Here is a 72,089-nt window from a genome sequence, read left to right on the forward strand (position 1 = left end):
TCGTTGTTTGCCAGCAGCCAGATTGGCACCTTGGGTGGTCTGGATTTTTTGTGGTGGTGTGCTTTTCGCACTGTCAGGCCGTTGCGTTGCCAAGTTTTTGTTTGGTCGTTAGTGTAAAATTATATTTCTATAAGGGTGTGGGAAATAGGTCTTATCTTTCGATTGTAGTCACCTTTCTCACAAGGTTAATTATTTTATCGTCTTAGTGCGTTGCTTCCTGCAGGACTTTGGGTTACTTTTCTTCTGCTGAAGAAAACGAATCACAGAGTAGTATCTTTAAAGAGAGATAGTACAGTTGGTTTCAAACTCCCCCTAAAAGAAACAGGTAATATTCAAAACAAAAGACAAAAGAAGGGACACAAAAAAGGGAGCAAATAACAGTTGCCTGCACTTAATAAAAAATCCCCGAGACACCGAAATTCAAAATTCAGAACGCGGATTAACCCACCAATTCAGCATTAAAACCCTTATGCCATGGCTAAGGATTCGTGCATGCTGCGAGATCACTACGTTTAATGCTTTCCACAATTCAGATCGCAGCAGGAAAATCGTTTTCCATTTGGATTTTTCTTCTTTTTGCCCACTCCTCATTTGACATCATTTCAGGCCGGTTAGTATGGTGCATGGGTTTTGCGTGGGCGCTTTTGGGTAAGGGCGGACGAAAAGCAATGCCGAGCCGGAGCATCTTTGTTTGCCGCTGTAAGCCCCCGTTACCGTACAGCTAAACGTTCACATTATTGCGAAGGATTACGATTGAAACAATTTCACAGTCCGATTTTTAATGGGTCCTGCTGTGCTTCCATTTTATTTGCCGAAGACGAGCGAGAGAGAAAGTGAGAGATTTTCTAACCAAATACCTTCCTCCCAGTAGGATACAACAATTCCGTATAATCGCACCACCAACTGTAGGGGTTGATGATGCTAGGACAGGACCAACCCTCGCCTTTGCTGGACCAGAAACTTTAAGTAGCGTCATTCTCTGCTGGTTTTTTATTCTTTCTTCTTCCATTTAATTTTATTTTTCATCTTCTCTTTTTAACACTCACTAAGCCACTAACCTATCCTCCCCGTTCTTCAGGAACCGCTCTCCTCGGTTAGGAGTGATCGTTTTGAGAGGAAGCAAAATCTCCGACCGTAAAAGAGATCGTTTCGTGATTAAACTGTTTCCGGTGTTAAAAAGGGACTATTAAAATTGGGACGATTTCTACCGGAGCGCAACAACTCAATGTGAACGCTGCTGACGGTATCAAAACGGGGTCGGGGGAGGTATTGGGTTCCTGGGATCGGGAAACAGGAATTAGTGAAAAACATGATTAATTCGCTAATGAGCATCAATTTAACTTTTAACACACAATAACCGGACACTGGGAAGAGCGACGGAAAGGCTGCGGCGAGTGCATTTTCCCGGACAAGAGTAGACCGACTCGGACGAGGATTTCGGTCGAAGCAATAAAGAGGTTATTTTTTGTCTGTTAAACACGCCGATTGTGAGAGTAATTTTGCTCAATTTTCATTAAAAGGAAATTATTCCTGGTTTTGACTTCTTTTTTTGTCAAGTGTAAAGACCTAGAATAACATCCGATTATCGCCTTGTTTCAAGGATTCTTTACTCAATCGGATTTAATTTTTCTTTTCTACCGTTTATAATCTACATTCAGTCCTTCGTTTCACTTTTTTAAGCAAGAGAACTAGAGGTACGATTTACGCTAGAGCTGCATTTAGTGCTTCCGCCTTTGTCTGGCTAGAATAAGCATTCAACTCTTGAACCTGTAATCCGGTTCATTAATCCGGACACTAGTGCTCAACAATTTGCTCGAATGCATCGTTTCTCGTTTGCATTCGTATTATTGTAAAACAGGAAATGGAATGATAAAAAGGACTATGATAAAGAAATTCGTATGAATAATAGAATATTGAGTTTGGAAAACAAAACATTTAATGTAAAATTTTGAAAAAGTTGCTGAATGAAAGCAGTAGCATCAAACATTTAAACTTTTTTTTAAAACGATTATATAGACTTCATTATTTGTCACAGTCCGTAACATAACTAAACGATCACTTTTGAAAATAAAAGAAACAAGTGAAATAATACTAAAGCCTGTTGTGGATTACTTGTTTTTTATATTCTATAAAACTAAACTATAAATGTCGTCCCATACCCGAGAGCTTTCTGTACAGTGGCATCTCGTTTCACATTTCACCACAGCGCTCGTCAAAACATCTTTTAAGGTGTCCGACACAATCGATAAATAACCCAAATTCCCACACGTTACGCTTTTCGCAACGTAACTGCAGTAAATGCTACGTAATTTACGATACGGTAAGCTTCCAAAACTAGGATAGCTCATAAAATGGCCCCAAATCACGATATCGGCTCATAAATCGTTGCGGCGAACGGGAAACGACAAACCCCCGGTACTACATTACGCTGATCGAAACAGGCTCGTCCAGCTATAAGATCAACCATCTTAAGCCTCTTCTTTAACGGGGGAGTGTGCCCTTTTTCTGATTGGGACGAGTCACCACAATGCTCGTGCGTCGTAGATATCAAATAATAATCAGTGACCGTTGATGGTTGACACAGCGAAAGCGCGTACGGAATTCAATACCGCACACACCATTCCCTGGCACGTGTGGAAAGACAAGCGCTATTGATCGGTATAAAAAAAAGATAGCCGCACGGTGATGATGTAAAAGATGATCAGATGAAAAAACAAGAGTGAAAAGCTGCAACAGCATTAAGAAACATGACGCCACCAAATCAGGCACAAAAGTGATTCGTTTTACGGCGAAACAGCGCAACAGCAAAAAAAAAAGAACGAAACGAGTTTAAAGATGAAAAGAAGCTTAGTTCGAAGAAATTCCAGAACCACTGAAAGATGCTTCATACCTTGCTGGGGATAAAAATCGAAAGCAAAACATCGGTGGGGAAAGTATATCATCTTTCCAGCATGGCGACCAGCTGCCGTGGTCATGGCAAAACATTCGCGCAAAGAAAATGTGTTTATGTGCAACATGACACGCCAGTTCACTCCTACACCTGGGTACACCCAGCTCGCTCAACGAACCATGATCCGGGTGAAAACGAGACTTCCGACCGCTGTGGGCATACACACATTAACGACCGACCAAAAATCCTTTTCTTTGGCGTAGTTTTCATACATCTCCTTATCCGAAATATCCGAGCGCATCCGTGGGATGAGTGTGATCGATTCGGTGTGGTGGTTTTTTTCCGCCCCCCAAAAACCCTTCCGACCCGACACATTATGCGGTCATTTGTCTAGCTTTGCTTCAATCGACATTACTGGGAACGAAATGGTACGCACGTCGAAAAAATAAAAACCCTAACAATGGCTTATGGCCATTACGGTGGGATGGGTATAATGGTCTCCCGGTTGGGTAGCCACCGCAGCAAGCGTTTGTACTGCCTGTAGTGTGTGTTGTACGTCCGCTCGTTGCAATCTCTCCACGGAAGGACATGCGCAAGTTGTCAACAAGATGGGACATTCACTTTTTTATGTGCAGTGTGTGTGTGTGTGTCTCGTGCGGGCAGTAAAAACAACAACATCGGTGGGTCAGCGGGAAGCATAATTTTCATGACCACACGCACATCTCGGGGGGGTGTGTGGAGCAAGTTTTTCCAAACCCCCCACAACGCAGATGGTAGAAAATACTGCCCTTTTTATTGTTGCTCTCCTGCCAGCGCCAGCGCTGTAATGATGGTGTCTTGTTGGTTAGTTTGGTTGGTGGGTGGTCTCGAGGTTCTATCTGTCTATTACAAACTCACACAGAGTAAAAACATCCCCCACCAGGGATTACTCAGGATTCCGTCGCACACGCAATCGCAATTTCACTTCACCTCTCCGTATCGGATGTTCGACAACATTCGTCATAAAGTGCAGCAAATATTTCGTTCGCATTTCGTCACACATCCTCTTATTAACCAACGTCTGCCATGCTGAGGCACGCACGCGGCTGTAAAACCTTCATCCACAACCCCCAGCACTCATCGGTTCCCGTTTACGATCGCACGATTTGCCGATTATTCTGCCACGAACGTTCGATGTGCGTACGATCGTTTTATGATTTGGCAATTGAAAAAGGGAAATAATTTTTGAACGCAGCGATGGAACAAGCTTTTATTCGGCATCATTTGCGGGCGAGGATTAGTGGAGTGTTTGCTGGTGGATTTTCTGGGGATGACAAGCCTGATGGAATATTGCTTTTCTGTTCTTCAAATATCGTCAGGAATGAGTGTCGGAATGATAATGAGAGATTTAGGGCCATGAAAAATTATTTCTTCGGAAATATTTAAATTTAAAGGAAATGAAATATGAAAACAAGATAATTTTGCAGGTCTAAAGGCCTGAATGTATGCAATCACAATCCTTATTATCACTTTTATATGGATCAAGGGCTATCGGAAGATGTTAAAGCTCTCGCTGTATCTCGCTGTCTCGCTATGATTGTCTCATCCACGAGTTCATCCTGCAAATTTAAGACACCTCAGAAGACATTAAATTCGCTCACATCATTTTAAACTTTCAACGCATTCATACAACATAAATAGCAAACATGTTGATCAAACGAGAACACAAATGTTCATCGAAACTGGCATCATGCTTCTGGCTACTAATTTTAAGCAAACTCCAAACAAACTCCAGTAACCACCATTTACTTCGCAAAACATATTTTTCCGAACCGAAATTAACTTTCGGAAAAAAATCTAGTGTGCTTTCGACGTCGTAGGTGGACAACTTTGTCCACGGCACAATCATGCAATAAATGATACTAGCGTCAATAGCGCGATGGAGGCGCTTTATCTTTGTTTCGATTTGCAGTGCAAAACGCAAAATAAGGACAAGTAACGCTGCCGGCCAAAAGAAACAATGGCCGATAACCGGTACAACGGCGAAGAGGGAAAAACCTGTTGACATAGACAATATGCCAAAGCAGCGAGTGTGGGTTGAACATTTTTGGGGCTAAGTTCAAGCGTATTTGCAAAAAGGACACGGTTGCAATTGGCCTAATTTTCTGAAAATACCACCAAGCTTCCGGGAAAACGGCATGCTGTGAAAAGTTATCGCTGACACATGACAATAAAGCATGTAAATTATAATGAGTGTAATGAACACAAAAGTTCCTACTAGGAACTAGTGGACAAAAACCCCCGGCACGCTGCTTGCCTGTTTCTGTTACATGTTTCTTTCAATCTACTTCACCTGTTCATTCTTTTCTGAATGAACTGAGAGCGAGAAAAAGGAAACTCACACATAAAAGGAATCACCATTCAAAGACCATTCAGATCAAAGCTTCAACCACAAACATGATCGTACGGTTTTTGTTCGATGGTCGTGGAAATCATGCTTTGTATGTCCGACGCTCACCACTGTTCACAATATTTCGTTTGTTGTTTTGTTGATTTGTAAGGTTTGTTCGCTTTTTGAACCTTTGCCCGAAGCGTTGGAATAATTTTCCACCATTATACAAACACGCCTACACTTCGGGTGCGTTACACGGTACGCTCCAATGCCGAGTTCTGCGTGGCAGGCGAACGTTGCGTACCATTGACAAATAAAATTACCTGAAAAGGAAAAAGAAAAGGCTTCAGTTAGTATTTGTTTTTGTGCTTTAATAACAGAGGATGCTATTTCGAAAGCTCCAAAAATAATTTGAGTTATTATGTATAGTTTTAGTTCCACACGGTTGTGTTTAAATATGGCCAATGAGCAATAAAGTCAGTTTATATGTATTTTATGGTCGGAAAACATTCTTCAGTGACTTGAAGGTATTAAACGAAAAGTAAAGTATAATAAACAATATAAGGGACTTTAAGCCTGGAAAAAGTACATTCAAACATTGGTGTATGAAGCCACGTGTTTGCTTCCATGTTTTTTAGTAACGAATGCGAATGAATTTTAATTGGCAAAACCAACAACTTTCTTTCTGTGAATAATTTATTTCCATGGTTAAATTTATTGGCGTGTGTTATCTCATTAAATCTCTAACCCATCGTCATATTTTCAGTCACCTTTATTGCCCCTGCTCATTGCATTCATCCCCTTTTCCCAACAATCCATAAAAATACCTGCCAAACTAGTCGAAAGTTAAACATATTGCAGGATGTAATACATGACAAGGTTTTGTTTGTTCGCACCGGTTCCGGGTTCCGGTACACCGATTCGGATGCTCGGCCAGGCGAAAAGTGGCTGTCGAAATTAAATTGATGTAAGTTAGTTCCTAAAACATCCACACGCCCATAAAAGCGGACAGGTTCATCAAAAACGAGCTTGTATGTTGCTTGTACATTTCACCGTTCACGGCACTCTGCCCAGTCGTGTGTGTGTGTGTTATTTGGTGCATCAGGGACGATGGTCACAACTGGGTTCTGAAGGTAGATGATCAGTTCTGGCCCACCGTAGTACGGCTTGCACGGTGTGGTGCAGAGGTTTACCAACTTTATTCGAACCTCAACCCCATCCACGAGTGCATTAATCGCTTGTCAAAAAGCCAAGCAGATGGGGCCGACCAACCCACCGGCCAGTAAGTGCATCAGCCGTAAGGTGGAAAATACGGGGGCGCTTAGCTTCAAAAATGTTGCAAAGTTAAACAACCTTTACCAGGCTAAATATGTCTAGCCCATTTGTTGAGCTGACACTCGACACAGAAGCTGTATCCTGTTTAGCATTCGCTAGATTGTACACCCGAAACTTTATGCACTGGTTGATGGGATGTACGAAAAAAAAGGAGGAAGGCGTTAAGGCTAATTCGCACCCAGCATCGAACCATTCCCTCATCCTTTCGAGCTACGCCTGGATTCGCACGACAGAAAAACTCAAGCTTTAACTCAAATACCGGGGTCTGCTTCGCCTGCAGACGAAAACTAGCAGGCAAAACATTCTACCACCAAGTGCCAAAACGAAATTAAACAAAAACAAATCCCCAAATACGAAAAAAAAACCTCCCAAACTCGCTGCTGCTCGCCTAAAAAGGCGTGTGAAGCATTCGTTTATGCACCGTTGATCACCCGAACAAATAAAACAGATATTTGGCAAGCATTAAAAGCGTGTTGCAAAATTTGTACCAATTCGCACGTGCAGATACCGCACCATGCCCGAAAACACACATACAAACAAAAGCTGTGCGGGGCCGTGGCACGGTGAAAGTTTGAGCGATATGACACAAGGAAAAGCTTCAAACGGTGAGGCAGGGGCCAAGAACGGGTAAGAACAATTAAAATGATGCAACTACCAACCAGGGTCGTGCAAAATTGTGATGTGATCGTGAAGGAGGGTGCGGAGGAAGAGGACGATGAAGAAGGGGGAGGGTTGTTGGGGGTTGTAGGAGAGCATGGTGATAAAAATGCTTTTCATTCGTTGACCTTTCCCGCTGTTTTTCTCTTTCATTCTGTTTTGAGAATAACCCGATCGGAGGAAAGACCGTGGTGAAGTTGGAACGGCCGGTGGTGAGTTGTTGCCCAAAGCCGTTGCCAGAATAACACAAATACACATACACGTACACAATGTGGCATATGCATGCTAATATTTTTTTTTAGTTGTGTGCCATTGCTAGAATATCCCATACATTTCCACGGGTCGGTGCCACTTTTCTGCAAAGGACAGCAGTGTGTGGTACACTAACGGTACCTGAAAAAACACCCACCCACACACACAGTGACAACGATTTTGTCGCCAGACAGAATTATGCTACGTAACATTCCCCAGTTCTCAAACCAAACCCCACCGAATCGGGGCGCGAGTGTGAATCTGTGAATCGTGTCCTAGTATTGTTGAAAAAGGGCTCACACTCGGCCGGCCCCCCGTGCCCTTGCATTTATAGCACAAATCCTTGTTTTTCATCCCCCTTTTCTGTCGTGTTTTCCATAAAGTATGGTACAGGGAGTGTGCTTTTTTTCTCTTTCTTTCGTCCACCAAAATGGCCCCGTTCGGTGGTTGGGAAAAGCAAGTGAACTTCCGTGTTTGGCACTCCCACCGTTCTATTTTGTCCTGCTAGCAAAAGGATAATTTATTCCTGTCCTGGAATATTTTCGCTCTAATTTATGTTAACAAATGAATTACATTCGAACGTACGATCGCGTACAATTCCGATCTCGGTCACCGATGTGGGGCGGATTGCGATTGCCCGAAAGGGACATTGTGCACGGTTGGTCGGGGGTTAAGTGCGACTTCACACAACTGTACAATCACGATGGTCGCAATCAGGTATCGAACGGGTTTCGCGTTTATCTCGCGGCCATATTGAACGGCTGTAAAGAGGACCGAAGCCAAGGTTTTCTGTCACCAGTTTTCGTTTCGTCGCTTTTACGAAAGCAAATTGCTTGTATCATAGAAAAAAACTATAGATCCACATATGATCACACAGCTCGTTCAGAGTACGAAAGTTCACACTGAGAGTGCCGGTGGCCATTTTAAATAGTCGATACGATGTTTGAACAGAAATGACTTTTATCGGTATCGTGGGACTAGGTGCGTACGAGTAGGTCATTTACGAAAAACTGCAATGGGCAACGACAAGAATGAGCTTGAGAATAGCAACAAAAGCCTAATGAGCTGATCGGTTGATAAACTAATCGATTTATTTAAAAGAACGATTTAAATAAAACGATTATGGAAAGAGATGTGGATTGTGAATGAGTGGGCTAAGATTTACAATTCAGTGAGATAATTCAAATCAATTTGAATGGTTTTACTAAATTTTGCTAAAAAAATTAATTCAAATCAAAACAGTCAGAAGCATAAGAAAATATTCCACCACGGTCATATATTGCTATTAATAAATCACTCTTTAATAACTCTTCAAGGTGATAAGAGGTGTTATCCCTTTATCGGAACTCATTCACTTTGATTTCATTCTTGAGAATTCTAAAAGAGTTCCGATTGATTTCTGTTGACTAAAACTGATGACATGGTTGAACAGATGTTCTTTTGAGTTGTGCTAGGTAAGTAAAGTGAGTTCTTGTTTCCAACATTAGCTATCACCCAAAACATCAAACATGCTTTGAAAGCAACAGAAATATATTTCCACTGGTTTCCATGTGGTTGAAAAACATTTTTATCATCCATTAGAAACCTTCTTACAAACCTGTATTTGGTTGTCTTTAACATTAATTTACTCTTTTTATTTGTTTCATTGGCAGTCCTCTTAAATCCAGTTTAATATTCACGTCACGAGCGGTACTTCACCTTATTAACCCAATCAAAGTAAATCATTCAAAGCCTAGCCTTGTGGAAGGAAAATAACCAAATCCTGCTGTACTCATCAAAATGAGCCACTTGTCTTTACTCGTGGTAAATCCGATATTTATAACATTGATCCTTTGTCAGATTTGAATAAAGCCTGAAATAACCTGGTTTAGGCTACACCCAAGCAACCTATGATAACCCCAGGATGTAGAGCGAAAACCTTCTGTTGTTATGCGTTATTAATACTAAGTACATCATCTTTCCAAACGGAAACCCATCAAAGTGACGCACGTAAAGGAAACTGTACACAGACGACTCCCAGGCAGTGTTCCTACCCGGAGAAAACGATACTTCACTCGTGTGCCGTCTTGCGCCGCTTGTTTGATATTGCTGTTCGCTCGTCGAAGAACTTTCTTCATGCCTGCTTGTTTCTATTTTTGGGAGCTGGCAGCAAAAATCGAAATATTTGAACTCGAGTGAGAGGATGTTTGGAGTTGGGCGAGATATCAGATCAGAAACGTGCTCGTTTTTTTCCCCGAACGCACCACACACCAAACGTTTACGATAACCGTTATGATAATGATTGCCCACCTACGCCTCTGTTCAGCTTAGCGAAAAAAGCGGAGCTGAAGGAAAGGCTTCGAAAAAAATCTGCCAAAAAACATAAACATGCACATAGATACAAGCTGGCAGATATTTTGTTTCGTCAAGAAAGGGATATGTTTTGCTTTCGGAAGCAGCCTGGTCTATTTATTCCTGCCCGGTTTGCCCTGCTCTGTCTTGGCTTCCCTCTGACATGGGTCTATAGACAAACGAATGTAGAAGCATAAATCAAAGCCCACTGTGAACTTACCTCGTCCTCGTTCACCTACGATCCTCGATGTGTTTGAAAAACGAAACGCCGCTTAAGCTAAAACAAAAGACTGATTGCTGTACGTGGAAGTGTATGAGCGTTCCCCGTAAGCTTTCCGAGCGAGCGGTTCGATTTGATAAAAGCACGATCAACGTACTTCTACGGCTATCATATTAAATTCGTTATGAATAAAATCATACAACAGATGTGTTCATGTGACATTACGGGGTGGCGAGAAATATTAAACATATGATCGGGTTGGAACAAAAACCGGATAATTTTGAAGATGTATATTTGTACGCTAGAATGGGCAGAGAAAAATGGACATCTATATGGTGTGTCGCTTCGAGAGGAAAATGAGGAAATCCATCAAACTGTTTCGTTTTCTTGTTTTAGTTTTTTCTTGTCTTGGTCTCCGAAAGGAAACCATCTGCATGGGTTTAAGTTGAAACAGAAGAAAGAGCCTTCCTATCACTGCACAAGCACGCCCAGCAGCACCTTTTTAGCTCGGAATGGTTCCTTCCAATCCGTGCACGGTTCGTTGACAGCCAGAGAGAGGGAGACCAAGCAGGAGAAAAAGAACGCAAACTGCATATGAAATGATTTTCTATTATGATAGAGCATACAATAATTCATAAGAATGCTACTATTGCTTCCCATCGTCCTCTGGTTCCGAATTCCCGTGCGTCACGTTACGGTGAAGCTTCCCTTTTTGCGATCGTTGCACCATTTTTCCGGTCCGGTGAGTGTGTGTGTGTGTGTGTGTGGGTGTGCCCGGATGGGACGATTTCCCTCCCATTCATCCAACGTACGGGGGTGACGGGGAAAATGAGCACTGAAAAACGTCGTCATTCTACGGTTCCGGAATAGGAAAATGAGCACCGGAGGTGAAATGAACGTAGGAAGGAATCGTTTGCTCCGGTTGTGGCCGTGCCCTATCATGCCCAGAGCGGAACACCAGCCAGCCAACATTGCCGCCAGGGGAAATGTTGATGGAGCAGGGAAGAAAAAAAAACAGGAAACCTCATCAGTTTGTCCCATAGGAGGGATGAAAGGGTTCCTAACATGGGTAGGTGGTAAGCTATCCGAGTCCGGGAAACGTTTTAACCATTCTTCATGGATGATGCTGCGGCAGTGAAGGGCTGAGGGCTGAGCTTTCGCAGCGTGAGTTTCATGTGTGGAGTGCACGTGCAACGTGTGCCAGGAACACTACACAGGAACAACCAGTTGGCTACCACTTCAAACACACTCCCACACGTATATGGTACATTAAAATGAGGAAATGAAAGTAGCTCGGTGGAAAAAAGGAAAAGCCATCATTATTAGTACTATTATTCACAATACACATTTCATCCCTTTTGGGAAATGCATAAAAAAACGAAAATGACACAAAAAGAATTCCATTCCTTCACCAGCTGCTGCCAGGACCATATCAAATCATAATCAGCAAAGAGTTGACCAATAGTGATAAAACCTTTCGATGAATATCCTCGCGTGTACGGGAAAACGTACAAAAATTGTTGTAGTAGATTTAACATAATCAAATCCTAAGCATGGTTAACGAATACAATATATTTCTACTTCACAAATGCTACGAAATTCGATCCGAGAGCGTTGGGCGGTTCATCGCACCAAGTCCCCACTTGTCTTTGCGCTTCCGTACACAAACGACAGACGATGCCTCGCACGATGGTCACACTCATATACTAAGTAACACAATGAAAAAGCAATATTTTCAACCAACTGCTCCTGCTGGTGGTAAAAAAGGATCGATCTTTATGGATGTTTTATCATGTTTCATTTTTCCTCCAGCAGTATTCATTTCATTTCTTTTCGCCCCAAATTCGGAGAAAACTTTTCATTTTTGTTTCTGCTCTTCAATATTTGAAACATTTTTTTCGGTTTACTGCGGGCGAGAGATTCTCCACGAAACCCTTGTACAACACAAGCAATATTTGCTTGAAATTAAGCATTATTCAAGTACGCTGCAGTACCATAACGTGGTGAAACAGACAAAATTGACTTTTTCCCCATTCATTGAACCAATTTTTCAACATCAAAGCGAAATAAATCAACACCTCTAAAAGGGGACCAATAAAAGCCGAAAGCACCCAAAGCAAAAAAAGCAGTACGAAACTCCAATAACTCATAGAAGGCGTGTGATTGAAGATTGCCAGCTTATTTACAAAAAAAAGTTCATTACTGTTAGCTCACCGAAGGAACGGTGTGTGTGTGTGTGTACCCTTTGCAAGAAGGTAAATGAAGGAAAATGATGAAAATTTGTTATCTAACACTCACACACACAGCTATCGATTGGCTGCCAATATTTCAGCGTGTCTTACTGCATGGCGACAATTTGCTTCCGAGAATAAATTAACTATCCATGCGAAAGAATAGTGTGTCAGCGAACTTGTTAAAAGAGAGTTTTTTCGTGTCTCAAAACCACTTCCTATCATGCCGTATCACGATGAGCACTTTGCAAATGCAAATGCGAAGCAAAGCTCTGATACTTGAAGAAACTACGAGGACAGTATTTTAATTGTTGCCGAATGACTTTTCAATTTTAGTTGGCAAGTTTCGTGCCATTTGACGTCATTAATTTCTTCTCATTTTCGCCCTACTTGCGATCTTTACATTGTACAGCGATAGTCATCTGAATGGAAAAGCTGATAAGGTTATATGGAAAAAGACGATAAATATCCAGCTGCGAGTTTCACAATCGAAGTTTTGCTTACAAGCACGTTAATCAACAAAAAAAGTAAATTAAACTTGAAAGCGAATGCCGTCTTAATGCTTGCAATATAAAAAGCACCATTTGTCGCCTTTTAACGCGTAGTAGTGCATTTAAACGATTGCATTTGGTAATGACGTCGTCACGAGCAGTTATTACGGTGCTAGTGCTAATGGGCTTAGCGATCAAAGGCTATGAAGCGAGTTTCAACATTGCACGCCCATTCCGTACCGTACCGGTCGCGGATTCTACCATCAACTCCGCCCAGGTGGAATTGCAGATGATGGAACTTAAACTTCAAATCGATCAAAGCATCGAATATCTGCGGCACAAATTCCATGCAATGGTTCAAAAACTGATGGCAGAAAAAAGTGTCTGTTGTGCTAAAGGCGTTCCAAAGGATGTGAGCGATTTGAAGGAGAAGCTACTCCTTAACACCTCCAATCAGGAATGTTTCAACCAGGATATAGATAGGCTTCGAACCGATGTGCTTGAAGAGCTGAAAGCAGTACGCGAAGGACAGATGCGCGTGTCCGATCGGCTTGGAAATGTTTCGTCGTCGCGTGAAATTAAAGTCGCACGACTTGCGCATCAGCTCAGGGAAACCGCGCTGAACACACAAGTGTACCGGCAAAATCCGGACGATAAGGTGAACGGGTCGTTCTACGTCAAAACGACTCGCGCCGCCAATCACGCCTACGGTGACGATTGGATTATCTTTCAGCAGCGATATGACGGTACGGTTAACTTCTACCGCAACTGGACCGAATATCGAGACGGTTTTGGTGATTTCGGGGGCGAGTTCTGGCTCGGGCTGGAGAAACTGTACCGCATACTGAACTCAGGGTCACAGTACGAGCTACTGATCGAGCTGGAAGACTTTCGGGGTGTAACAGCGTTCGAGCATTACGATGATGTGCTCATTGGCGATGAGGGTGAAAACTATGCGCTTAAGCAGCTCGGTAAGCCAACGGGAACGGCCGGTGATTCGCTTGCGATACACAAGGGCATGAACTTTAGCACGTACGACCACAAAACGAACGATTGTCCTACGTTTTATCATGGCGCTTGGTGGTTCTTACAGTGTTACGATGCGTAAGTATGCGCCCTTTTCGTAGGAGTTAAAGAAGGCATAATAATTTATCTGCCTCTTCTTTTGCAGCCATCTTAACGGGGAGTATCTGATAGGGAAACAGACTTCAAGGAGAGGAAACATATGGCACACATTTCGTGGTTCGTTCGAGTCATTGCAAGCGACTAAAATGATGGTTCGTGCTTTGTCTATAATCGATCGCGGTAAAAACAATCTAAAAGATGAAAAACTAGGCGAAGTGATATAACAAGTTGTTGCAGTTCTTTGCTTTGGTGAACATTAAATCACAACGAGATGTTCTTAACTAAACGAAGGGAATCATTCATCTTAACAAATGTAATAAAGCCCAGGGAGGCAAGTAATAGAAATATTGTGTTAGGTTTTTGCTTTCGCCATTGCTCAGAATATCCTATAGGTTTGATTGGCCTAACTCATCACCCGGGTTGCCTGTACGCCCTATATATCTCAAAGCCACTGCCGGAATGTTTCCAGCTAGGATATATACCGAATGGTAAGCGAAATCAACCTATTTACGCAACCGAATGGAACGAAACGGAACGAAGTGGAAACGGATACGCATAATCTAAGCGACGGTTGTATTGTCACACCCTTAACCATACGTGCAGGCCCCAACACACACACACACACAAAAAAAGGATCGTGAAGGATTGTTGAGGGGGATCCAGCCGTTTCTGTTTCGTCACCTATTCGCATGTTGGTGTGCTTCGGAACCATTCTCAATTGAGGCCTACGATGGAATCTTTTCACGGGAAGAAGGTAAGAAGAGCGAAATGGGGTTTTCACGTCCCGCTACAAATGCGGAATATATTGAAGAATTGCCTGAGAGCAAGAGCAAGGAAAGCAGGCAAGGTTTCTAATGCCCGTTCTTACACACGGTAAAGCGTCCCAAGACCGGTGTGGTAATAAATAATATCAGCCAAAAATTACCGAAACGTGTTCGGGATGCGTAAGTGAATTGTTTTCCGAGGCATGTCACGTGGCATGTTTTAGCACGGTCGTGAAACGGCTCTGGCTTTGACTGATGAATGGGGATGAGGCTAAGCTTTCCTTAACGGGCAGCTGATGAGGGATCATCTGTTTCCCATTAAAGTGGCGTGTTTGGATGTGTGTCTTCGGCCCGAAACACTTCGACACCGAAACGATCCATTTATTTGAAGCAATATTCGACTTGAACGGCATTTATTCTCTTTCAACTGAGTTTTTATCAGCTAGATGTAAAATAAATCAGCCATTTTGGGGAAGAATTACATGAAAGTTTAACACCCAATCAAGTTTCTGCGCTCCACACCCATTTTATTGCCATCTCACAACTGAGTGTTCGCAAAGGCCTAACCGCCGTGAATCAACAACAACGGTTAAACGGGGTTTTCGATTTGTTTGGTACCATTTTACCGGTGCACAAATTTGCACTTCGCCCATTGTCATTAATTTCGACCGAACGAATGCGCCGAAGCCCACGACAAAGCCCTCCACCGGTCCGCGAACTTCCCGTCGGTTAAAGTCAAGGGAGAGGCGGTTGGCCCTGGCCCCACCAAACAGGTGGGAAAGGCGTGAACTGATGATGGAGATGCGAAGTGAGAGAGAAATCCGTGAGAGAATTTGCAGTCCCGCATTGCTGCCCTAATCCCAGGTAATACCGGTACAACGAGGGCACCAAAGGTAGAAGCGTGGAATAAAATCAACTTGTTTCCAACCCCGTGTACGTCGTGAAGGTGGATTGAGTTGATATTGATTTGCAACATTCCAATGGTGCGAAAATCGAGAAAGAAGCTGACGGCGAGCGGCACTATTGGTCACCGACTAATAGTGTACTTAATTGAAAGTGAAATACGCTGCCTACAACCACGATGCCTCTGCCGGCGATGACGATGATGATGATGTTCGAGCGCATCGTGGGCCGGTTTCGTCGATAGTTCAATAAATGCTTCGGGCACTTCTGGGCACGGCCTACCATAACCCGGGTGGCCAGTTTTCTTGGTGGCGGCTGTGTACAACCGGATTCTAGCCGTGCTAGATGCCGTGCCGGTGAGAGAATGTAAATAAAACGAGAACTCGCGTCCACACAATTCATGTGGAGCTGGGTGTAAAAGATGATTTTGTTGGCGCTGTGCTGCTATTGCTGTTCTACTGCTGTCGACATGGGGCGCACATGGAGACGCAAACACCAGAAGTGTTATTGCGAGCGTGCGATTGAGACGAAACCAATTTGTAACGATTAGCTACAACAGTCGGGATTGGGGTGACTGCTGACGGAAGACTTTGGGTTATATCTATATCTACGTACCCATCCCCTGCCTTCACCCAGAGGCCTCACATGATTTTGACATTTGCTCCACCGAGCGAACGAACAAGAAGTCGAGCGGCACACACGACCTTTCCAGTCGGCGGTCTTTGTATTTGAATTTTCAAAGTTCAGGTCACGTTTGGCAGCGTTCGATACGGAGGCAAAGATGCCTTTTCGTATTTCCCCCCCCCCCCCCCCCCCGTACAAAGAACTCATTAGTCTAATCTTGTTAATTTTGCTTACAAGTGTAATACCAACACGCTGCCGAACGGTTGCGTTTGTTAGCAAACTTTGACATTCATCAGCACTGATTGAGAGCTTACTGTGAAACACCTGTTCGCTAGGTGTCTGACTGTCTAAAATGGCGATGTACACAAAATTTTGCAACAGAAACCCATCATCAAATCTTGACCTTTCTTTCTCCCCATTTCTTGATGGAATACAAACTTATGTCAAATGTTTAAACTTGACAGGGGACTGTGCATCTCCCTCGATCTGTCAAACATTTTTGAAAAATATATCACACGATGGGGCTAAACAACCAATCACCCTTATAGCGCATTATGGGAGACAAGACTAGACGGGGGCAGAGTGATTATGTGTACCACCCCCCTCTCCCGTGACATTAGATCGACATCTGTTTGGACACATTTGGTGCGGGTAAAGTTCAACGAGCAGACGAAGTAGAGGTCGAATCACCCATACATTCGATGTTCCCAAAATCGTTCACCAAGCGTACAAATCACAACAAAACTTTTGGAGGTTTCGCTGGTGAAGATTTGGGGCCTACGAAGTGGGAGACGATCCCTTTGATTAATATCTGAAGGTTGCGAAAGTAACGATGTGCGAAACAAGGCACATTGCAAGGTGCGTACAAAAGTTGATGTTAAATTAACTCACCAAAAAACCAAAAAAACGTTGCCAGTTGTCCGGTTCGGCGCGGCACGCAAAGGGTGAATGTTACGAGTATGGCAGCTGGCAGCATCTTGGACCATGTCACCTGTGCCATATACATCTCAGACCATTCGAACAATGGTCTCGATGACGATGTCGACGACGACGAGGAGGTCAACATTTGGGCTGTTTTTTGGAACATTTGGATGAGGCGCTGATGTACCCGGTGTACCGTACACGAAGAGGGAGGCTCCGATTGGGCTCATGAGCAAATTGCGTGTTTACGCGAGTGACATTTAATCGACTAATTTACTACGGTAGAAGCTGCAGCCAGTGCCAACGCGACCCCTACAGTCACTAGACTCCCGGTCGAAACCCCACCGAGATGCTCTTCTCGTTCGGCACTGCAGCGAAACCCTACGCTCGGTGGCGATCGAACTCGGGTACAGAAAGAAGTCAAATACGGCGCTCGGGTGGATGATCGCATGATGACTAAAATCCATCATCATCGCCTTCATCGGCACGGGTAAAGGTTGAAGCGCGCGATTCATACTTCTCGCGGGTGGAAATCTAACTGCAACCAGCTTCACACGGAACCGCCGGCCCTCTCATCCGACCAGAACTAGGGTTGACGTGGTGGCCACGAAAAGGGGGAGGATAATTTGGTAACTGGAGCCCAGGCAGCAGCCAGCCAGGCGGTCTCTGTGTGTGAGTGGGATGGTCTGTATAAAAGATGCCGACATGTCTGCCAACCAGCACCAGTCACTGTCAGCTCGTTCGTTCGTTCAGTTTGGTCCCGAAAGCTTTATTCTAACGTGTTACGAAGATGTGCAGCAAGGTGGTTAGTTGCAATGGTGGTGCCAGTGATGCGACTCGCGCACATTCTAATTCCTGATCATTTCCTGTTCTGTTCTTATCGTGCCTAGCTTATCCTGGCCACCGTCATGGTGTGCAGTGCGTTGGCTGCTCCCCAGAAGCGTCTTGGTGGACCCGTGCTCGGTACGGCTGAGTCGCAGGCTGTCATCCTGGCGCAGGAACATAACCACGACCCTAGCGGTGCGTACAACTATCGCTACGAGACGAGCAATGGCATTGCGGCACAGCAGACGAGCTACGATGGTGCCAATGCGGCCGGTGAATATTCGTACACCGGACCGGACGGTGTGCTGTATCGCGTTGCCTACAATGCCGACACGTACGGGTTCCAGCCGCAAGGAGCACATTTGCCAGTGGAGCCACCGGTACCGGACCACGTGCTGAAATCGCTCGAGGAGATCCGTGCGAATCCACCACGCGATCAAGAGTTTAATCTCGCTGCGTTGGATGCGCAGATTGCACGACTACGGGCAACCCTTGGCTAGAAGAAAACAGGCGCAAGGTTGTGATTATGCCATACCACCAGAACGCAGTTGAGTTATTGGTGGGTGGTGGCTACGATGAAAAAATAAATCAAAAATGTTTCGAACGATTTTTCCAAATGTGTTGGTTTTGTCTCAATTCCTGCTTTATATGTCGCAATATGCTTGTGTTGTGTCACTTGAGAGTTACTTCAAGAACACAAAAACACAAGCTATCTCTGATTGATATACAGTAATTCTATGGAAGTTGTAGTTCTAAACCATGTACTGAAGAGTTGAGCAATCAAGCTTGTAAGCCACCGAGTGCAACTTTGTCTTCAGCTGTCCATGAGCTGTTCGTCCCTCGGCGTTACTCAGTTAATCACGTTCTCCCTAGAACAGGCAATCCCTCGAATGACATCAGTTCCTTCCAAACACACCCCCAAAGTGGTATTCCCGCAGATGGTTGGGCTTGGTCATGTCAGTGCGATTAGAATCAATATTGCACTGATTTATGGTTGCTACGGCAACGACATTGCTACGGCCTATTGCTGCAGTACCATCGCGTTGCACTTTACAGACGCATTCGCACGGCATCGTCCCACCAGCATGAAGGGGTGTGAATTACAACCGTGAGAGCAGCAAGTAAGCTCACTGATCCCTGTACCTTTCCCGAGTTGCCAGCGGTGAGACAATAATCCCAAATTTATTGTACGAAATTGCTTTTAATTGATGTTTTCCGATCGCCAAAAAAAAGACAAAAAAAACTTACCACCGCTTTAGTGTCCCTTGAAGTGAAAAATCACTTACATACACACACACACACACAAACACACCAGTAATCCTTCGTTCCGGTGCACTTCCGGGAAAATTCCAATCCGATAGAGGGGAAACAATAAAACACACACATACACCGTACGCTATAAACCGCAAAATAATGCTGTTAAAGTGTAATAATTCAATATCGCCGCATAAATAGGATGGTGGAAAATGAGAAATGGTTCACCCGGTTGTCGGTCATCTGGATTCGGACACAGTTCGGCACGGACGCTTGTTGTGGCCGGTTTGTTCGACGAGAATGCGAAAAGTCACACCAAACCGGGACGGGATGCCCTCTCGGGGGGATGGAAGACTTTGTCGACTGCATGGCGTTGATCAATAAAAAAAACCCCTCTCGCGCTTTTTAAACACGCAGCAACGGCTGCCACTGCGGTTTCGCACATTTTGCGCTGTTTGTTTCGCATTTTACCCGGATTACATACACTTTTTCGATTTTTTGTTTGCATTTTTGGGATGCACTTTTTGTCGCTTTTCCAATTCGCCCCCATCGGTGGGGCATTAAGTACGGGCCGAATAATGAGTACCGTGTACGGAGAAAATACACTCTACAGTGACAAAGCATTGCATTGCACGAAATAGTGCAAGTAATGAGGGAAATGGTTGATGAAACCGAAAAAACAGAACTAGGCCAACCGGTGCCAGGCAGGAATAAGCTGGAGAGAAAAGTCCCCGGGTTGTAACCTCCGTGTGGCACGATGATAATTTATCAAACATTCGTGTGAAAGGATGCATAAGCTATACAGATTACAGCAAAAAAAGGCGAAATCATCTTAAACAGCGAAATGCATCAATGCATTCCACAACAAAAGCACAAACAATGAGGCGCCCGTAAGTAGGTGGTGAGGTTTTTTGTTTTACTTGCAATAAAAATGATTTATTATTTAATTACAAAGTGTGCTCCACGGGATAAATAGAAAGCCAAACATAAAGAAAGAAAGAAACCATTTCATCCAACCCACAAGACGAGCGCATTCTTTAAATTATTAGACCACTCACAAATATACCCGAAGAGCACCGCAGAGTTTAACGAGGCTTTACATCCCAAAAGCGTAAATGTCCACCACGGAAAGCCACCTCATTTTGGGTTGCAGCATGCAGCAAGAGTAAATGACGGCAACGGCAGAATAAACACTCATTACGGCGGTTAAAGACCATCCGGCAAAAGGGTGCCACGTACGTGCGCAATTAGTGAAGTGACTGAGTCTGTAGTGACTTAAGCTGCTAATGTACAATAAACATGCGGCTTTGTTCTGTGGTTACCACGACTAGAAAGGAAGACGGTGTTTAACAATTTTCTCACCCATGAGGGTTGCTTTTAAGGGTGGACGAATTGGAGTGGATCCTTGTAGTGAGAGAATTGCATGCACTTTTCACTTTGATTTACTACCACTTGCAAAGAATGAGTACAAAAAGAGGGTTGCGAATAAAAGTAATACGGTTATGTTATTTATGGTTGTGTTTTACTTATTTTATAACTTTTATTCATTAATTTAAGTAACTATCCAATCACAATTGTTGACTTATCTCGAACAAGCTATTTCTTTTTTGCCATACATTTTGATAAATAAAATTGTCACTTTGACCTAATTTTCTTGTGAAATTTAAAAAAAAATCAAATGCATAATTTGCTGAAATCACATCATACGAGAAAAAGGGTTCCGTTTTGCCAACCGACACAGTTTAAGGGTGCAAAAGCATTGATTGTGTGCAAGTGAGGTGTTCGCACCATTTACGAACAGGATCGCGATAAAGAATGTTTGTTCTTCTCTTCAATGTACCCCTATCCACTCTACCATTCGATTTAAGTGCACAACTATGTAGCTAAGCGAATTACGTGGCAAAACAGCATGCAATAGGGTTGGGAAGAATATTCAACCCTTAGAATCCACCAGCACAGGTGAGAACGGACAAATAAAAGGAGATGAATCAGCACGAGCTTCTTCATACTAGTGCGAGAAAATGCAATAAAACGGTAAAAGAATTGATGCTCACCACCCACCGGTTTTACTTCTCCCCGTGTACCACACAACTTTGACAGCCGCACAGAGGGAAGTCAGCGGGCGGTCCTGTCAGCACCTGCCCAGGATGGTTAGTGTGGTGTGAATGAAATATTTCACAGCATGCTGGGCCGCGCTGGCGATGGTGCGGAATGGTTAGGGTATGAATTTTCCATCCTATTTTTCCGCGATAAAGCTAGTGCGAAAAGATAGGGTTTGGGTTTGGCGCAAATGGGCGATGAAAAGGATGCACGGGCATAATGGTGGCAATAAAAACGAATGCAAGAAAACCATGAGAGTCGAAGTGAGCCATACCTTGCAAATCATTCGAGAGGAACACAGCCAAAACTTTTGGCGCAAATAGCTTTCCTCGGCTTCCATTTGATGTCATCTTATAAGTGATTTTTGTATTCACCATTTGCTCGCTTGGCTACAATTATAGGAATGGGAATAGTTTCCCTATTACAGCTTGTCACATATTACGATCCTGGTTTCACAACTCTGATTGTGACGACCGCACTATCTTGCGCTGTTGGAAAATCGCGAGATCCCTTCACCCTTCATTCCTCGATGTGATTTTTCCTTTTCGTCGGGAAAAATGGAACCGAAAATAATGTTTGTCCCGCTGTGTGTTCGCTGCTCGATGAGCTCAGGAAACAAACATCCGTCCGGCACGTTTGCTTTCTTTTGTGGGGGCGGCGAGGTAATGTTTGTCACGTTTCTGTTTTTCGTTCTCTTTGTTTTTTTTTTTTGAAATGACCCAAAACCCTCGTATAGCTTCCCCGTGAGAGTACGCGGGTGAAAAATATGCTTCTCACTCCTCGTGAGTGGCGACAACCGGCAAACGACCCAGCACAGTTTACACGTAGTTCCTTCATCCGTACACACGAAGAAAGTGGTATGAAATGGAAGATTTAAGCCATTGCTGGATGGTTCACTAGGTACACTACTGGGTGCACGGTGCAGGAGCACCAAACTGCAACGCCGGGCACCTCGATACCAGCGGGAAGGAACACACTGTAAGCTCTGCAAACAGTAGCCCGCTTTTCGCTTCCGTGAAGTGTTGTATAAAATGTAAATGAACCTTAAAATGTGGGATATAAAACTGCTGATTTTATTGGCGGTCGGTTGCAAACGGTTGAGTTGGGATGCATGGCGTTGGGAAAACTGCACCGAAGTGGTTCCCGGGTAATGGAACGTAGGTTTGCTCTGCACAACTCCCACCGTTCCTGGTCGTGTTTGTGTAAGAGCGCTCGTAAACTTTGCTTCGATGTTGAAGCGTTCGGGTGGATGTTGTAATTTGCTGTAGATAGGGTTTCGCTTCAGCTTTGCAAGAGCTTTAGCATGTTTAGCTAAAGGAGTTTTACAATTTTGTTAACTATTAAGATGCCGTCTCGACAGTCTTTCAATGATTTAAAGAGGTTGATATTCTGTTTAAACTTGTTTACTTAGCTCCTTCGCCAGAGCAGGCCGTTTAGCGTCTGCAACAGCATATTACATTGCAATTAGAATGTATTTGTTGTAGTTCAACTTCCGTAGAAGTTTCCGTTCCGAGAGCAAACTAAATTAATATAATTGATGCTACTCGCACGAGTTTTATCACACCCTACCGTCTCAATTATCCATATGGGCGAGTTCAAGAGACCGCATCATTACGAGGGCATTTCATTTAACCCACAAACACTGATTTGCTTAAATTAATTTACAAACACCAGTGCTCAGTCCCAGGGCTACAACAGACATCCAGCCCAGCGTGCACACATGCAGCAATGTGCACGTAAAGTTTAGTTTGAAAAACAATGATCCATCAAACGAGCAGCACGGGCAGCCGTATCTCTATTTACGCTCCTTTGGTAAGCTTTTCATTACGGACCAACTGGACAAAACAAAATCGCATCCCTTTTTGGAGCGGAACATTTCACCACTTCCGGCAAGCTTTTGCCGTCGAAGGGAATAAAACTTTCTCCTCCTGTCTGCCAGTCGTAATGGTTTGCATTTGTTTTCCGGCACTGGGCGAATGGACCGTGGACGCACAACACCGTTGTCCAACTTGGACGGCTTTTGTTGCGCACATCCGCACCCGAACAGCATAACGCAAGGCCCAGGAATGATAATGATTGCAATTTTACGGTCACGACCGGAACGGATTTCTGCATGGCTCGCTGGCTGTACGCATATCAGGGATGGGTCCGAAAAGTGGCCAAAGTTTTGCCACTTAAAACTGAAAAGGACACACTCACACACAACAAAATCACAACCGAAAATCTTTCCCGGTTTGTCTGCGTGTGGGCTGAGAAAATGAATGTGTGTGTGTGGGTGTGTGGGAGGGCAATGAAAATGGATATACTTTCTTATCGGAACTTAGATTGGATATTTTATTGGTATAAAGTTTATGCACCGAAAGCGATGCTCGAAACTTTACACTCTTTCCTGGGGGATGACACTCCCGGCGTTAGTGGATATTCACTGCCGTAAATGGTAATTGTTCTAAACGATCGAGTGAAGCAGAATCGATGGATTAGAAGCGGAAAGGAATTTCTTGCTGGTAGGTAAAAGCATGTAAATAATTGAGGAAGCTAAATCTGGTATTTTTGAACGAACAATGCTTCAGTTTGTACCCATTTTTATTACGGAGGCATTGGGCTTAATACAATAGGCTTTCTTCAACTAGTTATATGGGTTAAACGCTGCTAGTTTGAAGTGGGAGCTTGAATGCTAGACTAGATTTGAGACTTAAATTGCATTGCTAAAATATTCTATATGGATCGCTGTAAGACAGACCTCATGTCAATTATTCTACAGATGTTTATAGAACAGATAATCCACAGAAACGGTCAAATATCACAAATTAAACTCAACCAAAAATAAACAAGCGACCTCCATTAACGAACAAACGTACTAAACAAGTTCAAAGTAGACGTGGGCGTATGGTCATGGGAATATCATGCAAATTAAAAGCACCTTATCATTGATCTGCGGTAAACAATTCGAGCCAAAATAAATCACTCGCAAAAAGTCTTTTCGAACATAAAACCCGTAATTGCTGCCCGTGTGTTTCTGAACACACCGTTGCTCTTTTGGACTGTTGCGGAACGTTCTTTATTTCGCAATGCACGTTCCGTTAAAAAAAAACTGTTCGCCGCTTCTGTTAATCTGAAGTCACTCGCTGACAAAACCAACCCTGATTGCTGCTAACTTTGTTCAACCCCGTGGGGTATTAATTTATTTCGCATTCGAGTACCCCGGTGAAGAGGCTACCAGGTACAGGCTGATTCTTTGAAGTCAAAAACACTCCTCTGCACATCCTTGCGTAGCGGGGATGGCGGAATAGGGGCGGATGGAACGCAATCCATGCGTCGATCGGAGTAGAAAAGTAACTTTCATTTAATACGCTCTTCTTCTCGTGTGTCTGTGCGCTTCGCTTCCCGGAACTCGATTCGCAACTTCCGGCCGGCCGGTGTTTTCTGCGGTACTTGTTGCCATTCTAGCAACAGGAGAAGCCTGCCTGCTTGTAACTGTTTCGATCTTGTGAAATCAGTGTGCATCAGCTCTTCCGTCATTAAGTTATCAATAAAATAGTCCTGCCGGCAGTCGGTCCCGTGGGGTTTTAGCGATGGGGAACGAACAAGCGAAACAGTGAAGAGCGGACGTCTTGGGAAATTAAATTTTGTCATCATCGTGCCCGACCGATGCGAAACGGACTGACTGACTGAGTGACTGACTCCCGTTCACTTAATCATTTCTACTACCCGCGTACCACATCCACCCCAAGGTGGTCTACCTTCGCAATGGAATATTTTCAATTGAAAATCTCGTTTATTATTTAAAGGCAGCGGTGGCCCTTCAGACACCGAGCATGATTGCGTTTTGGATTGGGCAGTGGGGGTTTGTTTTGTTTCTGATGCTGCAGAAGAAAAGAATCCAAGCTCGCTTTCTCCTTTTTTGCCTGCCCGGCTCGGTATCTTTCAACGCAATAAAGAGCCTCTTAACGGTGCACGCTGGATGGTGTTTTTTTTTGGTTTTATTCTCGCAATTTGATCACTTCTTTCTTCGGCGGGTGTACCGTGAATGAAAATCTATTTAGGAATTTTCCTTCCATCACCACAAACAAGAAAAAATAAAGACACCAGGTCCCATCGGTGGGACCGTTGGTGGCGGTGATTCGATCGTCGAACTTTCCGACACTGCGATTAATGTGTGAGTGCAACACACCTGAGCCTGAATATAACCGATTTTTTTTCTCCATTCAACCGTTCGGCTTTTATTATCAACATCCTTGGGCGTACTGTCTCGCCGAATGAGCACCGGAACCGGTTGTTTAAAGTTGCGTTAAATGAAGTGGAAGATTTAATTAAATTTGCTCAATCACAAAAACGGGCAATGCGCACTGATTGCGCAGGAAGTGCCCAATTCCCAAAAGGATGGTTTCCATGGCAGTGGGAAATACGCTTTCCACTTGCCGATGTAGTAGTTTTCCTCCACTTCAGCTTGGACAAGTGGCGCGTGTTCGAGAGATTCACTGACGAGGGGTGATCTTTGCGCTGGATGGAGGCTTCATGTGAAAACAATCCTTTTGTGGGCCAGCTTGGGGTGGCAATGACAATCGACGTAAGAACGATGGACGGTGACGGTGATGCCATCGCAATCAATCGACTGTCACTGCGCTGGAGGGATAGCTTCCCGATGGATCTTTCACACCATTACCAATGCACCTGACACATGGTGGTCGATTTTCCGTGTGCATAATGCGATGAGGCAGCTTATGCAGCATAATAGATGAGACATTCAAGAGTTCTGAAGCGTCACGGAACGCATCCACGTCGGTGATATCAATTCATTGTACCGTGGTGTTCTTCACCTCGGGGGAGTGGGCAAAGTCATCGACTTGTTTTATTTAATTAGCACCGTTTGTCTGTTTGCGTTCATTATAATGCATTTTAATGGCACACACAGTATAGCAACCAACACTGGAAGGATCGCTTATCGATCGAGCGGTACATAAACATTCGCAAGTGCAACTTGCTATCAAAATATTCATTTTCCTATCATTAGTCGAAGCGCCTTTCGTGCTATGCCTGACCCATTATGCATTGTGTACGATATCATTGCTTTTTGGTTCATTTTAATTCATCACATTGCGAAAGTTCTCCAGCAACCGAAGCTGCCATCGCATCGGTTCCCGGAAAGGAACACTTTGTCGCGAAAACTTCCGGACGCGTAATGGCGGAGTGCGCGAAGAAGCGATTTGAGAAGACAGCTATTTGTTTTTAAATACTTCAATTAGAAACGGACGAAACCAATGATGTGCACAGTGGCGAAATGAGCAAGCTCGGTGGCGAAGGCGGATGCGAATAAAAAAAAATCTCTCTCGAACAGTATCCCGAAACGAGACTAAACAATAGCGCATGGCAAACGTTAGTCAACCTTTTTTTGTCGTTGTTGGTTTCGTTGCTGTACCAAACACAATAGACAATTCGAAATGAAGCTTGCAGCTTCCGATCGTTTCCTATTCTGTTCCACTTCCATCTTCAATTTCTCAACCATCTTACGGATGGTTTTGTTCGGTGGTGCATTTAAAGTTTTGTTCCTACGGTGATATCGAACTGACGGCGGCAAGTGGCAACAAACTGTGTGCTGTTCGAATGCAGCGAAGCGTTAAATAAAGTTTTTCGAGGTTTGCTTGAGAATGAAAAGAATTCATGTTCGCTTCCTCTTTTATTTCGTCCGATTCGCCTGCCGAGCGAGGTCCTGGTGAGTGAAGTTGGACATTGCATTGGTGCAGGTCGTTAGTGGAAAGATGGAAAGTCTAGTGTTGTGATTGTTTTCACATGAAAAGTTGAGGTTAAGAAGGGACCTAAAGTTTAAAGTGCAATTGTTGCGAACATTTTAAGAAATCTGGGAAAAACAGTATTTAAGATATATTTCTTGATGCCAAACAGATGAAGCAACATTTTATAATTTCTGATAAATTAAGTTGATGGAACTGGACGTGTGCCAATTGTTATATAGTGTTTGAAGTACAATAAAATACATTTATTGTCTTGCTGCAAACTATCAATAAAATGCTGTACGAGATATAGCCTTGAAGCCCTGTTTCGAACTAAATTAGTTTTAGTGCCTCATAAACCCCGACATAAGAAGCTTATTCTTCTTCACCGCCGTAGATTCGCACACAAACCCGTCCATTCCCATTTCACAACAAACCAGTTATCATAAAAGAATATGACTAAGGAAGGAAAATTAAATTCCGAGCACCGTTCATGACAAACCTATACAAAGTCCTGGGGAAACCCCGTCAATTGCTGGTGAGGGCGAAGCAGAAATTTCAAATCAAGAACGGAAACTGAGCTGGTGGAAAATTTTCTGCTGACGAGACAACCGACCGACATCCCGTCCACCGTCCGCCGTCCGACACAAGCCCACTGGTTCGCAACTGGAAGTTGTATCGGTCTTTCATGGAATTGACACCAGTGTTTTGGCGAGAGATCCTAGCACAGTGTACTGATGGCACCGATGCCGGTGAGACCTACTGACACCGAGCACTTCGGACGTTCGAAATGGTCACAAACGTGGGGATGAAAAACGAATGGCGAAAGAAAGAAAGAGGAACAAAAAGAATGGAATACTTCAATCCCGATATCCCCGGTGTATCCTTTCATCGATTGATTTCCATTTCCGACAGTTCGGAAGACATTCTGCGTTCGTTCCAGTAGCGACACATGGCAACAACGCTAGCAAGCGACATCGACTACAGCAAACTTTCATCCCGGTCGCTTTCGAATGTACGGATGCACAACACGGCGGTGAGGACATTATTCATCTGGAATTATGAATAAATTTTTCCGATCACCACTGTTTTTGTTCGTTTCGTCCTTTATTCTGTATCGCGCGTATCGATCCTCTGTTGCGTTGCAAACCTTGCACGGATACTTGCCTTGTTAGTCGCTTCTCTAGAAGAATTTTTCTCCTAACCACAGACAAATGCACCGACTATGCACAGGATTGTAAACAAAAGAGGAAACTGTGGGCTTTTATCTAGATGTGAGACGAAGAGAAAAAGCAAAGTTACGAATGTTCTCTCCTGTACAACAAAGTGCACAAATTGATTGCAAATGACTGCGGACACTGTGTAATAAAGGTAGTTCCATTGAATGCAGAAAGCATACACTCGTAGATGAAAACAAACAGCAAAAAAAAAAAAAAACCTATCCCCGTTCCGACTTCACGACAAACAAGCAATGGGGAAAAAAGCGTTGTGTACGATGTGTAACCGGCCACCGTAAAGCGTCATCCAGTGGCAATCCAATGAGTTGAGAAGCCATCTAATACCCGGGAAAATGTGTGGAATTTGTAGGTGGAAGCTGCTACATTTGGTTTCGATCCATCCAAACGGACCCATCGAACGTTACACATTCGTACTGGATCTTTTGTCGGCAAGAATCGTTCCATTGCTACGCATAAATACAAAGCAATGAAAAAAGGCTGCCTTCCAGCTTTTTGATAACTGAACATCGTATAGATGGAGTTTTCAGCGGATTGGTGATAAAATATGTCTGCAGCAAACAATGCCTACGCTAGGACGACCAAATCTGATCAATTGAACCATAAATATGGTATCAACGATTTCCGAATTCGACGATCCTACACATTGTGCTGTGTGTGATTGAAGAGTGCTGGAATTTTGTCTTATCTTTGGTTTGGATTTTTGGTTGTTTTACATCCACGGTTCATAAGGCCGTATTCTGCATTGGTGGCTGAATTTCTTAGCAATTTCTTTATGCCAACTATGTATGGTTTTTCTTACACATTTTTTACCATGCGACTAATGAAAACTTAATTCCTTTTGCTATTGAAAGGCTCTCCACATAAACGACACCTGACAGTTAACTGAGTGACCGAACAGTTTGTTTACAGTTCATCATCGTGGCAGGATCAAACGAAACCAGCACGACATTATCGCACCAAACTTAGAACACTTTATCGTCCCCCGAACACTTCAAAGTCCCGGGCTGACGCACAGGACGCTTAATTTTTACCACCCGGTAAAAGATGACGCACGCTTCTACGTACCATCACCTTCGATACCTCATGGGGGTGAGGACGGGACGGGAGAAGTAAAATACCACAAAAAACACCTCTAAACCCAAAACCCGTCGATCAACAGTGTAAGCGCGTGTGTGGCAAAGGAAAATATTGCTGAGATCGTGACAAAAATTGAAGCTGATGTTTTCGTGTACAGATAAAAGTGAACACTTAAAAGGCAGCAAAGGGAACAAGAGAAAGAAAGTTTTAACCACCCCAATCCTGGTGTGAAAAAGGGAAAATGCTGCTGTGTGGGTACGGTATGAATACAAAAAAAAAATGCTTTCGTTTTATTTACCGACACGCTTTCTGTTGAATTTTCCTGCTTTATTTTTCCTTCTACCCGGCAAATGTGTCAGCTACACAAACCAACCAGAGGAAATCTGGTTTAGTTCAGTTGCGTTTGCGCCGTCCTTCTTCATGTCTGCTTTTTGCTACTGTTTTGCGTGCGGGTGGTATCAACGGTTGACATAAAAAAAATGTTAAAACAGCAAGAGAGTTTACATGTATCTAGCAATGAACCGATTTTCCATCGCTTTTGCTGTGGTCAGCAATGAGGATGTGTAAGGGTTTAAGCGGGTATTTCACCACAAGAAAGAAAAAAAAACCCTAAAAATGACACAATGGTTGCGAGTGTTTTGAACGAAACATTGGGAACACTTTAAATGGAATCATGCTGGGTTGTTTGATCAAAAGGATAATGTATCAATTTTGAATAACGTGGCCACAGTAGAAAAGCTCATCTGACTCGTAAACCATGTGGCATAATGTTAGATGAATTTTTGCAGCGGATTCAAGTGAAAGTTCCTGCGCTTCTCATTGATTATACTTACATTAAGCGCTTAAATTAATGAACATTTTATATTCCATCGAGCAAATGACATAGTTCAAGTGCGGAACCGATAAACACACTGCACTGCACAACACACCGTGCTCCAGCACTGCTTAATTCCAAACGATCTGCACCATGTACCGCTTACCTGTAATGAGAAGAGATAACAATAATGAAAAGGATGAACGTGTAGTGCTCCAGAGCACGTGGTAAGCAAAGACACCAACAGTAAACAGGATTTTATGTAAATTGAAGGGCATCCAATTTTACCACCCCCTTACCGAAATGAATCATTAAACGCGCCCCCTTCCCACCAGTGCGCACCTAAACGGTTACATGCACGCACGCACGCACAACACCGCATCGTTAGATACATTAATTGCTCACCGTTTGTTGTTTGCACACGCGCCGAGATGGCGACCGTATCGGTTTTATGATCACCGTCACCGGGTTGGTAGCTTAAAAGAATCCCACCCGAACCCTCACACGTTTCGCCACAGCACCCATCACCCTAGCGCAGAAACGACTGCTAACGAGGTGTCTTAAATTTTTATTACTTTTATTCTTTCACCCACTTGCGCTACCACTATTGCCACTCGCGCCAGTTGCTCGAATCGATTTGAAAAAGAAGGACGTTACAATGCATTAGACACTGTGTAAGCGGCCCATACACACGTGGTGTTTGTGTGCACCGTTTCAGAGGTACCAGGCGTCTCCATGGTTAGTCCTTCGTTAGAATGAAGTCATTACAAGTTCTAAATATCGTATCTTTTGCTACGGCATCACGAGAACGTTCCATGCAAACGATCATACGGTAGCAGCCAGAGTGGGATGTAATTATATTCTCATTTTCTAGACGGAAAAAAGTAACATCGACTGTCACCATTTTCTGAGCGAGCTTTCATTTCCGAGGAACATTTCTGGTTTCCGGCGTCGGTTCGGGTGGGTTTGGTTGATGATCAGTTTTGTATCGTAGATATATGACTGGTGTGTGTGTACCTTGTGAATTGCTGTTTTAGTACAAATAATTCTGGTACAGTAAACCCATGACAAATGAATCAATAGCAAAAATATTCCATTAACGTATGATTTTTAAAAAATAAAGTGATAATTTTGAATGGTTTTTGAGCTCTAGATCAACTAAAACAGACAATTGAATGCATTTCGCTTTGGACTCTACAATTGAATATCTTGCGTACATCTTGTATGTCTTGTGGGGTTTGGCCAAAAAAGTTCCGTCGATTGCATCTGCGGGAGATTGGGACTATTATTGGGCTAACTTAGTCGTGTACCTTGAAGGAGCCAATCTCCTCTGATGATTTCGTGGATTTAAATGATTTAAATTCTTTTTAAATGATCATGCAATATTCTTTTCTTGATATTCTCAGGTTACAGTGGTTATGATTATCTTCGTCTACTTTACACTGGATATTCATCTTCGGCATCTGTTGCTATTGAGGGTTATTACTGCGATGTAGAGGCCAAATTTAGAATTATTGTTAATGCTTTGAAAGCTTATACAATTCAACGTAAAGCTTTCGGCACAAACAACCCGAACTGTCGCTTGACTGTTGTCGTTGTAACTATTACAAATTAACTGATGATGTTTTGTCTTTGCACAATAAGATATTTATAGAAGACGAAGACGCAGTACACCACCAGGTGATTTGGAACTCGTACGAAAATTCCCTGAAAAACTCCATATTCAATGTAAATGAACATCATTGAAAATACAGTCAACCGGGGAGTCAGCTGACGGTACGGACAAAATCAATCAATAACAAACTAAAGCACCGGTCATATAATGCTTTCTAGCCACTTTCATCAGCTCAAGCGTCATCATTTATTTTAATTGCAATGATTTGCATGGAAATGTTATTAAAACTGTGCAAACGATTGGGATGCAGATGAACACATTAAAACACAAAAGCTGAATTGATCAGGGATCATTTTAAGCCGTTCGGAAGCATGATTTGAAAAAGAAAGGAGTACGAAAAACGAGCAGCAGGTACGAACAGGCTATGAGTCATAAATGCAATTTTGTTTTTCAGCATTCTTTTGTGTGCATTTGGAGTTGTCCCTTGACGCTGTTGTTCAATTTGAAATGCATTTACCCCGGCCGAGAAACGGAGAGGAATAAAATAACACTGCACACTGTTTAATCTACTTTGTTCCTTTCTTTTCTGCTCTCTTTTGCTACCGTAGCTTCTGATCATCTCTTTTATTCCTGTTTTAAAGTAGTGTATATTTTCATTGACTAGATCGTGTTTTACCCCTCCTGTTGTTTTACTGCTTCATTTTGCCGTTTAAATTTTGCATTCTTCACATTTCGGTGGCACTGATTTTTCCATCGTTTTTTGTTTGGCTTTCGGGAAGGATTGTAGGAAAGGGCCTTGAATGTCAAATTTCCTATCCGGCACGATTCAGCAGAAGCGTCAAGAGCACATCATCTTCGTTCGATGCTGGGACGCTTACGAGGGGCGGGCCGTCCGGTGCGAGTGGAACTCTTCAAAAATTATTAAAAAAGTTTAATTGAAGTTCGGGAAGAGCATTTCAATACAAAAATCCAATTAATTTTCATTCTTTGCTGTGCCGAGGTTCATATCTCGGCTACGGTACGGCACGCGAGGCCCCACCCAGAAACAAAGCAAGTCGACAAAAAAAACATTACCTACCATCCGTACCTTTCTCTTTGAAATGAAAGGCACCCAAAAGGAGGGCAAAAAAAAGGGCTAGGACATGCAGGATAACTGATGGTAAGGGAAATTTGAGCAGCAGCGCAGGGAGAGACAAAAAAGCTAATATCGCGAAGTATTTTTTTTTAATCGGAATAAGGAAACAATGCGCGCAATGGGAAAGTAAAGCAACAGCAGATGCTCGTCCGCCCAAACTACATGCCCTCCTGTGTGCTGGGTCGGATGTTTGGCAGGATTGTTTCGCGCAAACGATCGCGAACCCTGTCTATGTATCTGTTCCAGTACGCTTAATGCTGTGCGCTTTCTTCGACACAAAATTGCACCCAATTCGTGCGCATTCCTCACTGGAATGAAAGGAATGCAAATAAAGTACATCTCTACCATGCAATCGTTTGCTTCAGTTGTCGATGCACCGACACTCGCGAGATGGAACTAGCAGCGAACCTCACCCAGCCATGTTGTTTGACAACCGGGGACGATAAAGCGAGAAGAAAGCTTCCATTCAAGGGTGAAAGCTCTAACAAAAGGAAATTCTATTTAAATAGTTCCAAATTATCCTTATTGGTAGCTAGTATACAGCTGCTGTGCAATAATTTCTTTTCGCCTGATTTACTTATTGTGCTTTTGTATGTATGCATGCGTATTTCCCAAAGAGCTTGCCTATGTCATACGGGAACAAAGCGATAGGAGAGGAAGAAAATAAACTTTCCTCGATTGAAAAATGCACCCAGCACAACACATAACAGCTCACATCGATAATACGAAGGAGAAACAGTAGAACAGAAAAGCAAACGACGAACCCTCATCGACACGATACTAAAAGCGAGAAATAAACGATGAATAAAAACTTTTGCGACACTTTGACCACTTCCCGGGGATGGTGGAGCGAGGACAAAAACATGCTTAAACCCAACCAGGGAAGCAGTAAAAATCGTTTCCGGAAGCATAATTTCAAATTTCCAGTGGTTTTCCTATAGCATTCAGAGCCTTTCTTCATCTCTGTTTTTTTTTTGTATTTTCCCACCCTATCTCGATCTCTTTCTCTCTATGTCTCTCGTTAAGTGTGGTTTAGTTGAAGTTTTAAGAAAAAAAGCAACAAACACACACATAAACTGAAAAAATAATACATGAAGTCTGTAGACCGACTGGGGAGTGCGGGGAGTGCTGGGAGTTTTCCTCTAGCCGCGGTAACGGTATCTTGCCACTTGCCGTGGTCGGTTTTGTCTCAGTGGTAAAAGTTATGCACACCACTTGGCCAACATTTTCCTGAACCCACTTTTCATGGCATTGACTCACTCTCTCGTTCTCTCTCTTTCTCGCTTTTACAAAACATTTTTTTCAAATCATTTTTCCGTCCCCCCGAAGCGAACGTTTCGCAGGAAACGATCTCCGATTAGGAAACTGGAAAACTTTATCTCACCCGTCCTTTCGGTGTTAATGTAGCGGATCATAATTTCTGCACAACATGCGCAGGGTTGCATGCAGGTTTTGGGTGGGTTCCATTTCTTTTTTCGCCTGCCAACTTTTCCCTTTGCTGAAAGTGATGTTTTCAGATGGTGAAAAATATGGTTCTTACATGGTTGATAATTGAAAATGAAAATGAGGGCAGGTTGCCACGCTTTGAAGATAGTTTCCGTGTCCGCAGTGTTCGGAAATTGGTTTGGAAATTATGGTTCCATGCTGTGGGACGCATAACCGAGTTAATGGTGTAAAACGTTAAATGGAAACAAGCGATTAAAGTTTGTATGCTGAAGTTTGTTTGAATTGTGACGATAAGAAATACAAGAAGAAAAACAAAACAAAATTAACTACGGCCAAACCAATGAACTCATGGTGCCACTTCTACAAGCCAATAGAAACACAACAAAACAACCGTGTTAACACAAAAACACCTTCTCCCAAAAACCATAATCGAACGTTCGTCATATCATCGCATGCCATCGAACCATTTGCCCCATAATGATGAGCATCTCGAAGTACATTTCTTGGAACCGGTGCTCATCAACACCGAAAAAGCTCGTTTTTCCCGAGTAAACTTAATTTTCAAATCTACTCCTTTCCGGTATCACCACCAGTCGTTGGACGCATCTAACGAGTTTTGGGTGAAATGATGAAAAACCGAGGAAGCACTTTTAAATGGACTTGCGGTAATCAATCAAAATCTAATTAAGAATACACCGACAAAAGTCCTTGCCGTACAGAAATGTCGGGATCGGTGAAGCTGGTGTGTCCCCGCTGATGCTCACACACATTTGACGGATAATGTTGACGTGAAACGGTTGATGTTGAACCGCAAAAACTGACCATCGTTTCCTTCGTTTCCTTTTGGACGGTTTTGGTGAATGGGAATGGGCTGAACTAGTGGTGGTGGGTTGACGGTAGCTTGCATGTGTTCCTGCGGAAAATCATAGACAATGGGAAAAGGACAATCTACACAGGAATGTCTCTCGAAGGCCCTTCATCCTAATGTACTTGTGGTCGCTTGTGTGTGTGTGTGTGTGGGATAGTAAAAAAGGGACTCGTTTTGTGATCGCTTCGTATCTGTCACTCGAGAACCTAGCTACAAACACACTCGTCCCTCACACGCATACACACACACATACACATCTACATGCACGCTTTGCTTCCATCTGGATGCCTTGCACTTGGCGTGTTGGGAGAAGTGTGCGCATTGGAACGAAAATTCATTTAGAAGCAAATTAAATTGCCGGTGGCATATTCCCTTTTCGCACTGGGAAACAATTAATTTAATTGAGTTTTGAGTCTGTGTAAAATGTTGAAAACCAGTGACGAGGGTGCGCACAGTCACCATTGGCCGTGCTTCGCCCCGAACTGGCTCCAGTCCAGGCTAAATGATGAATGAAGGTGGTGGCCATCGTGCTTTGGGGAGGGACCGTCAGCACCGGAAGTGGATCCGATGAGCTGAGCGATGGTGACAAGTAGCAGGGAACTCGGCTGCACCCGCTGCCAGCTGCCAGTTTTACGCCCGAACGCGCCAGAATAATACGAGTGCAAATTGTGGAAGGATATTCAATTTATCACCTTTTTGCGCGCGCGTTGCGCCCCGACTTAAATGCGCGCTGAGCTGTTTTGTTGTTTTCCCGGCTTTTGTGGCCGTCTTATTTGTCGGATCTCTGTTTTTTTCTTCTCTCCCACAGATCCGCTATCGTTCGGTTTCCTGTCGGATACGGAGCGCAGGGAAATTGCGGGTGGCAGATTGTAAGAAAGGCGGAGAAAGGGGGTAGTGAAGGTGATGGAGGGACAGGACAGAGGAAGAAAAATCTTCCACAGGAAGCATCAGATAGCTGTTGCAGGAAATGAGCAATTCGACCATGCGGTAGGTAAATTTCTATTGAATGATATTTTCCATTTCGAAGAAGACGGTGTATCACCCAGATGCGTGTTTATGCTTTTTTACAGCTGAGAGCTATTATTTTATGATAAATTTAGTTGGAAATGATCATGGTACGCAACAGAAATTAGTTATCTGAACTGGAAATGTCTGAACATGAAACGAACAAGAGTGTGCAGTGCGCATTGCAACCCTTGTAGGCGCAATTGTCAGCTGCTTCATTTTCATATGAAAATTAGTGATTGAATGGCGTATTTTAAATGCAAGTACAAACACATACATAAACAAAATAAAATCATTTTATGGCAAATCATACGGTTCCATTAAATTTCCAAACACAAATGTCGCCCTAATGTACACAATCGTACAATGAATAATGATCTATGTGTAAGTTTTCCTCCGCGATTCGTATGCGCTCATGTTTGTCAGTGTCACTCACTTAAACATTCGATCCTATTCTTCTGACGTTCCGATGAAAGCGGATTATAAACAATTGCTACAATCAAATAAGAATTCAAACACAACGGCAGCACAGATCACAGGTGCTGAACGAATTTTGTGGTTGTGTTTTATTTCGCTAAACGTCGCTTTATTATGTCGACCACAAAACACGTTACGGTCCCAATCCCAATGGCCGGAATCGCTGCACAAACATCCGTCTGTGTGCGTGTAGGTGTGCTCATATTCATAGATTTAACATCAACAAGCCCATGCACAGTATAAAAACAAAAAAAAAACACGAAACCTCACATTGAAATGCGTACAAAAACTTAGACAGCAAAAAGCACAACTCACTCGCACACACATTTCACATGCGTGCAGGTTTTGCCTTTCTTTTTTTTCCAGTCGGGCAAATGACGCAGAACGAAGCACGAACGACGTGTGCGTATAGAACAAGCACGAAACGGAAATATCATACATCATCAGATTATCGTTGACAGAACATGCAAAGGAAATCGGATGTCTAGCGGGCAGGCAGGAAAAACCCCCAAAACCTCGAGCACATTAATACACGCACCCACTTTTCCGTTTATTCGCGGAAATGCTCACAAATTCTCAATTTCCCGACGGAAAAACAATCCACCGGTTGGCTCAAAACTGCTGATGAAAGACGCACGGCAGTCATAATTCTTGTCCCGCAGCGGTAAATGATACTCCCCCGCGAGGTGGTGCCATTTTCTCACCCCCGGATTTATCCAACAGGTTCATTAGGTCGGTTAAGAAAAGTGAAGAAAAAAAACAACAGCGAAAGTTAAGAAAGAATCCCCGATAATGAAAGTAATTTATCGGTAACCAGTGCCTGCCAAACGTGAAGACGAACATGGACGAAATAAAAGTGCGTGTGAGACGAAAAGCGAAGACCAAATACCACTCCGGAAGCTTCCATTATACCGTGGAGTCCTTCCGATTCCGTGTCATTGTTACATCTTTATCAAGCGTGCACGTCACCAGCGCACCGGTTAGCGCAAACTTTCACACATCAATCATTCAGCAGGGCGAAACGTACCGGAGCGTTTGAACTGCTCGAACTGCGCTCCCGACGAGGACATACATTTTTAATTGCTGACTGGCTGGCAAACAGTACGGGCAAGCTCTACGACTCTTCGAAGCAATCTTCAGCATGAGTAATGATACGCTTGTGTGTGAGTACTAATGCGTGCACGGAGGCAGTCAATCTTTTGATGTGCAACGCAGCGTAAAGTGTTGCGAAGATGAATTTCGTTTCGTGTTTCCGTAACATATTCCGGGGAAACAAGCTGGTTCTAATACCGGTGGTGTGTCTTGAAACAAGTGTAAAAGTAGTGGAAAAGTTTGATTTTCCCTCTGCAAAGTTTATATTGATTCCAGAAAAATATGCTACTTGCAAAAGCATAGAAGCTTAATTAAAAAAAAATCCCACCTAACAAGTGTTAAATGTCGGACAATTTTAAGAAATATGCCACCAAATTCTAAGCAGCTTAGCCAAGACATTGAAAATAAAACATTCAATCGGTAAATACTTTCAAATATTAAAATTAAATAAATAATGCAAAACATTCAAGCAGTGAATGATTCTTGCTTTCTAAACATAAACCACCAACTCGAAAGTTCGCCAACGTCACAGACTTACAAATTCTTTCATTTTTCATACTCCAAAAATAACCCAACTTCAAAGCTAACTCACAAGAAAAGTGGAAAAGTAAACAGAAGCGTTCGCTCTCAAAAATGATAACCCTGCGGCAGTCAGCCAGCGTTACCGAAACGACCAGAAGTTAAGCTTGGTGTTTAAGTTGATAAAAATTTGCTCCTCAGGAGGATGGAAGGGGCAACTCAGCTACCGAAATTTTCCTTCCAAGTTGGGTGGATACACAAAAAAAGGACCTACGGATAAGTCAAAAGAACAAGAAAAGACGAACGTGTTTGGCATTGCATCAGTATGGTAGCTTGCAAAATCTTGTTGCTCTTGCTGCTAACTTCAAATGTAAAATCTTATCTTTCCGACATATGTCGGAGCACGTGTGAGTGTGTGTGTGCGCACTTTTTGGTTGTTGTTGTACCTTTCTCTCTCATTTGGTTTTCACTCCTGGCAGACACATTTCGCTTTGTATGTTTATGGGGCGAGGGAACTCCATAGGATTATGCTTTTGCAAATGGAGATAAAATAAGTATTTTATAATACCGCACGAAACACATCGCCAAAGCATCGATATCCACCGAGGTCATTGATCTCTGCATTGTGCATTGTGGCGTAAAAGGACCGTGGAGGATAATTCAGTGCAACCTGCAGACGATGGCGGTATCCATAACACTAAAGTGCTTAAAGTTTACTACACCGGATCGGATGCTGGTTGGACGTTTGGAGTGCTGCAACGCTTTGCTGTTCGTAAACCAGCACCTAACGAAACAACATTGTCGAAAATTTCAAACAGTTTAATAGAGACTTACAATGCTTTGTCGCATGAAAAAAACAATATTCTTAACGCATTACTTTTAAATAATCGCCTCAAAGTATGCAATATGTTTATATAGGAACATTTCGTGCGCAGGATTTTTGATACACATTGCCTACATTTTGGCGTGTACACAACAGTGTTGATGCACTGCAATGAACCTTGACGTGTATTAGAAGTGTTAGATTAGTGTTAGAACAAGAAAAAGACGCAGACGTTATGTCACATTTAAAGTGACGACTTTTCTATAAATAAGCCACTATGATTTCCTTTTGTTTTATATCGTGCTTTCAAAATGATTTTTAAATTTGCTTTAATATACTGTTTGCATTCGGCTGCCTTGTTTGTTTGATTACTTTGACGTTAGTTTGATTATACAACCAACATCATTGTTACGCTGTTGTTTGTCTCTATTTTGTATTTTTGCAATACATCCACAATAAACCCTTGGGGCTAGCATGGGTTCGGTATTGTGACGTACACACATGAAATGGAAGCGAAGGACAGAAATACCTTGTAACAAAAAAAAAACGGAACAAATAGCGTGCATGTGGAACACAGTATGCAACAAGAAACAAACGAAACAAAAACACAACGGTAAAGGATTTTTGCGTGTCAACGCACATTTTCCGGACGGTTTCGATCCGTTCACATCTCCTCGCATTACTGCCATCTAACGTTGACAATGTTTGTGTGCAATCACGCAGGTTAATATTTGCTTTTTCTTGTCGTATGCCTGCTGCTTCCCCTCGGACGGGTTCTGCTACGGCTTCCCGCTGAGTTCGCGCGGTTACCTATGCCCGGCGGGACCCAACCCGCCCGATACAATCCAAACTGATTTCGTCACCTCGCACCAGCAAGGAGTACGCACGTGTGTAAAAGTTTGTGCATGGTGGCGTAATTAATGCTAGAGGTTTTGGTGTTTTTCCTCTTGCAAGTTGGGATTTTCCGTGCACATCAAAGCGGCTTGGAGTGTGTGTGTATGTGAGTGGAAAAATGAGAGGAAGGTGGAAAGTGGAGTAACACCCTCGTGCGCACACAGTACGCAGAATGTTGTGAATATTTTATCGACCTTCCTAGGGCACAGGGCAGAAGGCGAGCAATCTGTGCCAGCAGCTTGGCACGATTTAAAGGTGGGTTTTTCCATGGTAAGAAACTGCGCTCCGAACAAGCACTCGCCAGGGGATGAAAACGAAGCTCGCCCTTAACCAAAAGTCAAACACATGCACTTAGCTTGAGTGAAATTAATGGAGTTCGTAGGAAAAGCCGATCCGAGAATGTCGTCCAACGCACGTGGTGGGTGGTTTGTGGGCAAAAGTTTGAAGGGGTTTTTTATGAGTTAATAGCAAAGTTTCAAACAACATCTTACCGTATTCCTTGCGGACAGGCTGAACATTTCTTTCTTCCCTGATTAGAATTTAAGAAGACGCTTTGGACGATTCTTTTCGGATAAAAACTGCTCCAAATCCAAACGTTCATTGTGGCTCATCTGCTGAAAGAAATTCAATTTCCATTTCCACTCCACGGTGAAGAACACAAAACTTCGAAATGAACACCAAATCCCTCCAAAACTCTAAAACCACCATTTCGAAACCACAATTCAGCTGCCGGTCACTGAAACGCAATCGCCCAGAAGTGTGCCGGGCAGCCACTTGAAGGTTGCTCAGGCGGCTAAAACGCAACACACCGCTGCCACAACAAGCGGAAATCCACTCCAAAGCCCGCTGGAGGACAAGGATGAACTTCGGCATTACAACGAGCAAAGGGGGGCGGGGGGGGGGGGGGGGGAAGAAAAAAAACAACAAAAAGCAGGAACAAAGTTCTGTTCATTCCTCGATCCAGAATCCCGTGGAGGTAATTGTGCTGTGCTTTTGTAGCTGGCTGTACTACATTATCATAAGGACTTGTCATCCAAGCGACCGACCACGGAGCAGCGTGCCGGCGGCGGACTTGCCAGTTGCAGACGCGCTCACAGATAAACATGGAGGGGAATTGGATTATTTATTCCTCGAGTGTGCCACCTGGAGCTCCGGGCAATACACGAGAGCACCAGAAGCATTCTCTCTCACACACACTGAACCCACCCAGCAGCAACAACAAAATGGTCCAAATTTGACTTTTCCCAAAACGACACGAAAAAAACGCAACACACACACAACGACTCAGCACGAGGTCATTGTGCCCGTTCTGGCGTCACACTTCCTAACATTGGACCCAAAAATGCTTGAACCCGGACGGTGAATCCCTGCATGAAATGTGTCTTACTTCCTGTTTTACTTCAGTATGTATGTGTGTGTGGCAGTTGAAAGAGAAGGTGCAGCAAAGTAAAGTCTTGGCCCCAAAAGGGCAGACCGGATTTAGGGAACCGAAATTCTCAAGAAAGACGATACCGTTGAACTGGAAAGGATGTAACCATCCTCTCCCTAAGGTGGGGGGAGGGGGGGGAAGTAATAGAAAGAGGAAGAAGAAAACACTAACAACTAGAAAACCGAGAAAGGAACAAAAAAACCGCAAGGAAACAGAATGAATCCGGAACAGCATCGCCGCTGGGGCTGGAAAATACCTTCACTGCTGCTGTTGTTGTTGCTACGGGTTCTACCTGCTACTGCTGCCGCTACTAGCTAGCTGGCTGGCTGCTTGCCTGCTGCTGGCAGTTTTTTTAAGTTTGCCATATAAACTGGAATTGAATTTGTAAGGGGCAAAGTCACACAAACACGCACATCCGAACGTACCGGGAAACCGTTGGTGAAAAGATGGCATTTGGCAGCCAGTTTTAACTTCTTGCACTGGAACTTTGGTGGCCATCGCTGGCGGGCAAATTTCGGCACTCCGGGAAGGATACCACCCCACTCTCACGCACATACACACACAACGCAAAGCCATCGTCATGGTATCTTTCGCATTTTGGCTTTCTACTTTCTTTCCGCCGGAATTCAATACCCGCGCTGGGCTGGGATCGGCTCAGGGGAGATCGGTTTGGCACTTCTTCAAGTTTCTTGCCACTTTCTACTTGTTTATTTAGATATTGGACCGGCTGGTAGATAAAAATTGGTAATATTCTTTGCTTCATTCTCATCATTATACCCCATGTTCCGTGCGTACTGGGGTGAGCAGGAAAAATCGGGTCTGCCTGCTGGGCTAGAACTGGGTCAGAGGGTGTTGTTGCCGTTGTGTTGCAATCATTACCACCACCTAAGGTGCAAATAATTCGATGAGATTTTGAGCAGGAGACAAACAGAAAGCGATAGCTCGTTTCGTGCCATCGACAAGGGACAGGAAACATGTTAAAAGAATCCAATGATAGTGAAGATCATTGGTGAACAAATTTGTTCACATGGTGCAATGCCGGATTTTTGAAAATATTTGGTATCTGAAAGAATCTATGAATGAATGGTATGAGTAATTTCATTAAAATGTGTGTATGTTGTTCAAATTCGAACGAGAAGGATTATTTTTCTGAATATTAAATGAAACAAACAGCCTAGCAAAATAAACCTCGACGAATAGCAAACATTTGTGCGTAATTACAACTTTATGCGATTAGTGATAAAAGAATGGCTGGCAATTTTTCACTTTCTTCAGTTTTTCTCGTTACAACTGAAAGGAAAAACTTGTTCTTAAATCTATATAAAATATGGCATAAGAATGTACTAATCAGCACGCTACATTGTCAATAGTAGGAGTTTTGAGTAACGCCTGAATATATGCAATCAGTACATCAGCAATTCCTTCTTTTCAAGATTTACAAGCCAACTTATTTCTTACCGTAATAAACGTACGTCGAAGAAGCTTTCTTTGCTTTTTTTTCACAAGTTGTCTCTCGTTTCAATGTGAACATAATGCCATCAAGATATGATTGAATTTAAAATTTTCCCAACCTCATTACCCAAAACCGTGTGCCTCGAACAGTGGTACCCATTTGTGGCGCCAGCAAAATACAATGCATTTTACTCTATCGCTTTATCCAATCATTACCTATCAACCGCTTACTGCAACAAAACGCTTCGTAACGCATACTATATTTCCCACGCTGTGCCTTCATCAACGAGAAGTTCGACATTTTGCGGGATGCTTAAAAAAAACTTTGTTATTTCCTGCGCTGCATCGATGACGTTTGGGAAAAGCTTTTTCTTCCACCCACTCCAAACATAAGGTCCACAAGTTTTCGCTCGTTGAAATAAACCAATAGAAAATATTGCTCCAGATCAGCAAAGGGCACGGTCGTAATCTTATTTCTTTCTCCACCCCGGTCCGGTAGTACCATCCGATTGCTGGCACACGAGGATGAGATTGTTTTTTTTTTTGCTTCCCAACTGCTACCGGGCAACTACATCTTTGAAGGAACGGTTTTTCCGTTTCTTAGATACCTTACCCAATTGAGGTTATGTACCGATAGTGTACCACAGAAAAATGTTGCACAAGGTAACCGCTTTCAACTGAACTGGTCCAGACAGAAGCGGAAATAATAGTAATAGCGGAAAAAAGAGCGAAATAAAATGGCGAACAAATCGGTGAATGAAACAAAAACCAAAACCAAGGTAGCAATCTTGCGATTCGTACATTATTTAAGGAGATTTGGAAACCTTCCTATTTGCTTCATATTTCTTTTTCCCGCGTCGTGAAGAAACAAGCTCCAACCATTAGCTAGGCATCCGGACAGCAGTAATTGTGCGGTACGATGCACAGCGAAGGTGAGGCGCCAGAATTGGTTGCTTTATTGCATCTTCTGTCGGTTCCGGAGTACACTACAGTAGAAGCGCAACGGAAAGTGTAAGGAGCGAGACAGAAAAGCTCTGGCCTCGGAATCTAAAACGATCTCAAATGCACCCTCAACATGCGCTCACACACAAACATACCCTTCGAAAGGAGGCCACCATGAAGGATGGTAAACGAGCTTCTTGGGGTTGGGTTTTGCTAGTGGTTTGGAAATCATAAATTCCACCACCAACACACATACGCGTATAGCCACACTATCGAGGAGGGAAAATGGCACTTTCTTCCTTTCTGCATCGATCACCGACCGAGCGGGGAATGCCGCAAAAGTCGCGTAATTTAGTTTCGCTAAGGTGATAAAAATGTTTTAATGGGAAATTGCAATCTGCAAAGTGAGGATAGCAACGGCGAGGACGCGAAACGATTTATTAACTGTCAGCAAGATTTTCGGTCGATTATCCGAGGTATTCGCCATCGGGGTAGATCACGAAGGTGTTTCACGTTTTTCCCCTCCATTTTTTATATTAATTGTGAGCCTTTTTCATCGAAATATAGTTTAATATGAAAAGAAAATTTTCAAATCACTTTAAGCCATTTTCGTGATGGCAAAATGTAATTTAAATAGCAGTTTACCTTCCAAGCAAAACGCGAAAAAATCATTGTAAAGCCGATTAAAAAATGGACCCATTTCCATCTTGCGGTTAACCTTTTCCCATTCCGGTCTTTACTCAGAGCAGGCCGCATGGGTATGCAGGCAGGGTGTAAGAGTGAAGGTTGGCGAGTTTTTGTGGAAAAAATCCTAACAAATTGTCGCTATATTTCTTCTGAACCCGTGGTACCCGTACCATCGGAACTGGTACAACAACGCTATTTGCATACGAAAGTACTTCCGACCACTCGGTTCGTTCCTTCCCATCTCAACATAAGCAACTGTCAACATGCAAAAGGGGCGATAATGAGACACTTTTACCAGCAACAAAGTTAGTTCCACTGCCAGCTATGTGTGTGGGTATGTCCTTTCAACCCCTATATGAGCTTTTTTGCACACATTCATTTTTCATGGCGCTTTGAATCGTCTTACAGGATCGTGGTTTGCAAAATGGCCCACACGTGGCCCTGTGGGTGTGTATGTACGGGGACGTCTTGCAGGCAAAAGAAAGAAGAGGAAAAAAATGCTGTTTACATGTTTCTGTACCTTTTCTAGCCATGCTGCTGTGGGGATGTTATAAAGTGTCTACGTGCGGTTTCCGGCTTCCCAAGCGTAAACATTATTTTTCACAGCCTCACATGGTAGCCATTATTCTATGCTGCTTAGTAGTAGCAAGTTGCTCGTTTTGGTGCTTCGGTACACTGCCCAAAGCTGAAGGTTTTCTTTACAATTTTCTCAATTTAAGATGTTCATGTTTTTAAATTCCCTGTCCTTTGATGAATGCCCCTGGTATAAGCCATGTTATGTTACGGCAATAGAAAAAGGACATGTGATTATTCGATTAATTTTCTTACAGACGTGATAAAGCGTACACTAAACATATTAAAACTAATTTATAATTATTTTTATTTAATTATTTATTATTTATTTATTTATGACGACCTCTGTGTCGTCATATGCCTTCACATTTTTCATAAAAACAATTCAAGGGAATCAGTACCAGTAGTGATAAAGGGTTTCGAGAGGACGTGACCTCGGGACTCGTCTCAATTGGGGGACTTCAATGTTGTGCCAATTCCTGGTAGGAGATAACAAACTAATCTCAGATAAAATCCGCTTTATAGCTTTGTTACTGAGAAGCATTATTTTTTTTTAATATGTTAACCCCAAACTCATGCATCAATTATGTCTCTATGGAAGCAAAGTCCTAGCTACACATGAAAAACCTTTCGCTGGTTAATAATTGATTACTGCCAACCTTCAGCTGGACACTAATATTTCATGTATCGTCATGCTAACTTGAGGCTCCGTTTGGCAATATTCGCTCCGCTCCCATCCGGTCAACTCCATACTTCATGCTAGCTTTGGTTGCAGTGATCACTCACAAATTGCTACCCCACCCCACCAAGTTCGTCTTCAGCCTTCGTCTCACTACTTGCACCTTCATTCTGTCCCTAATGGAGAAGTTTTACGTTCTAGGCCATCGGGAAGTTTCTTTTTTATCGGGTCAGTGTTTCTCTTCTTGTTCTTGTATTTTTGTGCGATGATCTGCGAAGGCAAACAATAATTGATTCAATCGGCATAATGCCTTCGGACTAATCCGTAAAATTATTTATGACAGTCATCACCACCACCATCGGCTGGCAGGTCAGCTTTAGGGGACAAGATGCTGCATTGAGCAGAAGGAACAGAACAAAAAAAATGAAAGACCCACTGATCACCATCATCGTTCTCCCGCGACAGAGGGATGACAACATTGGGGTTGGAAGGAGAACAGCAACGTGGAGCAACACTACACTAGTGGCCATGTTTTCTCTACACCTCCTCCGGACAACGTATTCTCTGTGTGGTCGATTCTGGGTCGATTGAAATCCGATGACCGTAATGTGTCCGTGTCGGTTCTTCGATGGTCAGGCTGATGTCCCGCTCTGTCTCTCACGCTGCGACACACATTTGAAGAAGAACGTTTCGGAATGAATGGAAGCTTTTCACAGAACGATTTTCTTTGGCTTTATGCACAAACACAGCACGACACATTGTGCACATGAGTATGCTTGAATGTGCGTGCATGTGTGTGTGTGCGCGCGTTTGTGTGTGTGTGTATGGTACAGTATAGAAGACTGATAAGGAAATGCTGCCATCATCAATAAAACTGAAATCCAATTAATTATGCTCACATACCTTCTCGTCCGTGGGGCGAATAGGGAGGAGACCAAATGATATGGCGCGGAGAGCTGATGGTTCGCTCAATGGAAAATGAGAATCGTAGGGATTTGTTTGATAACATTTGTCATCGGTGACATGTTTTTCGTACCGTCGCATTATTCGTGTGTGTTCATCTCATCTCGTGCTTCACTCATCAAATGTCGAGGAGGGGATTTTCGTTTATTTTTATTTTTTATTTTTTTCCCCTCCCAAACTATTATCAAGGGTACATTTTAGTATGTATTTGAAATCGTAAAGAGGGAAACTGTTTATCACCCAATAAATCTCTTAACCTTAAAAAGTCTAAAAATATGTAAATATATGTAAATTATTGTCCTATCCTTGTACTCCCCAATGCAAAAGATATAAAAATCAATTTTAAAACCACAAAAAACAAAGGCTGTAAATTACTACCAAACGATTTGTGATTCTATGCCACTTTTATTACACTACCAAACACCCAACACTAAAAGCGCCTGGAAAAGCTTGCCACCCGCATCAATAAAAAGCGGTTGGCTCTTGTTTTGTGAAACGTATCCTTTAAACCCGTGGGATGGCGTTAAAGGCGAACGCGTTCCGCTTACGGGTAGCATAAATCATCTACGATCTGACCTAGAAAACTGGAAATCACTCTCACTGGATTCGCTCTGTCCCACACACTTTTTAAATCCTATAAATTGCTCCCGGAGCTAATCGAATCATTGTCAAACCGGAAATGGTTGTTCAACAATCCTCTTAATGGTTTTACGACCTTTCCGATACGAGGCGACGATGGAGTGGAAGTGATGTGCAGCAAAGGGGCGTGTGAGGATTGGTTGTTGTTCCTTTTTTTATCGCCCTACCCTAGGGCTCCTACTGTCACTCCTTAATCATCCCGGTCCCGGTACCCGGTACACAGACGTACCCTTTCTGTTACCTAAGATGCTTAGACATTGGACTGGCGTTTGAAGTTTGTTTTGGTCGCCCAAGAGATAGACGAAGATTTTTGTACATTTTCCAACCCCATTCTGTTCGCATTTTCCGGTTCTACCACACAACCACCAACACCACCCGGTGCGTATGTGTTGGTACTCCAACAGCAAGACAACGGCACGCGTTGATGCGGTGCATGTTTCAGGAGAAACGATTTACACCCCCGTGTGGCTCGTTTGCTGTACATGGGAAAACATTAGGCCCCAAAATGGGTTGCGGATGGACCGAGAGCGAGAGTATCTCGGAAAAGGAGTCGCAAAAGTAATATAATGTCTCGCTAGGATCATGTTTTATGGGCACAGGGCCCTGCGATCGTATATCAAAGCAATACTTTACCGTTTCTCGTTCACGTTAAGGGAAATTCTGTTTGGCTAGCGTTCGCGTGGCACGGTCCGCGTAGAAACTTCATACGCATCGAAAGAAAGTGAGCTGCGTTACTTTGCCAAAGAACAAACAGCACACAGCTCGGCGAGATGAAACAGAAAGTGTAGAGGAAAAAAACGAAGTAAAACAAAAAAATCTCATACCGTTAAACGACATGTTCTTGTCTCCGTGATCGGTACGACATGTTTATTATTTATCCGGTCTGGGAGACGAAAAACGAAGGAAATATGAAACGCACTGCTGCTACTTCTTGTGCCGAAGTATGATTGTTTGAATTTGCATGCTGAGCTTTTTTTTACTGTTTTCTCTTTCGTATTTTGTTGCTCTTTTAACATCTAAATGTAGCTCCTATTACTCGCAATACTCTTTGCAAAACCCACACAAAAGGTTATACTAAAACTCTTGCACAAATCATGTGGAAAACGTTTCATATTGATGATTTTTTGTTGTTGTTGTTAATGTTGTCCCTCTCACAAGTACGGACACACCACTACGGCTGTCACTGTCGGTTGGAGCATGAATTTGATGAGCAAATAAAGCACACACACACTTTTATTACATTCCGGAGGCGCTTCTGTCGATCATTGTGGTGGCAAAAAAGGGGTTAAGAGGACGCCAAACGTTCTCTCGTTGGTTCCGACTGTGGCAAACAAACATGGCGCGGAAAAGTACCAACAGCGAAGAAAAGTAAAAAGGGAAAAACTTACCCACCCCGTCCATCTTTTTTTGCGTATAATCGTTTTTCCAATATTGCGGTTTGACTTTTACGACCATTGGTGCTTTTTCGTCAGCAAACCATCCACCTCCACTTTAAACCCCCGGGAGTCCCGGGCACCAAACGAGTCAATACATTTGTCAAATGACGCTCGGCGAAAAACGTGCTCCCGGGTGGTAATTGCAATGGATGCTGCTTTTTGTTGTTGTCTATCTCACTCCCTGTCATTCACGTGAGATGACTTTGCCAGTGTGTCTTTGCTCTAATAAAAGGTGCCAGCCGACGGGGTAGAAGGATTTTTATTTAACCAACCCGAGCGAGTACAGAATGGGCAGTAGCAAGAAAAATAAAACAGGGAAAATCGTCATGTGGACGTGCCTGAGAAGGAAAATAACTGTATTTAAAAGCTGATAGCCGTAGCGTGGTGCGAACGATCCTCTCTAAACCCTAATGCCAATTGTCGTTTGGGTACGTGAAAGGATTTTGGACGACAAAATGGCCGACCAATAAGAAGAAAACCAACAATTGCACGTAAAAATAAAGGCGCAGGACGATCTTGAGGTGACAAGCCCGTGGCGTCAATAGCGACGCGAATGGTAATGAAGTAATTTGCCGTCTGGGAGATATTTTCACGGATGAATCTTCGATGAGAAATCTCTCTCGGGTGCTGGCAGAAGATGTGGACTCATTAAGTGAAAAGTTATGCTTCAATGGGCAAAATGTTGGGCAGGGAAGAAATTGGAGCTGGAATTGCAGACGTGCTTTTAAAGCGGGGAATTACAATAATATTTCTGCTCATTCGTTTCTGTGAAACTATCGTTAAAGTCCTAGTAGTTGTCAAAGAGAGAAAACCGATTATATAACAATGGCATCCTTTATTTTCGAATCCAACGCACATTCCAACCTCTGAAGGTAGTACAAAACTGATCGAATCAAAGCCAAAAACATGACATACTCTTGACAGGGTACACTATATGTGCATGGGCAAACATAATTTCGTTTGCAAGCCAAACAAGGAAAGAAAAATTGGAGTTTGCCCAACGCTTTCATGCGCCGGTTGAAGAACAACATTTTCTCTGAACCCCAAATGGGAAATCTATGTCCTTGTACACGTTGTTCCCTCGATTGCAAAAGAAGTGCTAAGAAGAATAAATCAACGTTAATGATTTATGATCTCGGAACGAGTTCCTTTGCCTGCGGAGGCGACCCGTTTGAACGTTACCGGCGGCAGCAGCAGCAGCAGCTATGGAGAGATGAGCAAAATTAAGCAGAAGGAAAACATTATGCTGAGTGAAGCGGGGAAACACCGACGAACATACCATTGATAGAAACGTTTGTTCACGGACGGCCCGGTGCGCGGAGGATGAAAACCGATGGGGTTGTCCTTCTGCTTGGAGATGTTGTGTATTTTATCAAATTAAAAGGATCTCGCTTCCATTAACTCGCCAGCTGAGTGGGTAACGGTTAACGCAAGGTGGTGTCCTACTGGGAGCAAAAGTTGGCAGAACCGAAAAGCCCGAAGGCAATAATTGAAGGACGCACGGATTCGGCCGAGCGTCTTCGACGTCAGAACACGGCGCTCTGCTACATTGGTCGGGCGGGCCGACCCCGGTCATGCTCTATTTGGCGAATCGTCCGAAAAAAGGAGTCCATTAAGGTGGAATGAATTCATTCATAATTCATTCGCTGTAAAAGTGACATTGCGCCCCGTCTTTTCGAACGGCTAATGGTGCCGGAAGGTTGCTGGACAACGCCGTCCGACAGACACTGCTAGAGTGCTCCTCCTGGGATCATGGAGGCAAACACTAAACTCCAAGTCGGACCGGAGTACCTGAACAGTTGCGCACTTCATCAAGCCGATCGAACTTGTAATGGGAGATGTTGAGTCGATTAGCCAGTAATGTGGCCTTTTCACTCGAATGCCCTTGAGGTGTAGTGGAAAATTATGTTTCAATTTGCAGGTTTTACTGTTTTTTTTTTTTCTGGAGCCGACAAATGACTGCTTCTTGGAAACCATTGTGCTTACAGTATCTTCTCATTTAGCACTACTCAAATGACAAACAAAGTATCCAACTTCCAAAACAGCAAGAGAGATGCGAGGTTAGTAAGAGATACGTAACAGTTTTTGGTTATAATTTTTGCTGATTGTTACGATCCTTTCACCATGGTGAATAATATGACCAACGACATGGTTCGGGTTTATTTTATGCACTGCTAGAGCCGGTTTTATGTTTCCTCGTGTGTCTTCCTTCGTTGCTTTGCCGTTCGTGATATTGACGTGTTGCAACACATCATCATAACTCCCGCCACACATTGAACGGCGAAGACAAAGACGCTAACGGACTACGACGGCGAGGACGTGGTTGTAATAGACTCTCCGATTCTTCGCCCGGTTGTGTGACTGCAAGGTTCGTTTGTAAAGTCATGTCACGTAGTGCAATGTATGGTAATATCATTTCCTGTAACATGCCATCTCGTTTCGGATTCCATTCGCCAGCCATCACATGCCAGTGGAGAAGCGCCACGTGGTAGAAAGTTACCAAGTTCGAATGGGAATGTGAACATATGTGTTTGGTCGAGCGAAACAGGTGTGTACTAAATATTTGCATTTTTTTTTCAATGAAATTTTTGTGCTGGCTGAGTAGAACAGTCTTGGGAAGTATTCTTTATTAGATTATACCTCCTAACACCTTAAATTAACCACCTTTGGTAATAGGTGTCAATATTGTGTCTTACTCCATTTATTTTCTAGACTCTGTAATCCCACAGGAACGTCTAGACGTAGACATTCAGTAGCTGACACCACATACTTGCTGCTAATGCGTACACCACTGTAGCACAAGCAAAAGAAAACCCGCTCATTCCGCTCGTACGACCCATCGATCGGTTCCTAAATGAAACTCAAAAAACACACTTCTTTCCCTTCGGTCTTACGTGACAGACGCTTGCGAGACGATGGTTCAAGCCGATTTCACACCTGTCCTGTCCTCCTAAAAGCCAACATGACTTGCACCCGCAGCGAACGCTAACTAACTTTTCGCACCCCGAAAAGCACCCGTCAATCAAATGGTTCATCTTGTCAGCAACTGTACGTGAGTTCTGCATCACACACCATTTTTCTTCCCGTGTAAGTGATACATTTCATTATAGGGAAATTGTTGGCCGTACCACACGTATTTGTACATGTGTGTCAATTTTACAGCAAAGTCAGATACAGCGAAGTAACTGTTGATTAACAAACGGGTAAAAATGTGCACCAGGAAGTATAATTACTTCGGCTGATGGAGTTCATTACCAATCATGGCTCGTGTAATATGCGCCGGATAACCGAATGGGATTACAATTTGCATTAAAAGCATTCACCCTGTGGGTAAGGATACTACCGGTGGTCGAGGAAACAAAAGAATTGCCTCAAACAAGCTTCAAAGCAACACGAACAAGGAAATAAGCAACGGATGCGAATACAACAATAAAGAAAACAAAACATCATCAGAACTCTGGTTGGTTGGTACCATTTTCCACACCTTCGCGGCCTTCTGTCCCGAGGCGAAGGAGAGAGGATCTTTGCGTGCAAAAGTTTTCTCATTTTTCCCTCATTTTATTTGTTGTGTTTTCGTTCACCTTACTACACCTTACTGCCCAACGGTTGCGCCTTCTGTTTTGGTTCGAATGCGGCTGCTGCGGTGCGTGCATTATGCTGTGTCCTTCTGCTGGTTGGTTGTTGTACACCGTCGTCTTGTGCGCACTGGAACGCCCGAATGTGTCCTTGAGTCCCCAAGGGTTGGTTGTTACAATTTCCGCCTTTTATGGTAGTAAAATTATATTATTTTCCATTTTGCTTTTTTGTTCCTCGCATTTACTTCCTTTCTACGAGAACTTTCATACTTTTTTTCGTTTGGTTTTCTCTTTCCCTTTCATTTCTCTGCAGGGCATCCTAACCAGCGTCGATTCATGCTGCGTTTCTAAGAATCATTCGCATTTCTTTTCGTGTTTTTTTATTGTTGTTGTTGTTTGCTTTCCCACATCACTTTTCCCCTGTTGTTCTGACGTTGTTTTCTATCACTTTTCTGTTTTTGGGTTTTGCATTTTCCCACTGTCCCCGGTGCGTTTTTGCGCAATCTCCTCGGTGGTGGTACACACTTTGACAAGTCCCCTGGTTCTCATAAACGTCATCCCTGAGAACCACCGTATTTTCCCTGCTGTTTTTTTTTTCTCTTTTCCTTCTGCAGACTGTCTGAACTCTGTAGCTACCGCAATAAGATGGACAGAACTGACAGTTTTCTTTTAACATGCTAAGAAATTGTAACAAAAAAACAGCACCTGAAAGTGTGTAAACCCATAACAACAGCAAAAACCGAAACAGAATAAGCAGCAAAATAATTTTCCGATGTAGAATGGCGAAAAAAAACACGAAGACGTAACTATCACAAAACAGGAAAAAGTACGAAATACACGTAATACAGCAGCAGTAAAAAGCAAAACTTTGTAATAAATTCATCTTTACAATAGGAAAATGCTTCCCTCTTTGTTTCACCCCAAAGCCCACGAAACAACAAGGAAGACGAGGTAAGGTTTTTCATCCTCTTTCCTCCTAGCCTTTATTGCAAATAAAAGAACGATACGAACTTATCCAATCTGAAGTCTACGGGTGTCATCGATCGAACACCTTTCGACGGCTCAACAAAAAATGGAAATAAAACACTCACCGAGTGGAAAATTGAAATTTGAATAATGTGCTGATAATAAACAGCACCGGTACCGGTGCAGTCCAACATTTTCACCCTTTTTCCTGGAGCTTTCCTTTTTTATCCTTGATAATTTTGCCCATTGCAAATGTGTCTACAAAATGAACTCAATAAGCTAGTGCAATCGGGTGGGATGAGAAATAAAGAAAAAACTCGCAACTTCTATTCAATTAGGAACAGCATCGTTTCGTACAAGCTACCGGACCTATCGATCCATATGTTTTGGATAGTTTTTAACGTAGTGTTTTTTTTGCGCTTCTTTCATCAACATAAACTTTTCGGAAACATTCTTTATCATAGAACCGGATAGTTTTCGAAACGGCATAATAACGAGTTTCATCGGAGAAAAATCGAGTTATGTGCTTCTACTGAATGGCAAACTCGGCTCTAAACGGCTTCAGCTATTGCAATAAAAAAAAATTATATATATGTACAAAAACTGGAGTAACTTTATCAAAGAAGAAAATTGTCCTGCCGTTCTAATCTATATTTCATCGTACTACTCTGACAAGCGTGCCGTATGACGGTAGGATGTGCTGACCTACAGAAAATGGCACGCCGTTTGCGAAACGTGAACACTCCGATAGCAAACGACACAACTTTAGCTGCTCTGCTAAAATAAGAAGAACTGTTCCCTAATTGGAAAATTTACAATCAAACAGCAAGAGACTCCGGGGCATATAAAGTGGACTACGTGGGCATGTGTGTTCCTTTCAGAGCATCGGTTGATGATAAAATGGCAGAAAATTTAATCAATACTCGAAAACCTCTTCAACTTGCCAATAATATCCACCGATCCACCGATGTTATTGAGTTTGTGTGCCCGGTTCTGCCGGCCGTGTGCGAAGGCTGTCAGCCTTTAATTATCATCATATCTCCCATTTTCCGCCCTACATATGATGACACCGATGAACGATGAACTTTAACCGTCTTTTGGCAGCGACGGACACAGGGGACACGTATCAAGAACGGATCCCGTTTATCCTTTAAGCGATTGGGAATTGGGAAAGACACACTCGGAAAGGAAAGGCACAAACAACACTTTGCCAAACGGCAGCCATCGAGATGATCATCATCTTACGGACGACTCTTTATCCTTTTCGCTTCATATCGTTGTCTAGCACTGGCGGGTGAGTTCCTGCTGCTGCTATAGCCCCAAAGAAGACTGCTGCACATTGAAGAAAAGGAAGCAAAAATGTTAGCTACCCGGTCCAAGTTTCGCTTTTCCAAAACCGGATCGTTTTCTTAACTAAAGCTTGTTTCCTACTCGGAACACTGAAGGACTTTTCGCCAACGAGCGTTCGCTTCTATTTCCACTCATTTAGTTGTTGTTCAGAGTTCCGACCAAACCACCATGTACATCTTCACCCTGCCTCGCTGCCACGATGTTCCCCACGGTGGGTTTGTGTGGTTCAATCACAGGCTAGCACTTCTGTAATCTTCACTCCGTTCGGTGCAAGAAAGTTGAATCACTGGAAGCAAATGCCGAAACAAAAAAAAGCTCATCCTGAGATACTCGCTCCAGAAGGAAGATGCGCCAAATGGGTGGTGGTGGTAATGGTCGGGCGGCACTTTCTTGAGCATCATGTTGTTAATTGAAATATTTGCCTTAAATCCGCTGCGGCACTGCTGTTACTGCTGTTTCTATACGCTGCACGGGCTTCTGATGTGTTTGGGAGTGTGTCGTCGTCTTCCTTTGCACAACACCCAAAACCCTGGCTGTCGCACGCCTTTCCCTCAACGATGTCAGTAAGTCAGCTTCGATAGCATAACCGCACCGACACAGCCAGAAAGCTTCCAACCAAAGAATGTAAGTACGTTTTCCATTGCATCATCATCGTCATCATCAGCATCATGGTTGTTCGTTGTCGTCGTCGTCCCGGTTTGTCATCAACATCAGCTTGATCTAAAGCACAGTTTGCTTCCTGCTGGTTAGGAAGCTAGAAGTACAGAGCATTTGACTACTGCCGCCGGTTACTGAAGTAGTTTTTCCCAACGTTTTTCCGTTCATCGTCATCGAAGTTAAGATGAGACATGTCGTCTTGCCGTGTTGATGTTTTGACGCAAACCGTACTTCCGCTTGCGGTGTTCCGATTTCCTTTCCCACCTAGAGCTGTCTCGTGCCATTAGCATCTGCCATTAACGGTGTGAAACCAAATGACAACTACATGCATATAGCACTCCGATGGGAGTGTAAGGTAGTCTGATAACACACAGCTTTTTTCTCAAACTTTCCTATCACACAAGAATATTGCATCATCATTGGCTTTTAAAAGCAGAGAAAGTAGTATTAATCTAGCAAGAATACCAACAGTACTTGTTGATACAAAAGGTGTATCTGCAGCAACGTTTGCAAATCTTACACCACGAATACCCGATTATTGTAATGCACTAGTTATTAACTATTTCGTCGTACTTTAAAAAACTAGAAGTCCTTATCCGTAGTTACAAATGAAGTATTTAGGAAAAGATGCAAAAATAACTTCATTTGAATATATTCGATTTTAGTTCTGGGTGTCAGAGGTGTCACTAATGACTGAGACTAGAAACATTTAATAATTCGTCAGCCGATTGCGATGTGTGCATGAGGTGGTATGATGGAGTATGAAACAACTTTAAAAAGTGATTTGAATCAAGAATAGCTGTAAACTCCCAATTATTCAATGGAACAAATTATTATTTTTTTGTTCTAGCATTTAACTTTCAGGTTGCATTTCAAGGAAAAAAAAAACTTCATTCAAACCTTCTTAACCGAAAACGACATTATTTTGGACGCACACAATACTGAATACACGTACCATAACCGGTACCGAAGCAAATCGAATCAGCATCAGTACTTTCCTCATCATTGAAAGTTAAATTAGAACCCTCTCGGAGTATGGCTCAGCAGGCACAAACACACATACCCTCCGCTGCTGTACAAATAATCTTTACATATTCCCACAACCTCTAACAATACCGCTCGTGAAAACCGCCAAATGCAAACGAAGCCAAGCCAGTAAGTGTATGAGCACGTTCGAATGGAACCTTTGGGTAACATTATTCCTAGCCGCGCTCGGAAAAAGGGATCCAGTTCCAGCATACAAACCAACCCCCCACCCACACACACACACACAAACGTAGCAAGAGCAGGATTGGAGACTTTTATGTACCTTTGCTATGCTATCCGCAAAGTGTGGCCGCCATACTGCCGCTGCTTGGGTGTTAATATTCATTAACCCAAACACATTTGACGGTACTTTTGGATGGTTTCATTCGAACACATTCTACTGGTGTGGAATTGCCAATGGATGTGCACAAAGCAACACGGAGCAAGCGTGTGCCGGTTGTAAAATGCTGCACAGCCATTTAAACAGCCGGCAAGTGGAACCCGAGTACGGTTGCTGTGGGGACACGCACGGAAACATAATGACACCACGGAGAGAACGATTGCCGCAGCATCTTTGGTGGGTGAACGAGGCACGCTACATGCTTCTTTTATCGGTCTAATTTCACCATGCGAAACGCTTCGGAAAGCTATCTCGGCTTGACGTATCGTAGCACGGCTTTGCTCTTTGCAATCGGAGGTAACGTATTGATCGGTTAAGATTCTTCACAATGAAGAGTAGAAGAAGCAATGGTTTCCCATTTTTAGTCGTACAAGACGAGTGTTAACATCGCGTCGAGTGGAATCCACCTGTGCTGGTGTACGCTTCCGTTGTCAGCTTGTTTTTCCAATCCGAGCCCACAATCGGAAAGCTCATATGTTCGACCGGTCCGACTTTATAACGCCTCGGTAAACCTTCATCTGCCGTGTTCCGGGGGCTCATCATCAATCAGCAAATCGGCTCGAGAAAGGATAAACAGTCTCTTGCACTCGAAAAGACGAAGGAAGGGTGCGTATACCAAGGACCACCCAATCATGGAAATTAATTTCTCTAATGGATCGAAAGTTTCTCTCCCGATCTGTTCCAGCTGAGGCCAGGAAAAATCAAAGCAACGCCCAAAAAAATAAATACGGAATAAAACTCCTCGGGATGGGTTATTATAAGAGTAAGTAGGAGGATGAAAATAGTATAAATTGGCATGCTTTTGACGCTCCTTTTTTCTGCTTCCATTTTGAACTGCTTGGTCTTCTTGGGATTCTAAAGTTCTTCCCATTACGGGGGGAAGGACTAAGGTATCCGGGCTTGCTGTGTAGTGGTGGCTTTGTGTGTATTTGTTTTCATTTTCCTCTCTTTTCACACCCACCACAGTAGGTTTGCGGTTTATAGGTAGAATTGGAAGTGGAACGTTTGTGTTTCAAAAACGGGCAACACATAAATCAATTTACCCATCCACACACACACATTCACACACACACAAACAAACAGAAAGATAAGCGTTTAAACAAACAAAAAATACGCAATTTGGTATCAACATTTCCCACCCAAAAGCAAAAACCCACGAGAACGAGCGTACAGAAGTGGATCAAATTTTCCGCCAACACCGGTTCGAGGGTGCTTCCTCTGCTTTGATTGCGGACAGTAGTGTAGTAGCAGCAATCGATTGATTGTGGAAGAACAGCTTGTCTCGATTGCCTGCGCAATTTACGTCCAGGCCAAAAAAGTCAAGAAAATCATCATTTGTGAACCATTTTCACCAGTTTCATCACACCATTTCATGCCTTGGTGAATGATGAGGCTCTCGGCGTATATACCTTCCATTTTCTTTTAGTTTTATTCCTTTTTTGGATGAATTCCTGAGAAAGTGGGTTTTCTTCCCATCGTTAGCTTGTTTTGTTGTTGCATAAATGCAAACCGTACCCACGCGACGGAAGCAGCAGGCAAAAGTAAATATTTTGTTTCGAAGATTTTGCCCAAAACTTTAGCGCTATCCCACCCTCCATTGTCACTCTTTTCCCCTTACCGAGGGAAAACACACCAGATGGTATAGTTTTTCCCACAGTTTTCCGCTTCATAGTGGGCCAAGAAACAAGTCTTGTAGCAGGCGATGTTCGAGGTTTCTGTTTTTCCTAGCTTCGTTCCTTTTCTGTTAGTGTCTGTGTGTGGGAAGCCCCTTCACGTCTTAACCTATTTTTTGTTCGTTTTCTTTTGGGATTTTTTGTTGATGTTCTTGTTCCAAAAAAGAAAGCTTTGCAGCATTCTTCCAGCCGTTCGACCAGAAGGAGGATCGAATAAAGAAACTATTTCCAGCGAAATCGATTCGAAAGATGGCGGGTCTCGCCGTTGCTGGAAAACCTTCAAACTTCAACCACCCAATCATTTCCATTCTTTACCTTTCGTGAAAAAGTGGCCGAATATATAAAATCTTTCACCCTGCCCATCCTTCCCCCACCGTGTGGCCTCTACACGGTTTTCCGCTTTTCCACGTTGGTGCAAAATCGATTCGGAAAATTCGGCACCCGCTCGGATGCGCTCGAGCTGAAAAATGGCCGCACAGCAAGAAGCGTTTCATCTGCACGATTCTCCTAACCACCATCACCACAACACGAGAGGTAGGCGTCGGGTCGTCGAGTTGGCATTCGGAAGGAAGAGATTTATTTGTCTGTTAAGTTGAAAGTTTTCGTGAGCACGGGAAAAACCATCGGCCCGATTCTGACGAGGCTTTCCTTTCCCAATCGGGTTCCCTTTGGTGTTTCCTTCCCATCGGAAACAGATTCTTTGCCATAGCGATGGAGAACATTCGGCAGATTCGCAGGTGACTGCAGTGAGTCCCGGGGGCAGAAGAGCACCCCCTCCGTGGGGGTCGCACGGAACAACCAGGGACAAACTTTTTAGCTTGCCTGTCGTGGTGGCTTACGGATGTCGTCGGTATGCGTTCTGGATGCACCCAAAAAAAAAAGCGACCGAAAGGATTTATGCTTCATTTCTCTACCAGTTTGCTACCGCACTTCGTCATACACATAAAATCCGATGCATCGTTGCCGAGCGTTTGTGAGAAATAGATGGTGGGTAGTGACAAAGGCGATAGATGGAGAGGAATATAAAATTGTGAAAAATGCTAAAACGGAGACACTTCCGCTTTGCATTGGCATAATAATAACGGATTTGACTAAAAGCTTTCGTCAAAAAGGGCTTCCCTGTGGCTTCCGTGTCACTTACCAGTGCGGGCGGTGACACGTTTGATGTTGCTTCTGAGACCTTGTGTAGGACGCTTATTTTTCGATCAAAGAAATGATTTATGACGTACCTGAAATTAAAAAGGAAATATTAAGAAATGTTAGCAAAATGTGCATGTTTATATAAGTAGCTGGAAATATTCTAAATGTTTAGTAATACGCCAATAGAGACTTTTTTTGCTAATTCGTTTAATTAATATATTTTAATTAGTACCATTTTAATCCTTTCGTCAAATTCCGAGCATGCGTTTTTCTCTCTGATTGATTTGATTACTATAGCTTTGATTAATATAAAACAGCTTTTCCAGTTTACGATTTCGAGTCATTATCAAATAGAGCATCGATTTTCTCCTTAAACCACCATTTTGCTTAAATGTTTCCATGCTCTCAATTCACGTCTCGAGCAAGGGAAAGTTTTTTTCCTGGGCAGACCTATGTTTGAAATAGTTCACAACCTCAAAGCACACAGCACACACTACTATACGGTAGGTTTTATTGTTTGGAAACGCAATTGTCCCCCTAACCGGTATAGCACGGGATGGAGCAGCAGGTTTAAAAGAGCATTTGCATTTCATTCCGTTTTTTATGTGCTTCGAATGCAAAGGACAATGGGTGATGAAACTTCGGTGAGGATGCATCTCCGAAAGACGTTCGCCTTGAGCCCAGACCGGAATAAACGAAGAAAAATTGCGATATTATTCATGGTTGGTGAAAAAAGCTAGACATTTTCGCTCTGTGAGACCCTTGCAATACGTCTAACAAACTGCACACTGCGCCTTCAGCAGCCAGACACATGCAAAGGCTGACGAAGATGGAAGAATGATTTGATACAAACACACACACAGTCATGAGGGAACACACATGGGAGGAAAATGCCCTCTTTTCAGCCTTTCGGGCGATGCGACTACTTCCGACTGGCGTTTGTGAGCTCGAACGGGTAGCGAATTATTATTTATGCCCACACATAAGAGCACATTTTGAAGCGAACCAAAAAAAAACTAGACAAAAATAGTGCAAAAAGTTGGAAAATGTGCAGAATTAAATTCATATTTCTAGATTAGACGCGCTGTTTGCTGGAAACATTATTTCTGCTACCCTGCGCTAGTGCTTGCCTACCTTCAGGCGCTTTCAGCATTGCTCTACCAATTTCGGCTGTGCAGCATACGTTGCATGCTCACGCTGGAAAGGGGGTGAGAAAACGCATCCCTTAATATGAGAAAGGAAAATTTACAAGCATCACAACACTGTGTTTGTTTCTCTTTTATGGTGCTTTTTTGTTGCTGTTGCTTTAACCGGCAAGAGGACACACTCGGTTGCTTATAAATAAGCTACAACATTTTATGCTCCAACCCAACCCAACAATTGCAACGGGTGCATAGGATGGGAAAAGTTGTTTCTTTTAATCCCCCAACAGACAGAGGTGAACGAGAAAACTTCACTGCATATGGCATGTTGTTTGCGGAATTATCCAAAATTTGGTACTTTTCTAACTACATTTTTTACACATTCAGGAACGTGTCAAATGATGATGTTTGGTAGAATAATTTTTGGATTCTAGAAAATAAAGAAATAATGAGAACCTGTTATGTTCAACCAAGCGTTTGGCGATGAGATAATTTTCACTCCGAACAAGAGATTTTCTATGGATGTACGATTTGAAAGGAAACAATAATAAGAGGAAATCTCGCTTTACACTTCAGCATAATTTGCTGAGTTCTTTCAGTTGAAAGTCATACGTACGTGAATATTTTGAAATATCGACCACATATTGCAAAATTGTTATGCTAGGCATCATTACGGCCCTGAGACATCCATCAATACAGGATACTTAACATTCCAAAATAAGAAATTCATTCGCTGACGCAATTTGCGGAGCATTCAAATACCTATCAAGTGATTCGCCGTTGCCGAGCAGCAGCCAACCCACCGCAATATATTCCAAACCATCGCTGCAAAGGATAACGAATATATGCACATAATTACATGTGTTACAGCTAATTGGAATTTATTAGTTCCGTGCCACTCGAGCTCATCATCGTCATCATCATCAACATCTTCATCGGCCACAGCCTCGATCAAGGTGCGCTTAGACACATACACGGCGTACAACACATTCTTCACCCTTATGAAACCGTGAATTCTACCTATGCCTCGCAAACATCCTCTTCCCCCCATCAATCCCGCGTAAGCCACGAGAATCCCTGCATGAGTCCTTTTCCTTGGGGAATAAAATGGGATAACGGGACTGGATTTCGTGGAAAGGATAAAGAATACAGTAATTTACTCACAAACATATACACTCTCGCACGCCTCCCATGAGCTTGCATCCTATTAGCTTACCGGTAGCGGAAACTCGGTGTAGGAAGTTACAGCGTTGAGATGAACCGGAACTACCGAATGAAGAAAGAAGCTTTGCCGGCACCCTCTGTCTCGTTGGTGCGAGGAAAAGGGTAAGGTGTGAAACAGGAAAAGGACGCCACAGAAGAAAAAAAAACAAACTTAATTATCTTCTACCCAACCCCACTGCCAGACGTAGAGAGAAAGCTCATCAACGGCGTCACCTAGGCAAAATGGTGCCGGTACCGACCGGAACCTACATATCGCATAATGATATGCCCTTCGTCAGAGTCTCACACCTTGGGAGAGTTAAATCAACAACATCGCTACGATGGATGCATTTTTTCTCCTTTCCATTTTTCACCCTTTATTAGCACGTCACATCTACCCCTGGCGCATTGCGTCCTTCCGCCCCAAAACCCCAATGATGGTTCGTTTGCATCATTTCAAATTAAAATTTGCGCTAATCAGCATAACGAGTGCATTGGATGAATACATGATGGGCAATTAGTATCATGGAAGTAGAAGAAAATGCTGTAACCGTACTGTGTTAAAAAATCGATGTTTTAATATCGTTTCAGTGGCAAAATATGTAATGTGCTCAGATACGAAAATTAAATAAAATATATTAACCGAGATGGTTTGCTTTTGAAAATAGGAAGCGACTTTGTTTCAACAGCTTAATCATGTCGTTGAAATGATACAGAACCGAATATGAGCAAACCTTAACAAACTACAAATATGACTATTATAAGTGCTTTGCATTGGTAAGTTGTTACAAACATGTACGTATATCATTTCATATTTAAACGAAACAAACAAAATCAAACACACAAAGCACATGAAGTAACTCGTACACAGATTCATCGTAACACTACATACCCCAGCTACTGAAGAAATGTTCCGAATTCTTTCACTGAAAGAACATATATTTCACGTTCGCCTTCCGGTTCCGTTTTCGAGACAGCCACGGAAAAAAAGAAACATAAGCCGCGTGCCGGAAATCTATTTATAAATATGTATGGCCGAAACATATTTGCTATGTGCATTTATATGACGTATTAAAAACATTTCGCCCAACTTTTCGGACATTCGGTGGAACAGTTTGGCATTCCGACGCGTGGAAAGCTTCCGGTGAAGGTGGGTTAGGCAAGAAGTCACAAACGCTGGCGACAGTTGCTACAGCGCTCCCACAAGGGAACAGCAATGCGAGCAAAACCTCCTTTGAGTTCTCGCTGGAAGACATCTAATCGTAAGCTGCAAAGTCGTGGCCCACCATTGCCAGGGAAGGATGACTTCCTTGTCCAGTGGAACATAGCTGAGATGTCAGTTTTTAGACGTACAGATAAGTTTGGGTTTTGTAAGATTTTAAAGAACAAAACGGTTTTCAAGGCGGGATCCGACTACAAGTAGGACAAAGAAAGATTTTCAGAGCATTCCTCTTTGCATTGCCACTTCTCCAGATGTTTCCAAGCAAACAATAGTAGTGAGTTGCAATGCAGCTTCTGCAAAATGGGTTTCTATATTTAATTCCTTTCGTTTGCTGAAGAGTACATTTCTCGAACCAGGCAGTTCAGGTTGTTTGGACGACACCATTAAAGGAGCTTAAATTTTTGAGAATACTCTCGGAACATATTCCGTGCAAAATCGACATTAAGTTGGCTCTTTCATTGTAAAAATGAAAAGAAATATTTATGGACGAAACATAACGTTAAATAAAATGTAAAAGTCAAAGACCAAACTACCCAAATACAAATAAGTTAGCACGCGTCGATATAAGCCGATTTCATGTTAATATTTGTAGTGATTTCGGTGCTTCCATGTAAGTAGCCCTGGAGATTTATATAAATTTTCCCAGAATTTCGACTAATGCTTTTTAGGACTCATAACATTCGCACGGTCGTGTGACATTTTCTTCACACATGACAGGCACAAGCTGGCTTTCCGTCGTTTTTCACATTATAAGATGATCAATCAGGGTACACCTTACCTTGCAGATTCCGTGTCCCCACCGGCAGGCAAAAATTAGCCTCTCAGTCACAAATGGGACCTGTAAACGGTGTGGGACGTTAAGCACACAGACACACGTTCAAACGGACTCCATCATGAATCGGGACGACCTTCATACCTTCTTTTTCGCATGGCTGGAAAATGCGGCACACATAACGTAACCTACTTTACAGCCTCCACTGCCCGCGAATTCCTGCAGACGAGGCCCGAACGAATGGGGAACGAAAAGAAGGTAAAGTGTAACTTAAAGTCAACCGAAGCATGAATGATGCATTGAGTTGACGTTTATCACTCGGTTCAGCTGTCGTAAAGAGCGACACACACATAAAAAAGCCGACATCTAAACACACGAGATGGTTCTAATACTTTGTCTACCCATCGCAGTCGTTCGCGTAAAAATACGCTCACACAACATCGCAGCTGCTAAACCGCAGGACGAAATGTTTTCTCGTGAGAAGAAGACGCCATCACCAAATGGAACGTCAGGTTGTGTTTTGGAGGATAAGTTCAACGAACCGCGAGAAAAAAAAACGATTTGGTAGATGGTTCTGTCGTGTGTGCAGCCATTTGACGGATGGGATGGGTAGTCTGTACCAATAAGGATCCCGGGGAGTGGAAACGTTACCGTACAGAAAACGATGATGAAAGACGCACACATAAGGCTCCTGCAGACCCTCCAGGAAACCCTCAAAATATTCCAAAGTAACTATAATTGGTTTATCTTTCCGCCTGCTTCGAACGAGTTTGATCGATAGAAGGTGGCAACAATGTGTTGGAGTTTCCGGTTAGGGAAATAGTTCACCAGTGTGCACTGTTGAAGTTTTCTTCGGCAGATAAAGAAGGAAGCTTGATTAATACGGAAATATATATCTTAACTTATGTGCAATCGTAATGGAAAAATGTAACATTCGAAATGGCACAATTTTACCTCTAAAATATAAAGAAATCATAAAATTGACACATGAATTGGCTCAAAAAGCACAAATGGCAACATTTTTCATTTATCTTGGTTTGTACAGTGGGTAACATAACTTTAAGGCGACTTGTATTTCGAAAACATGTTTCATTTCCATTTTTGTATCTGGTTCAAACGTCATATATCCTTGTACAATTTACAATGCATTACATCCACCTGTTGTATCCTTGTGAGACTTTGAATATAATAAAAAAAAGATTGTCACCAGACGAGCTTTGATGCTTGTGGTTTTGTACATGTTTTTAATTCATTTTATCCTTCAAGACCTACCGAATTAAAGTATAATAAAGCGTAAAAATCTAATAGTCTGTACTCATATTTCAAAAATTCTTAAAACACTAGTCTTAACATTCACTCATTTTTTTTCTTTTCATCTCGAAGGTCCACATAGAAATGTTACGCACTGTACAACAACCGCTGAGCTATTGCCAGCAAGCCCCATTTTCCAAACGCACCGTATCAAAATAAATCATCTTCGGTTTGGTGGAAATCTTGAGCAAGCAACCACACTTTCCACAAGGCTCGACGAGGTAAAGCCCTTGCTCTTCACTTTTCCATCTGCCTAACCCACACCATGTCGAGGAATAGAAAAAGGATCCAAGCGAAAAAAAAACCGACCCCGGATGTGTGTTGGTTGCTGTGACACACACGATGACAGGTAATACATTACCACCCTTAATGTGCGCGCATCTAGATGGGACCAATTCATCATATTTCGGGACGACGAAGTTGAGATTCCGGTGACATTTTGTACACAGTCCACAATGGAAGGAAAGCATTCGTTGGGTTTCTTACGATTGGCCTCGGAACGCGTAATGGAACGTTCTTTATCATCGAATACAAGCGATTGTGGTGCTTTTGTATTCGCTGAAAACAAGAACATGTCAAATTGGTGAAAATTTGCTCAAATTCCATTTGTTTTGTTCGCGAAAAACCGATCCGGATTCGTGCTCACTGCTAGCAGCGATTCTCAACTCTGTTTCGTTTTCGATATTTCACTATTTTTCAAGTGACCTACATCATTTTTTATGCCCGTCGTGGAAAACTGCCCAAAAAAGCATTCTCTTGTAATAAAAATAGCGAAATAAAACCAAATTCACCCCCAGAATCGATCGATCGATTTTCACGCAAAGCGAAAGATTGATGGACACGTCAGGACGAATAAAATTTCATCGATTATTATATGTTTTCGATTAATGTTTTATTGAATTACAAGCATCGTTGTCAACCTCCACTTTGGGCAACTTTGACAAACAAACTTTACCTCATGGGAGACGAGAACAAAAAAGGATGGTTAACGATTCTAGAGCGTATGGACAGCATGTACTGCTCGGTGCCAAATGGATACTGTGGCACACATTACAGCAGATCGGGCAGCGATGAAGCTTCAACCGTGCAGCCTGAAGTGCTCTCGCAATCGGATTGCCAAATTGAGATTGATGACCGGTCCGCTGTCGGAGCCTTCTCGCTCCGATGCAGTGTTTATTGACAGCCCTCCAACCGTCTGCCCCACAACCTTCCTCCCCTTTCGGCACCCATAATGTGAAGAGCCGTTGACGAATGTTTGATTTCGGTCGGATAGTGTACACCGGCAAGCAAACACGTGCATCACGATTACACATCGTACCACGCTCGGCAAGTGCATTTAGCGGAATGTACCTTTAACCGGCAGGCCCAGAGCCAAATGGAAGTGAAATCAATAAACCAGACGCAGAAGAGAATGAAGAAGAAAAAAAGACAACGTGTTCGACGGGGCTTTGGTGGATAAATAATCAAACATTCAACAAGCGAGCATTTCCCTCTCTGTTGCCGGTTGTTTCCAGTTGGTTCACTTTATTAGGACTCCGTCCGTTTTAGCACCTTTTGCTAAGCGCTGTTTAACAGTCAACCTCTCGGTCCGCTTTAGAAAAGGGATTTAACCCTTGCCAGCCTGCCTAACGCCTGTAACGGTGTCAATAGTTTGTTCAACTATCGACAAACACCTCGCACTCACGAATCTTCCACACCCGAAAACCCCCCCCCGTCGTACCATGTATGCTAATCGGCGTTGCATGACTTATGTTGCATCCTTTAACAGATACATGTGCGCGCGGCGTGTGCTTTTGGGAGCCACCTGTTTGCCGAGCTGCATACCAACAACCGGCGGTACCGAAGGTTTCGAAGCGACACGGAAACACATAATGTTTCTCCGATTGCGACAGGAAACCACGGAATCAAGTGACGCTTTCTTCGATTGTTTCTTAACGACCGCGCGCGCACAGGTGGCAAAAAGGCCTTCCCTAATGTGCCCATTCATCAATGGTTATTATTGCGTTTTGTATGAGTAATGGAAACGGTTTGATCGTGGTGGTAAATGGGCGGAAAGAGGGTTGTCCCACCACCAAATGGCTGTGATCGTTCGGTTTCTATTTACTGAAAGTGACACACGCCGTTGATGACATCGAACCTTCGACGGTGTATTAAACTTCAGGCGGAAGGTATGGAGGTTGTGGCATGAATGTGGATATGTTTAATTTATTTAATTTATTCATGACTTTTTTATTACGTACAGTGCATCTCTTTCCACATTCATGTTTTCCTATGTTACTGTAATTCGAATGACCAGAAGAACCATTCCCAACTTTAGTTGTTATCATAAACCATGTACACTTTTTATTGATCTTTAACAAACCACGCAATTATCAACAATGATAACAGAAACTATTCATGCGATCATCCCGAGGTGTTGGATTGTGACTCACGCTGACCAGAACACGGATTTCATAAACAATATTTGACAACCGCTACACCGCATGAGTAAATGTACAAATAATTTAACGTTGCGTTTAATGTGAGCGTTTCCTCTAGTGCGGAGTTTCAACGCTGTTAGGCATGAACACACACGCAAGCATGCCTCTTCCTAACAGGGTAAACATACGCAGACGAATCACTTTTTTATCGCCTGTTATTCGATTTTCGATAAACCACGGCCTCACAGTCAGAACCGCACATACACATTCATACATAATGCAGACCATGTTAGATGAATTTCTGTTGCCATCCTGTCGAACTTGTAGACGAGGTAAAGCTGTTTTGTGGCCGTAGGTACCCCCAACGGGCAACACGGTAACAGAACTGCCAGCAGCTTAAAGTTTTGCATATTTCCACGCTTGACACACCGTTCGGGGAGCGTGATATTTGGGAAATTTCACAAGCAACACACACAGCGCCCACGGGTACCTGTGCGATTTTCACAACGTTGGAAAACCCCTTTTTCATCGGGTGCAACAGTGTATCAACATATCCAAAACGTGGTTAATTTTTGTATGTGTGTGATTTTTTCAAACTCTACCCTTCCATTTCCCCCCATGAAAACAACGGCTTACTCGACCCGGAAAGTCACGATGTGGTTGGCCTAACTCGATTGGTGATTCTATACACCACGCTACCGGAGTACTATTGCACACTAAAAAAAAAAGGTTTAGAGCCATTCGATCATGAATTTGGTTCAATTAGTTTCATCGGTAGTTGACTCGCGTTGTGTTCCAACCGCGAAACGGTCATCCGTGGTGGAAGTTCACAGGATGGAAAGGAAATCTGCATCAAACTGAAACAACCAAACTGGCCAATGGAGCGATCGATTGATTGCAACATGTTTGGGACAGCATGTGGCACAATCTGTAGGCATCACTTTTCAAAGTATTATTGACAAGGGCAAGCAAAAAAGTTGAAAGTGTTAAGGGGCATGATATTATAATGGCATCCCATACTTGATATTAAACGTACAAAAATAAAAAATTCTAATTAATAATAATAAATAATAATGTATTTAGATACATATAAAGCTCTATGTAAGTTAAGGAATCTAATTACTGCTATTCTTTACGGATACGGACATTTATTGGTTAAAAATATGGGAAACTTGAATTTAAACAATCAATACCAACAATTAATATAAAACCACGCAAAAATAATTAAAACACTGAAACTTAGTGACATTTGAATAAATAAAAACACAAAAGTCTAATTAAAAAAAAACAATTAAGAAAATGTCTCCACCATTTTGTTTTATCCCGCCAAACTAGTTTAAATATAATTGTTTTGCAGTGGATATCCTCGGTGCCATTTCGAAGTGTTCCGTGTATGTGCATCATCAGTGCATTCCTACACAAAAGCTTTTATCCCTGCAACACTCGCAAGCAAAGACAAACAACAAAAGAATCTAAAATTTATCAACCAATGCACTCCAGGTCGGGGCCCAGAAGACCATATTTCCGAATGGGCCGGTCAGTCCATACGGGAATGCCGTTGTTGCACCGGATGCAGTTTTCTATTATAAACGTACATATATGTGTGAGTTCGGGCATGTGTGTGTGTGTGTGCTTGTACGCGTTCAAAATCATCTGCCGTTGAATAATTTATGAGCGTTATCGTATTTGTACGCATTTGTCCATCGTTCGTGTCCCGTAAGCTCGATCATATTGTCGAAGCATGCCGATCGAGTGTGTTTCTTTGCCTTCGTTCTGTGTTTCTTTTTTGTTTTGTATTTGCCCAGGCTCTCGTTGCTACATTTAGCTGTTGAAAATGCAATCGATGTGTTAGAATTTAATGGTGTTGCTTTTCCCCTCGATTTATTCTCCCCTTCCAAAATGCGGAGTGGGTAGCATATGGACAGGGCAGGCCGACACTACCGGAAACCACCAACATGAAGGGATGCTGCTGATAGCAATTCTTGTTTTCTTTCTGTTTTCTATCACTCTGCACAGTGCACAACCAGGCAAGGTCGTTTCATGTGCGAAGCATCATGGTTTTCCATCATCGAGAGCGATAGGACGGAATTCCCACGACGATTCATGAAACACGATGGAAAATGGATAATAAAAATAAACTAACACACAAAAACGTCGCTGCATCGCTGTATTGTGCATCGGTCCGGGTACTGGATTTGAGCGCATCGGATGAAAGGATGACACACATTCTTCCGGACGCTAGATACTAGAGAAAAACTAATCCCATTTGTATGCAACGCTTTCGGTAAGCTCATTTAGCTTTCATGAGTGATGGGAACTATGGTAAAAACAAAATATAGATGAACCTGATATAAACTTCATGCTACGGAATCACACCCAACAAGCAATATTTAGACGCCGGGCTAGAAGGTTGACATTAAAAAGATATTTCCTATGAAGCATTCGTCAAACGCTCTTCACACAAACCTCTGAAACATGCATGGAAACATTTGTTAGCATTGCCGCCTCCAGCAACATATGTCGTGTTGCATTTCATTCTCCAAACCCGCTTCTGTCAGTATTTATGTTTAATTCGTTGTAATAACAATCGCTTTCTCATGCAAGCGTCACATATTAATGTCGGAAAACAGTTGCACACCGTGTGCTGTCTCGTTCGACCTTCGGCGTCAGGTGAATGGGAGCTTAAAAGCATAAGAAAAACACGCGCAAAGCACCTTTGCTCCATGCAAGATTGATGCAAACGAACGACTCAACTAAGTGAAGTGCATGAGGGAGAACATTAAAAACAAAAACAAAACCAAAATCACGGAAACACTAAACACATGCTTCGGCTCAACAAGCGACACATCTCAACTTCGTACATAGAACGATTTTCTTGTGTTTCTTCAGTCAAGCATGTTGGGAGAAGATAACGGTTTTCCCTCTCCATCTCATCTATACAAAAAACAATGTACTGCAAGAAATGCATGTGACAAAAATAAAACAATAATAAAAATCCCCCACCCTATTTCGTGTTGCGTTTCCCACTTGATGGTGCTTTACCGAACAATTTCATAAAAGCAAAAAAAAACATAACGAAATGTGCCTATTAAATTGTTTCCCCGCTGGAAGCTGCCGACCAAAAAATATACTCGTGGAATATTATTATTGTCCCATTAGCTGAGCACGCATGCGTGTATGTGTCTGGCTGTGTTGTGCTCCGGGCCATATATGAATGCAAACCGTGAAAAACCTCTTAATTCACTTTGGTGGAGTGAATGCGGGAGTGAAGCGCATAAATTATAAAACAACAATGAGAGAAAGATGGAAAACGAAAAACACAGCCCTGGTGGTATTTGTCTGTCACACCGTGGTAAAAACAGTTCGTGGCCCTTTTGTTCTTCTACCAATGGTTTCGTGAGTATGGTGGGTGTCACCACGCATTGTACGGGGGACAAATTGGGAAAGAATTATAAAACACTTCAATTAATAGGCAAACATGACAAACCGTCAGCAATCAAGTGTGTTGTGAAGCGTTTATGTAAACGAATATGGAGTGGTATGAGATTTTGGAAAGAGATAATAGAAAAAAGAAAATTTCGGTAATTTTGTAAAATTGAATAGAAAAGTGATTTACTCAATTTGAATAAATGAGAAAAAATAATGAAAAGGATATTTACGATGAACAAATAAATGAATTACAACATAGTAAATGTTTTAAGAAATGAAAAACATGTCAGATAAATAAAAAGAAGATAATTACAAATGTAAAATTATTTAACATTAAAAATTCATTTAAGCTGTTTAAACAGTGTTGATTTTTTTTTAACTCACAAACAACTCAGAGAAGATACGAGCAACAATTGAAAGAAGAGTAGAGAAGAACAATGCAACAAATAAATAACAAATCGAGCGGAACACTATTCTATCGAATGCTTCACTTTAAATCAAACATAAAAGCAGTACAAATAGATAGTAAATTAATCCTACTTCTTGCTAGCAGATCCCAGAGCAAACTGAAGCAAAGCAACTGTCAACATGCACTTTGCAATGTAGCTAAAGCAGATAGGACACAAAAAAGGCAAAACAAAAGCAGCAAACGAATGAAAATGCATCCTTCCACCATGCTGCTTTGGGCGCTGTAGTTGCCCGCACTCGTCACGTGCCGGATAATTATTCAAGTCACAGCGAGCAAACCACTTTGACTAAGTAGCGGTGGGAGGGAGAGTGGTAAAACATAAAGAACTGGCAAAACGTGAAATGTTTACCACACTTCCGGTCACCATGATACTCCCGACTCAAGCCCCCTTCAGCTTTCAGATCAGCTCCAGTCCGAAAGCGGAAAATATAAAGAATGGTCGGAAATGTATCCCTTTTTGCAGACATTTTCCAAATGGCGAAATAACCGGTGACGACTGATCAGTGTTGCA

At 42.9% G+C, this 72,089-nt stretch overlaps 1 protein-coding gene and 1 pseudogene across 1 annotated transcript; both read left to right on the forward strand.

Annotated features, from left to right (window-relative positions):
* The first annotated feature begins 12,920 nt into the window (after positions 1 to 12,920).
* LOC128713204 (fibrinogen-like protein 1) lies at positions 12,921 to 14,127 on the forward strand. The gene is made up of 2 exons (XM_053808065.1): positions 12,921 to 13,882; positions 13,950 to 14,127. Exons 1-2 carry the CDS (start codon positions 12,921 to 12,923, stop codon positions 14,125 to 14,127), a joined length of 1,140 nt encoding a protein of 379 aa, XP_053664040.1.
* A 3,685-nt stretch (positions 14,128 to 17,812) lies between these two features.
* LOC128716047 (endocuticle structural glycoprotein ABD-4-like) lies at positions 17,813 to 18,440 on the forward strand (annotated as a pseudogene).
* The last annotated feature ends 53,649 nt before the right edge of the window (positions 18,441 to 72,089 follow it).

The sequence above is a fragment of the Anopheles marshallii genome, chromosome 3 (assembly GCF_943734725.1).
Source record: "Anopheles marshallii chromosome 3, idAnoMarsDA_429_01, whole genome shotgun sequence".
NCBI classification, from domain to species: Eukaryota; Metazoa; Arthropoda; class Insecta; order Diptera; family Culicidae; genus Anopheles; species Anopheles marshallii.

What these genes read in the sequence shown, in the direction of transcription:
- LOC128713204 (XM_053808065.1), top strand. Translation starts at nt 12,921, where the DNA reads ATGACGTCGTCACGAGCAGTTATTACGGTGCTAGTGCTAATGGGCTTA. An exon ending in TTCTTACAGTGTTACGATGC is followed by an intron (nt 13,883 to 13,949) that starts GTAAGTATGCGC and finishes CTTCTTTTGCAG; the next exon opens with CCATCTTAACGGGGAGTATC.